The 72089-nt window shown below is 35.8% G+C and overlaps 4 protein-coding genes and 2 long non-coding RNA genes across 9 annotated transcripts in view; 3 read left to right on the forward strand and 3 right to left on the reverse strand.

Annotated features, from left to right (window-relative positions):
• Positions 1-5259, forward strand: part of LOC110898847 (serine carboxypeptidase-like 45) — a 6527-nt gene extending 1268 nt beyond the window's left edge. The window contains exons 3-10 of the mRNA XM_022145692.2: positions 1090-1185; positions 1320-1412; positions 1608-1678; positions 2582-2863; positions 3472-3599; positions 3681-3773; positions 4203-4320; positions 4809-5259. Coding sequence (XP_022001384.1) covers positions 1090-1185; positions 1320-1412; positions 1608-1678; positions 2582-2863; positions 3472-3599; positions 3681-3773; positions 4203-4320; positions 4809-4997 — 1070 coding nt within the window. The 3' untranslated portion in view covers positions 4998-5259. The remainder of the gene's footprint in view (positions 1-1089; positions 1186-1319; positions 1413-1607; positions 1679-2581; positions 2864-3471; positions 3600-3680; positions 3774-4202; positions 4321-4808) is intronic.
• A 20284-nt stretch (positions 5260-25543) lies between these two features.
• Positions 25544-28517, forward strand: LOC110898845. 3 transcript variants are annotated; one of them, XR_002569663.2, is made up of 5 exons: positions 25544-25988; positions 26077-26223; positions 26314-26389; positions 26885-26959; positions 27425-27481. It is a non-coding gene; the product is annotated as an uncharacterized LOC110898845 (long non-coding RNA). The 3 variants fall into 3 exon arrangements; XR_004876754.1 differs by lacking the exon at positions 27425-27481 and adding an exon at positions 27976-28517 and having other exon boundaries at positions 25544-26223; XR_002569662.2 differs by having other exon boundaries at positions 25544-26223.
• Positions 28518-28612: 95 nt separating this feature from the next.
• Positions 28613-29319, reverse strand: LOC118485578. Its single transcript, XR_004876755.1, has 2 exons — positions 29112-29319; positions 28613-28875 (listed from the first exon to the last, which is right to left on the reverse strand). It is a non-coding gene; the product is annotated as an uncharacterized LOC118485578 (long non-coding RNA).
• Positions 29320-29439: 120 nt separating this feature from the next.
• LOC110901413 lies at positions 29440-29889 on the reverse strand. The gene has a single exon (XM_022148243.1). It carries the CDS (start codon positions 29887-29889, stop codon positions 29440-29442), a length of 450 nt encoding a protein of 149 aa, XP_022003935.1.
• Positions 29890-36641: 6752 nt separating this feature from the next.
• Positions 36642-39979, forward strand: LOC110898844 (G2/mitotic-specific cyclin S13-7). The gene is made up of 5 exons (XM_022145691.2): positions 36642-36793; positions 37847-38025; positions 38104-38454; positions 38978-39391; positions 39480-39979. The coding sequence occupies exons 1-5, from the start codon at positions 36757-36759 to the stop codon at positions 39804-39806; spliced, it is 1308 nt and encodes a 435-aa protein (XP_022001383.1). The 5' UTR covers positions 36642-36756; the 3' UTR covers positions 39807-39979.
• Positions 39980-41007: 1028 nt separating this feature from the next.
• Positions 41008-48177, reverse strand: LOC110898843 (stomatal closure-related actin-binding protein 2). Of its 2 annotated transcripts, none has more exons than XM_022145689.2 (13): positions 47991-48177; positions 46595-46896; positions 45896-46024; positions 45638-45730; positions 44651-44791; positions 44448-44516; positions 43833-43916; positions 43478-43658; positions 42577-42693; positions 42441-42499; positions 42174-42311; positions 41538-41687; positions 41008-41347 (listed from the first exon to the last, which is right to left on the reverse strand). In XM_022145689.2, the coding sequence occupies exons 2-13, from the start codon at positions 46877-46879 to the stop codon at positions 41300-41302; spliced, it is 1494 nt and encodes a 497-aa protein (XP_022001381.1). In that variant the 5' UTR covers positions 46880-46896; positions 47991-48177; the 3' UTR covers positions 41008-41299. The 2 variants fall into 2 exon arrangements, with proteins under 2 accessions (XP_022001381.1, XP_022001382.1); XM_022145690.2 differs by having other exon boundaries at positions 41039-41347; positions 47995-48177.
• Between the last annotated feature and the right edge of the window lie 23912 nt (positions 48178-72089).

A 72089-nucleotide genomic window follows, 5' to 3' on the forward strand; every position in this document is an offset into this window, starting at 1 on the left:
TGTTGAGGTTATTAATTGCTGCATTTAATGTTCAATGGAGGTCACATTTGTGCCCTAGATCATTGATTGATAGTTATGCCTTTATGGTTTCAACTGTTTGATATTTAAGGTTTTTGCATTATATAACATAATTACTAATTACTAAATTAGTGTTTGGGAGGTTGTATACCATAACTGTATTAATCAGATCACAGTATTTAATCATTTGATTATATTACAAATTTCGATTATTTAAAAATTTAACAGATAAAAATGATATTCTTATTCTTATATGAAGTAAAAGATCTATTAAATTAGGTGACAGAAGTTATGGAAACCGCTAACTGCAGTTTTAAGGAACAACAAACCAAACTGGTCAGGTTTGGGGGGTCGGCCGAACAAGCCGGTTTTACTTGTTTGGCAGTTTGGACGAGTTTATTTTTGTTTTTCTTCAAAATCATTTGTTGGTAGTAAAATTTTCAAAACAATAAAGATATTTAATTTAATGATAATAATACATACATATCACATTTTCAAAACAATAAAGATATTTAATTTAATGATAATAATACATACATATCACATGTTCCAAAAATGAAAAGGAAAATATATATATAATGAAGGTTAAATGACAAGTTCAGTATAAACGGTTGGTTTCAAGTTTCAAAGGTATTTGAACACCCCTAGGTTTAATTGCCATTTGATAATCTCAAACTGAATTGATTGAAAACCGTTCAAACGGACCGACTTGCTTCGTTTTTGACGGTTCGGTCAGTTTCAACGCTATTTGAACTCCCCTAGGTTTAATTAATTACCATCAGATAATCAAATGATACTAAAGTAAATATTTGACCGTTAAATTACCAGATAAACCGAAGCGAACTTTGTTTCTGTCACTAAAACTTATTATTCCGATTTCAAGTCGCAATACTCAGATTATAAGGTCCTGATGGTGTATGCAAATATGCAATAGCTATGATTGAAGGGATATCTGTACAATCAATTATGTCAAAAATGGGAAAATATGTAACTTCATCAAATGTTGCAATAGTATACATACTATACATAACTTTTAGATGATAACATTAGGGAAACCTTTTTTCTTTACAGAAGCAAATATGTTGTACTTGGAATCACCAGCAGGAGTGGGATTCTCTTATTCTGTTGACCAGTCTTTTTATGCATCTGCAAGTGACGTCGTTACAGGTTTGTTACTTCTTACCAAGAGAATGATTCATTATTATAGGTAAAAATATGTAGGTGATTTTGTGTATTCTAATAACTAGTTTTGATCATTGCTTTTGTCATTCACATGTGATGATTATTATTTTACATTTCAGCTGGCGACAATCTTTCCTTTCTTGAGAAATGGTTTGAGAAATATCCAGAGTACAAGAATACGGAATTTTATATCACAGGCGAAAGTTATGCAGGTAAGACATGTTAATGATAATTCTGAAGATTATATAAATATTGTATAAATTTATTATCATATCTGATACACTAGTTATGTATTAACTTCTTTTTGGACAAAATGGTATATTTGGTCAACCCAACTTGTACCAAAAATGCTATAATTATTGCATTGACTGAACTGTTTTGACCCACGCGGTCCCAAATTTTGCCAGGACACTATGTTCCTCAACTCGCGAATCTCATAGTTCACTCTAAAGCCAAGATCAATCTCAAGGGAATTGCAGTGAGTAAATTTAATAACCTTTTTCATTGCAACTGTCACTGAATTTGTACATGAGTTTTGAAACTTTGGTTTTGCATATCAAGTCCCTTTAAACTTAGAGATACAGTTTTGGGATTTTTTTACCAAAGAAGTCCTCAGCTCTTTACAAAATATCGAAAAGGTCGTTTTTTATAGGATTAAGTAGGGGTGCAAACGAGCCGAACCCGAGCTCGACCAGGCTCAAGCTCGGCTCGGTTCGGTTCGAGCTTTGTTTTCAAAGCTCAAGCTTAGCTCGTTGGTAGTTTCTCAAGCTCGAGCTCGGCTCGGGCCCGGCTCATTTATAATCTATTACATAATTACATAATATATTAAATGTAATATAAATGATAGACTCGCAAGCTTGATAACTGAAAGCGTATTTTTAGGTTCGGGCTCGGCTCGTAAACAAGTTTAAACAAGCTCGGAACAGCTCGTTTACTAGACAACTTTAAATAAGGGGTAAATGTTATTAAATATTAATAAAAAGTTAAAAACTATTACACTAAGGCTTGATAAGGCTCGATGAGCTTCACATGCTAGGCTGGAGCTCAGGCTTGATAAATAAACGAGTTTTATTTTAGACTCAAGCTTGGCTCGGGCTTGATAAGGCTCGGCTCGTTTCAAGATTTTTCTCGAGCCGATCTCGAGCAGCTCGCGAGCCACTTGGCTCGTTTGCAAATTGCACCCTTAGGATTAAGTTCACAAACTATAAAGAAGATTTTCATTAACTTTTAAGAAGTTCAGGATTTGATCATCCAAAAACAAAACAGTTTAAAGGACTTGTTTGCCAGCTCAGCTATATTTTGTAGGGCTTTTTCAACAATTCCCCTTATATTTTAAATGAGATGCCGGTTTTTTTGGTGAACTTATCATTTTGTTGTGTAGATAGGTAACCCACTTTTGGACTTCAATACGGATTTTAACTCAAGGGGGGAGTATCTATGGTCTCATGGTTTAATATCAGATGCTACTTATGATATGTTTAACACAATGTGCAATTATTCAAGTATAAGAAGGCAAGCCCAATCTAGGTCTATGACCCCTACATGCTCTCGGGTTGCAACTCAAGCTTCAAAAGAGATTGGTAGATTCGTCAACGCTTATGATGTCACACTTGACGTTTGTTTATCAAATGTTTTCTCGCAATCACTAGTTCTTGATCACATTGTGAGTTGAATAAGTTCATGATTGTTGTTTATGATATGTAGAAGTGGCTATTTCGACATGAGTATGAATGGGCTATTTCGACATGAATGGTCCATGTGGTTTACAAAAATTTTGGATTTGGTCCCTAGCTTTTCGAAAGTACACGGATGGTCCCTGTGGTTTGCAGTTTGTAACGCATTTAGTCGCCATCCAACTAACCTAAAGGTTTTAGCATGGCCAAGTTAGGGACTAAATGGGTTATAGCGTGCAAACCACAGGGACCATCTGTATGCTTTTGGAAAGCTAGGGACCAAATCCAAAATTTTGGTAAATCACAGGGACCATCTGTGTACTTTACTCTAACGGGTCAAAATTTAAGATAAAAAAGAGTAGTTCATTTCATTTAAAACTTAGGTCATATGAGTTGAGATTCATGCAAGTTGTATTCTTAGTGCATAAATCATTTTATTCAAGAAGTTTCATTATCGACGCACTAAAAGCGTACAAAAAAGTTACTTTTTTGTTATGGCTCGAGCCTATTTTGACCCGTTTCCAAACCCACCCATTTGCTGATTTTTAACGATCTTAGGCGTGTTCTTTTGTATGTGATGATTGTTTTCACTTGGCAGCAAGATGAGGAGACAAAGATAGATGTCTGTGTGGAAGATGAAATGATTGTGTATTTGAACCGAAAAGACGTTCAAACCGCTCTTCATGCTCGACTTGTGGGTGTAAAAAATTGGACCCCGTGTAGCGAGTAATACATGAACCCAATATCATATTCTAATTTATCAATTAAAAAGTCATATTTGTTACCATTTCATGTTTTTAACTACAGGGTTTTAAGCTATGACATGGACAATCTGGAGGTACCCATGACCCCGGTCTTGATCTCCCTTATAAAGTCAGGAATTAGGGTTCTTGTTTACAGGTGAGTTAAACCATCTACGTTATAAGAATAACTCGATAGGACCCGAACTCAGATCAAGCGAGCTTAATCTAAACCTAATAAATAAGTAATGGGTAAATTTAAATAGTTCAGCTAAGAATGAAAATGTTAAATGGGCAAAATATTCGAAAAAAGTGTATTTTAATGCTTGAAACCTCCTAAATTGGTTTATATAAGTGTGTATGCTGGTACTGCAATGATACAGTTTATGTAATTATGTATAACACTATTAATCATTCATAATATTTTTATGAAAAAGAAGTGTTTGTGGACCGAACCTGATGTCCATTTTGCCACCTCTCGATGTATAAACTAACGCCTTTTGTATAAAAACATCAAAAGATGTCATTCTGTGCAAGTATACATGACCAATTGTGCAATAATATTAATCTTTTTATTTAACATTTTCAGTGGCGATCAGGATTCTGTGCTCCCGCTAACCGGGACACGAGTGGTGGTCAATGGCTTGGCTAAGCAATTAGGTTTGAACACAACTCTACCATACAGAGCATGGTTCAATGGCAACCAGGTTAGTTCACTTTTGTGGTGTAGTTACATTTTAAGCGGTCATCTGGATAAAACTAAATTGATTTGCTTAAAAGGATTCGCTTGTGGTCTAGTTACATGTTTTTCTGTGAAAAGGCTTTTTAAGACGTTTCCGTTGGCTATTTTGGAAATTTTGACCGGTCAATGGCTATTTTCGCTATTTCCCCTTATTTATATGTAACATTTTACTAAATAAACTAATAGACATTATTACTATAAATCGTTTCAACGCGTGATATTCTTGGAATAGATAAAGTTTTTTTTAATGTTTTGAAAGGTAAAACCGATACTATGAAAGTTAGAAGGGTACAACATGAATTGTGAACATTTAGAAGAATATTCATATATATGAAATTAATCCACAGAAACATATTTGACCCGAACCCATTAAGACCCGTTACATGACACCCATTTTCCGACAGTTACTTTTGTGTTTAGCTCTTTAGGTTTATGAAGTTCAATTTTTGGCAGGTTGGTGGATGGACACAAGTGTATGGTGATGTTTTATCTTATGCAACAATTAGAGGGGCATCACATGAAGCCCCATTCTCACAACCCGAGCGATCAATTGCGCTTTTCAGAGGTTTTTTGGCTGGAAAACCATTGCCATCGGCGGATGAAATTGCTCAAAAACCCAAAGCCGAGATCCCTCATTTGTAGGCTAATGAAAAATCTGGTTTCACACGTCTTGAGTTGCAATAAAAGTTCAATTTGCGGGCAGTGTAAAATACTCGGGTTGTTCTTTTTGTACTGAGTAATTAATTAATCTAGTCTGATCCAAATTCAAGAAAAGCGATCTGCATGCAGTAACCTTAGTTTACTCTCTTCTTCATGCATTTTTTATTTGTAAACCATGCATACATGAGTATACTTTTATGGGTTTAAACCAGCCGGGCCGATCCCGTCTAAGCTGGTGTTTTGAGTCCGGCTCTTAACTCTCTTTTAACTTACAAGGTGCAAAACTTGATCTTGTGAATACTTATTTAAGCTTGAGCTCAGTTTGCCTCATTTATTAATTATCTATTAATTTGAATACATTTGTGTGTGAGCTTGTGAAACCTTATTTAAGCTCAGCTCAGTTTGCCTCACTTATTAATCATCTATTAATTTGAATACATTTGTGTGGTGTGTGTATAATAGGGATGAGCATGGTACCCGTTCGATACCGAAAATACTGGTACTGAAAAACGGGGAAAAGTGGTACCGGTTTGATACTAATACCGAAAAACAGGGAAAATGGGTATCAGTACCGGTACGGTTCGGTACTAATACTGAATCCAACGAAAATTTTCTCATTTTTGGTTCAAATGGATATTTCTTGTGATTTATTTTTTATAATAAAGGATAGAAAGGTAATTTAACATCACTTTAACAGAAAAAACTAACATCATTACCCATTTGAACCAAAAATGAGAAAAACTAAATTTATTATTTGTTCGTTTAACGTCTTAGGGTGAGGTTCATGTAAAAAGGATCTTTTTCGTGAGAAGTATCAGAAGGCATAGAAATTGACATGTAGGCATCATGTTTTGAACTTAGGCATGATGTCTTGAGTTGTTCTGGCAAGAAAAACACCAAACATAACAATTTAAAACATAATGCAACGTATTATGGGCTTGAAATTTAAAACACACTGCTTAACACTTAAAACACACTACTTAACGTTCTTGGCATGTTGTTTTAAGTTTTAAGACTAGAATTCATTGAATTGTGTCTTAAATTATTATGTTTAGTGTTTTTTTGTCAAAACAACCTAAAACATTATGTCCAAGTATAAAACATGATGTCTACATATGAATTTTTATGCCTTCTCACACTTGTCACGAAGGATGCATTTTTTACAAAATCATAACGTGTTATTATTTTCCATGTAATAAATCAACAGTTTAATAATACTAATTTACAAGTATTATAAAGTGCCCAATAATATCTAGAGTGTCAAATCCACATCACAATCATGTCATCTAAAACATGGACTCCCTATACAAAATTAATGTACGGAATAATAATATTCATGCAAGCATCTTTCACCAGAGTTTGTTCCGTTACAGTCTCCGAAGTAGTCAAATTACCCGGTCAACCGCCAGGTAAGTTTCAGGCAGTTCGCCGGATACATCACCGTCGATGAAGCCAAACATAGGTCTCTATTTTACTACTTCGTTGAAGCTGAATCCAACTCATCTTCCAAACCGCTCGTCCTTTGGTTGAACGGTGGTAATACTTAGTTTTATCGCACCGCTCTGATATCATATTAGATTATAATAGAAAGAAGACCTAGATAAACTAGTGATGATAATGTTATATAGAGTAATGGAAGGAGAGCTAGATGCGTACACTAATGATAATGTACAATTTATTATTATATAATATGTGCGGAAAATGAAGCGATTTGATTTGAATATTTGCAGGTCCTGGTTGTTCGTCGGTTGGAGAAGGGGCGTTTGTGGAGCATGGTCCGTTTAAACCGAGTGGTAGGGTTTTAGTTAAGAACGGTTATAGCTAGAACAAAGGTACACTGAATATCTGGATCTTAGTTTCTTTTTTTGTTGAACGGTAAATTTGGATCACTGACGGACCACTGGAGTATTAGATCTTCGTTTCTGGTCAACAACTTTTGTAATAAGTGTTTATGCTATTAGCTGTTGCATTAAATGTTCAATGGAGGTAATATTTGTGCCCTAGATTAGTGATTGTTAGTCAATTAATAAATTTAATAGATAAAATGATCTTCTTATGCTTAGATCTATCAAATCAAATTAAGTGTGTTTGTGGCTAGGTTTTTAACAAAAATTATAGGTCAAACCACTAACTAATTAACTATACATCTAACTACAAGTTAGGTGGGTCAGCCGAACCAGTCGGTTTTACTGGTTTGGCAATTAACCGTTCGATTTTGACAACCTTTACATTTTTTTTTACTTCAAAATGATATGTAAGTAGTAAAATTTCAAAACGATAAAGATTTTGATTTGATGATTATACATTTATACACATCACATATTCCATCGCTACCCCTCCTCACGCTCACTGTATCTTTATTGGAAGTTTTAGTCCCTTTGATTGGTTTACTTTTAGTCACTTTAATTCATATTTATTAAAAACTAGTGTTAAGGCCTCAATGTTGTGATGCGTCGGATACTACCACCGCCGCCGTGTTTCCCATACCTGCGACTTTCCTATCAAATGGACGGTACAACATGTAGTCGATGTACAATCAACAAAGAAGGTACAACATCAGTTTTAGATTTGTAGGCAGGCTATAGTGGTGGCGATTTCAAGTAAGGGGGTGCCAGAGATGACAAACTCCTTTTCATTTGGGTGGTCGATCGGTGGATGCGGTTGTTTGGTGGCGGCATCTTAAACATCTAATTTACCAAGAGCCACGTCGTAACACATGTTTGTGACTATGTTGTTTGTTTATATATGGTTACGAATGTCATTAACGATGTCTAGGTTCTTTTATTAATATAAGAGTTAATTATTGTTTTCGTCCCTATGGTTTGTCAAAAATCACGATTTTAGTCCGTTAGTTTAAAAATTAAGATTTCAGTCCCTGTGGTTTCACTTTCGTAACCATTTCAATCCACCTCATAACCATTTCACTCCCTGTACTTAACAGAATAATGGATTGAAATGGTTACGAAAGTGAAACCACAGGGACTGAAATCTTAATTTTTAAAATGAGTAAATTACAAGTTTTGTCCTTTATGTTTACACCATTTTGCAGGCGGTGTCCTTTAGCGCAAAACTTTGCAAGTTTTGTACTTTATTGTCACGACCCCCGACCCACCCTGGACGGAATCGGGTGCCGTGAGCAGTCCCGTGGTACCGGTGGTTATTTTTATTTATAAAAACATTGCAGCGGAAATTTCATCAGGACCGTGAGTTAGGAAAAATATCAGAGTTTAGAAAACACCGGATTTTATTTAAATAGATGGAATAAATTCCATGTTTTTACAAAGGTAGCTTTTAATAAAAACAATATTTCGTGATTTAATTAATAGAATAAGCCACTTCTTGATGCCTTCGGTGCTGGATCCAATTCTTACTCTAACATACTCTAATTACCTGAAACGCGTTTTAAAAAGGTTTTGTCAGCGGGAAATACTGAGTGAATCATTCATTTTGATAAAAATGACACATAGTTATAAATTACAGCATAAGAGCGATTACTATGGCAGTATCTTAATTAATATCTGGTCTTGCCACCCGTGTGACGATGGTCATACCACTATTGGGTCCAGTCACCCAATTAGTGATGTTTTATCACTGTTAGGTCTTATTAGCCTAACCCATGTTAGGGCTTATTGCCTAACTGTGAGAAATTAGTAATGTGCACAATACCCCACTAACCAGCGGTTAAGATAACCACGACTTAATCCCTGTAATTATAACACTTTGAAAATAATTTGAGGTATTGTAATACTTACTCACAAACTGTGAGAAAACAGTTTAAAAAAAAAGAATGACTCACAAACTGTGAGAAAAGAGTTTATAAAAGAGGAATGACTCACAAACTGTGAGAAAAGAGTTTATAAAAGAGGAATGACTCACATTATAATCATGCAGTTTCATACGGCCAAAGTTTAGTCTACAGGTAAGCCTTAATATATTGCAGATTTATACAGGCAAAGCTTAGCCTATTGATTTATCCTTGTAACCTAGTGCACACAATTAGGTAGGTAACTTAATACAGCAGTTACGTCAATTCACGAGATTAAACCTTCACAGCGATTGATCAGTGCAATACTCGATAATTCAATCGGATTCACAACGAATAACAGAGCATAGTCCGAATTCGAACAGCACTCTAATATTCAAGTCGAAATCACGACGAATAATCAAAGTACAAGCTCAATTTGAGCAGCACTCGGACAATCGTTGGATAGTTATAATCGATCGGACGTTGAATCGTAATAGCGATCGAGTTATTACCCTGATTGCGGCAGCGTTTCGTGACGTGTGTGTGTTAATTGAAGTAATTTGGTGATATCTCGACGTACAGAACGAATTCTCTCGTCGAACTAACGCAGGAATTCAAGTGCCAAACTCCTCTATTTATATCTGAAATTTGGTCTCCCTCGCGTGTCACGACAGGAAAACATGGTCCTGGCGCGTGGCGCGACGGGTCACTTTTAATATGAGGTAGCCACGCGTCCCAGTAGCTTGGGTGAGTCGACGGTTCGTTAAAATTCAATTTCTATCGAAAACAGTTTGAGAAATACTAACTAGGAAATACCCCCCCCTGAGTTTTAGGGGCCCTGATCCTGATTCCGTTTGTTCTGGAAATTTTAGGGTTTATGCCAAATCACTTGGGTGTCTTAATTAGGGTTTCCTTAATAATTAACTACCATCCTAATTATGGATTTTAGTGGCAGTTGTTACATCCTCCCCACCTTAAGAAAAATCTCGTCCTCGAGATTTAAAATAGATGAGGGTATTTTCGCTTCATCTTTGATTCCAGTTCCCAAGTGTACTCTGGTCCTCTCCTGGATTCCTATTTGACTTTTACTAGCACTAGTCGTTTGGGTTTTGAGAAACTTGATCTTTCTATCTTCAATTTGTAGTGGTTTCTCTACAGATTCAGCTTTTTATTTTCCTCTACATCTTGAAGAGGTACTACCAGAGATTTGTCTGATAGACATTTATTGGATACATGAAATACATCATGTACTCCAGCCAATTCTTCTGGTAGTTGTAACTGATAAGCTACTGGTCCTATTTGTTGAATCACAGGGAATGGTCCAACGTATCTCGGACTTAGTTTTTTTTTTCTTGCCGAATCGTATTATACCTTTCCAAGGAGAAACTTTTTTTTAAAAGTACCTTATCTCTTACATGAAATTCTAAAGGTTTACGATGATTATCTGCATAGCTCTTCTGACGATCTCGAGCTGTTTTCAGTCTTTTCTTGATTTGAGTTATTTCATCAGGGGTTTCTTGTAAAATTTTAGGATCTGATAATTAACTTTCCCCTATTTCTGCTTAACAAACTGGAGTTTTGCACTTGCGTCTGTACAGTGCTTCGAATGGGACAGTTTTGATACTTGAATAATAATTATGGTTATAGGAGAATTTAATTAATGGCAAATGGCTATTCTACTTGAATGGTTATCACACATGCTCGCAGCATGTCTTCTAGAGTTTGTATTGTCCTTTCACTCTGTTCGTCTGTTTGTGGATGATATGCAGTATTTAGTCGAGTTCCCATTGCTTTCTGAAAACTTTTCCAGAAATGAGAAGTAAATCGACTATCTCTATCCGATACTATGGAGAGTGGGACTCCATGTAGGGATACTGTTTCATCTACGTATAACTTGGTTAACCTTTCCATGCTAAGGGTTTCTTTCATAGTTTAAAAGATAAGCTGATTTGGGTAAATCAATCCATGATTACTCAAATCGCATTATTACCTTTTCTGGTTTTGGGTAACTTTAGTAATCAAAAATATATTGTTAAGAGTTCCTATTTCCATATAGGCATTTCTAATGTTGGAGTAGTCCTGAAGGTTTCTAGTGCTCTGCCTTAACTTGTGAACAAGTAAGATACTTAGATACATGACTGGCAATGTCCATTTTTCATTCCTATTCACCAAAAGTTATTTCTTAAATCTTGGTATATCTAATTGTTACCTGGGTACATGGTATAAGCATCACAATATACTTCAAAATCTGCAGTTTCTTCTGGAAATGCTAAAAGTGAAGTACTTGTTAACCTTTGATTTACTATCTTAAGAGCTTCTTCTTGTCTAGGTTCCCACTCAAACTTAACTATTTTACAGGTTAGCTTAGTTAAGGGTTTAGTTATCTTAGAAAGATAATTTGTCTATAGTATCCAGCTAAATTTAGAAAACTTCGAACTTTTATGGCTGTTTGCGGAACTCTCTATTTAGTAATTGTTTCTAGTTTAGAAGGATTCATATGGATACCTTTGTGATTTTTCACATGACCTAAGAATTGCACTTCCTGTAGCCAGAATTCATATTTCGAGATTTTGGCGTACAATTTCTCTTTTCTTAACAAAGTTAAGAGTGCATGCAAATGCTCACAATATTCTTTTTGACTGTTTGGAATAAATAAGTATGATAACTTAATTTATATACAGTAAATGGTTATTATTATAGTTGGATATTGGTTAGTGCTGTCTTGTTTAAGCATAGGTGATCAGTCCATGCCTAACTAAGGCTAGGCTACTCAATATCTGCTCCTGATAATAACCAGAGTATTTAAAATACTGATATATTATTACTAACATAAACTTAAATGGGAGTATATCAGAATAGGAGGTGAATTTGTGTATCATTATCTGAGTATATGTTTGCTTATATAGAATAAATTAATAAGGCAAATTTAATATACATAATTTTTAAATAAATGAATAATTATATCCGAGATTAGCGCAATCTTCAGATTTTGTGGACATATAATTTAATAAGTTTCATGTGTTTTCTTGTGTATTAGCAGCACAACTTTATTTGCGTAAATCGTACATGGTAATTCTTTTAGAATTTCTTTTACTTTTAATGATGTCCCAACTTAATGGGTTTCCATGGTTTTGTCAAACGAGCTACGGGACAATTGATCAATCGGAATAATGTTTGATATCGGAAAAGAGATTCCTGATAAAGAAATCTAGACACAGATACTAGTGATTTATTTCAAATTGTCAATCCTTATGATTTCCTTATAGATATACCTATCTATATAATCACATATGATAAGGATATACCTATCTATATAATCACATATTTCACATGTTGAAATAAACATACCATCAACGTATTCACAAAGTCATATTTCCAAAAACCCAATCAAATATCTGATCATAATACTATTTAGGGAAATCTTGTCACTTGTTTGACATATTATATACCTGCTTACCCGGTTCGTGCCGGAGAGGTAATCTCAGTATATCCGGGCAAACTGGAGAGTCTGCTACACCATACCCAGTCTTGCCGGAGACAATTTTCTATTTCCCATAAATAGTATCTTTTCAATGTTTTAAAAGTGCCCATTTCAATAGGGTTTTTTTTTTTTTTTTTTTATGTAGAGTCAAGGAAATTTTTATTTCCATACATATCCTTATTCTATACTATATATCAAGAAACAAAATAAACAGCAACTAAGTGCTATTACCTGCTAATCGTCATACCAGTATCCATTATACTTATATAAGTAATTTACCTTAAAGTTTATTTTAAGGCAAAATTCTTAAGTTCAAGTCTAAATACCATCCGGAGTGCTATCAGATAATATTAAGTTTCTAATTCTCCGTTTCACTTAGGTATTATCATAACACCTAATTGTGTAAACCAGTGACTTAGCTTATCCTAAGGCATCTTTTCTTATGTTCAAGTCTAACTGCTATCAGCTGTGCTACCATTTAATAGAAATCTCCTAACTCTTTTTATTTAAGCTTAAGTATTATTATCACAACACTTATAGGCTTAAAGCAGTGGCTTAGCTCTGATACCACCTTCTGTCACGACCCCCGACCCACCCTGGACGGAATCGGGTGCCGTGAGCAGTCCCGTGGTACCGGTGGTTATTTTTATTTATAAAAACATTGCAGCGGAAATTTCATCAGGACCGTGAGTTAGGAAAAATATCAGAGTTTAGAAAACACCGGATTTTATTTAAATAGATGGAATAAATTCCATGTTTTTACAAAGGTAGCTTTTAATAAAAACAATATTTCGTGATTTAATTAATAGAATAAGCCACTTCTTGATGCCTTCGGTGCTGGATCCAATTCTTACTCTAACATACTCTAATTACCTGAAACGCGTTTTAAAAAGGTTTTGTCAGCGGGAAATACTGAGTGAATCATTCATTTTGATAAAAATGACACATAGTTATAAATTACAGCATAAGAGCGATTACTATGGCAGTATCTTAATTAATATCTGGTCTTGCCACCCGTGTGACGATGGTCATACCACTATTGGGTCCAGTCACCCAATTAGTGATGTTTTATCACTGTTAGGTCTTATTAGCCTAACCCATGTTAGGGCTTATTGCCTAACTGTGAGAAATTAGTAATGTGCACAATACCCCACTAACCAGCGGTTAAGATAACCACGACTTAATCCCTGTAATTATAACACTTTGAAAATAATTTGAGGTATTGTAATACTTACTCACAAACTGTGAGAAAACAGTTTAAAAAAAAAGAATGACTCACAAACTGTGAGAAAAGAGTTTATAAAAGAGGAATGACTCACAAACTGTGAGAAAAGAGTTTATAAAAGAGGAATGACTCACATTATAATCATGCAGTTTCATACGGCCAAAGTTTAGTCTACAGGTAAGCCTTAATATATTGCAGATTTATACAGGCAAAGCTTAGCCTATTGATTTATCCTTGTAACCTAGTGCACACAATTAGGTAGGTAACTTAATACAGCAGTTACGTCAATTCACGAGATTAAACCTTCACAGCGATTGATCAGTGCAATACTCGATAATTCAATCGGATTCACAACGAATAACAGAGCATAGTCCGAATTCGAACAGCACTCTAATATTCAAGTCGAAATCACGACGAATAATCAAAGTACAAGCTCAATTTGAGCAGCACTCGGACAATCGTTGGATAGTTATAATCGATCGGACGTTGAATCGTAGTAGCGATCGAGTTATTACCCTGATTGCGGCAGCGTTTCGTGACGTGTGTGTGTTAATTGAAGTAATTTGGTGATATCTCGACGTACAGAACGAATTCTCTCGTCGAACTAACGCAGGAATTCAAGTGCCAAACTCCTCTATTTATATCTGAAATTTGGTCTCCCTCGCGTGTCACGACAGGAAAACATGGTCCTGGCGCGTGGCGCGACGGGTCACTTTTAATATGAGGTAGCCACGCGTCCCAGTAGCTTGGGTGAGTCGACGGTTCGTTAAAATTCAATTTCTATCGAAAACAGTTTGAGAAATACTAACTAGGAAATACCCCCCCTGAGTTTTAGGGGCCCTAATCCTGATTCCGTTTGTTCTGGAAATTTTAGGGTTTATGCCAAATCACTTGGGTGTCTTAATTAGGGTTTCCTTAATAATTAACTACCATCCTAATTATGGATTTTAGTGGCAGTTGTTACATTTATATTTCAAAATCTTGCACGTTTTAACCTTTAGGCCAAACCCAGTTAGATTTTTTGGTTAAATATGGTCATGTGCCTTGCACATGAGGGTATTCTTGCCATTTCATTATCCAGGGGTTATTGTGCAAATAATATATGTCTTAAGGATTGATGTGTATATGTTGGGATTGAACCCTATCAGAGGAACAGATAATTAAAGCCAAAACTGGATCAGAGCAGTGGATCCAAAATAAGCAGATGTTATGTATACAAGTCTCTCCCCTTGAAAGTGGTTTCAACATCTGATGACCTCCAATCCACTGATCTTTACAACTGCTGACCTACAACTGCTGATCAAGTCAAAGACTGACGAAGACTAAAGCTCTGCTGATCAATCTACTGCTATGGGTCAAGCACTGCTGAATATATCAAGTACTGCTGGGTTCACAACAGTGGAAGGATAAAGCAGTAGTTTAGCTTTTCTTATGTAATGTAATGTAATGTAATCAGTAGATAGCACAGCAGTGTTTGTAACAGATCAGTTGTTAGAGTTTGTTAGGAGGTTAGATGTCACTTTCATGGTGACGTCAGCAAAGATGCCACAGTGGTTTGGGCGTGCCTATAAATAGAACAGTACCCTGTACTGTTCTATCTGCTCTTCACCATCTTTCTTCCTGTACGAACAATCACTATGAGCTCAGGCTGAGGGGGAGTTTGTTACATGTATTGTAATCATAGTTGAAATAAATTCAATCATTTGGTTCTTTGTGAAAATGTGTGCTGAAAGCAATTCTCCTGTTTGATTGTGTGCAAAGTTTGTTTCCATTTATATCCCGCTGCAATACTTGTTCATCTTTCATCTTATTTCAAACGTAAAACACAATCAATCCAAACTCAGATCCTAACAATTGGTATCAGAGCTCGGACAGTCAAATTTGATCTAACAATCATTTTGACGTAAATAGTTCAGCTCAAAATCATTGATACTGATAGTTGTTCGTTTTGTTGAAAAACAGAGCAAGGTTTAATCACCATCAAAGTTGATTAATCAGTGCCTGTAAAACAACCAGGATGACGTCACAATCACAAGATGATAAGAATAACATCAGTTCACTTTTCAAACCATCCATGCTTAAACGTAATGAATACAACATCTGGGAGAGAATGATGGGTCACATCCTTGCTCAACAGAATACCGGATGTTGGAGATCTGTTGTTTTTGGACCACATGTTCCCATGGTGCCATGTGCTGAGGATACAAAGAAGTTCGAACCTAAAAAACCTGAAAACTATACTGAAACTGATTTTCAAAAGTTCAAACTCGATGCCAAAGCATTTAGCATCATTGCAACTACATTACTCAATGAAATTTATGCGGGGCTGTTACACTGTAACAGTGCCAAGGAATTATGGGATGCACTGAAGGAACAATTTGGGGGAACTGAAGAAGTAATTGAAAACAATAGGGAAATTCTGAATCAGCAGTATGAAACCTTTTGTCACATTAAGGGTGAATCATTGACTCAACAGTTTGAGCGATTCAATTGTCTCATTAGTGAGCTAAGGCTTGTTAAGGTTGTTTTTGCTAATTCTACACAAAATAGCAGGTTCCTTAGATCACTACCTGAAAAATGGGATACAATTGCTTTTGTAATTAGAAACTCAGCTGAGTTCAAAGATCTGACCCTGACCCAACTTCATGGTAGACTCCTGACCTATGAAAGGGAGTTAAACCAGAAAAAGAAGTTACAAGAATCTGGTAAAGTTGCTGATGACTATTCATTTGGTAGCACAACTCTTTTTGGTCAGGAAGAATCTGGTAGCAGAAGTAAGGATCAGATTTATGATCATTATATTGACATAACTGCTGGTGGAAACTTTAACAACTCTGATTCTCACTCTGCAAATTATGCTTTTACTGCAAATTGTGAAAACCAGATGTCAGATAACCTGTGCTTTGAACTCAATGACTTACAGCACTTTGATCCAACTGATCTTGAAGAAATGGACATTTTGCATCAATTGGCTTTGCTTAGTGTAAGAACAAGCAAATTTTATAAAAGGACAAGGAGAAAATTCCCAGGGTTACATGGGAATTTAAAGTGCAATAGGCTAGCACATTTTGCTAGGGAATGTAGGAGTCAAACCACTGGTCCAATTGTTACTCATCCCAGCTCAAACCGTAGGCCACAAAACCAAAGCACTGTGCACTATTCCCATTATACCCCTGCTGCCCATGTAATCACTGCTCATTATGCAAACCCTGTTCCTGTGCATTATGTTCAAACCACTGTCCCTCAAATTCAGTATGTTCAGGCTCCTGTACCTCAAGTTCAAGTGCAACCAGCTGCACCACAACAAACTGCACCACCAGCAGTGGTTCAACCAGATCAGCAAAGCTTTTTCACCCAAGGCTTTGTTGACTGGAGTAGCTTACCTGATGAGCTTGGTGATGAAAATTTTGCACTCTATGCCACTGATGATACTTCTAATGATGAATTTTGTCTTATGGCATTAGAATCAATACCAGAAGAGCTGGATGCTGAAAAAGGGCAAACAAGTGCTGAAACAGTGGATGAAGTTGCTAAAGCAGTGGTTATTGCTGTTGCTGGTGAAATACTGCTGGAAGAAAATTCAGAACTCCTGATTGAACCACTGACTGACCCTTGGTCTGAAGAAGAAGAGAAGAAGCATGGTGAGAAGGAAGAGCATACTTGTGATTGTGCTTTGATGGCTGCAGCTAAGGTATCATCTCAGGTTCTTGAAAATCTGTGTTCAGACAAGTGCATTATAGCATTTGCTAACATTAAAGAGGTGAATGAAAACCTTAGGGATGGAGTGTTGAATGATGAAGTCAAATTTGAAAAGTCTTTAAAAGAACTTAAAAACAAATTGGCTGAAAAGGATAAAGAGATCTGCAGTCTCAAAGAAGAGCAGAGCATAACCAAGAATCAACTCCAAACTATGGTAGAAAAATATCAAGTTTGTAAAAAGGAGTTGGAATCCACCCAAATCACCTGTGAGAAATGGGTGGAGTCTTGCAAAGGTTATGAGGTCATGCTTGAAAAACAGATCAAAAGCAATGTGAAATTTGGTGTTGGTTTTAGAAAACATGATGAAATTGAAAACAGTGCTTTAAAAGAATCTGTTCAATCCACTGTTGAAGTTATTCCCACAAACAAGGATGGCCAAGAGGTTAAAATAACTGACAAACTTGGTAACAAAATAACTTTGGAAAGATCTGTGGGGTCCTCAACTTTTGAGGAAATTGAGAAATACCAATTTAAACCCACATGGTCTGATGAGTGTGATATCCTTGAAAACTTCAAACCAATGGATTTCACAACCACTGATGGTGTAAAAGCTCCTAAAGCAAAGGTTATTCCTCTCAAAGATATCCCAACAGTGGTTCAAAACTCTGTTGCTAAGGAGTCTGAGAAGAAGAAAAGAAGAGAAAAAGTTAAAAACCTGTTTTGTGATTTCTATGAAAAAAGGAATCATCTAACAAAAGATTGTTTTCATCTAAAAGCATATGATCTCAACAAAGCAAGTGTAATTGAACCTGCTGAGAACTGCACCATCTGTGGTAAAACAAACCACAAAACTCAAGAATGTGTGTATCTCAAAAACTTTGATGTAAAAAAGAATGAGTACACTGCAAAAAACATCCTTAAGTTCATCAACATCATCTGTCAAATTCACCAAAAATCAACCACTGTTTGTGCCAGTCCAAACAGCTGTCACAAAATAGCTGAACCAAACATCTGTCAAAAGAGATGTTCAAGTGACTGATGCACCCCCTGCCAATCAATACAGAAGAGGTAAGGGACAACCATCATACCAAAGGATTCCACATGTTTATGAGGCTTACAAAAAGCCTTCTAAACCAAGAGTGAACAGGTATCCTTTTGGCTATCAACAGGTGATTGGTCAAGAACCTCAACAGTGGTTAGAGAAAAACATTCCCAAAGATGTTCAAACCTCTGAGCTAACCACTGTCCATGCACCTAAACTTATCCCAGACACTGTTGAGACCCCATCCAAAGTCTTATTGGCTTTGGAGACCTTAATGAACTAATCCTTTTACTTCATGTGCAGGGAGCTTCTGCATGCTTAGATAGCCTTTGGTATGTAGATAGTGGAGGCTCCAGGCACATGACTGGATGTAAAGCCATACTCAAAGATTTCAAAATCCATGGAGGGGGTGATATATCCTTTGGTAATAATAGTAAAGGGAAAGTTCTGGGGTCTGGTATGGTGCAGTCTGGTAATGTTAAATTTGAAAATGTCAATCTAATAGACAATCTAAAATTCAACCTCATGAGTGTCTCTCAAATGAGTGATAAGGGCTATGGCTCATTCTTCACAAAGGACTGTTGTAGGATTGTTGGACCAGAAATGGTTGAAAAGATTAAAGCAATAATAAACACTGGAAAAACCAAACTTGTTGCTCAAAGAAGTAGCAATGTGTATGTAGTTGATATGTCAAAAGAGAGCCCCAGGACTGATGCCTGTCTGTTCTCAGCTGCCTCAAACAAAGAGACAGAATTATGGCACAGAAGATTGGGGCACACAAATCTTAAGGCAATCACTGCCATCTCAAAACAAGGGTTAGTAAGAGGTTTACCTCAAAAACTGTTCTCTTGTCCTAAGCATTGTGTTTCCTGCCTAAAAGTAAAACAACATAAAATCTCATACAAATCAATTGAAGAGTCCAAAACAACCAAATGCTTGCAAATGATTCATATGGATTTGTTTGGCCCAGTTAAAGTCATGAGTCTTAAGAAAAAGAGATATTGCTTGGTTATTGTTGATGACTTTTCTAGGTTTACATGGACTTACTTCTTGCACTCTAAAGATGAGACTGTAGGCATTCTGCAAGACTTTGTGAAACAGGTTAAAAAGCAGTTTGATCTTCCAGTAAAAATCTTCAGGAATGACAATGGCACAGAGTTCAGAAATAAGGAGTTAGATGATTTATGTGTGTCAAAAGGAATTGTAAGGCAGTACAACATTCCAAGAACACCAGAGCAAAATGGGGTTGTTGAAAGAAAGAACAGGACTTTCATTGAGGCTGTCAGAACTATGCTTGCAGATTCAGGTTTGCCATTAACTTTTTGGGCAGAAGCAGTAAACACCGCCTGCTATGTCCAAAATAGAGTTTTAATCAACCCCAAGCATCAAAAGACTGCTTATGAACTTCTGTTTAAAATCAAACCACTGATCTCATACTTTAAAGTGTTTGGCTGCCCATGCTTCATTTTGAACTTAAAAGATTCTATTTCATAATTTGCAGCCAAAGTAGACAGTGGATATCATTTGGGATACTCAACCACTGCTAAGGCCTACAAAGTGTTTAACACAAGGACCAAAGCAGTGGAAGAGACTTTGAATGTGAAGTTCAATGAACTCTCTTCAATGAAAATCCCTGCAAATCCTGCAGAATTGTTTGATCTTGATAAATTCACTTTTGAAAATACTGCTGTCAAGACTAACAATGCAGGTCCATCAGAAAACTCATCATCAGACTATGGATATAAAATCATTATCCCACAACAAAAGTCTGCATCAAGTGGAAGAGCAACAGATGTTCAAAACAGCTATCAAAGTTCAACCACTGCTACCTCAACAGTTGTTGACCAAAGTAGCCCATTGACCCCTGCTTCCACATCATCAAACATTGTTGATAAAAGTCCTCAAACAGTGGATCAAAGTCAACATGTGTCCACACCATTACCTCCTGATCCAACACCTTTTGAAGACACTACTGGATCATCAAAGTCACCAGCAGTGGTTAGCTCAGATGATTCACATCTGCAGCCTTCCCCACTTAATGCCATTATTCCATACCAAGGAGATCTTATCTTCTTGAAATCTCATCCACCTGACTAAATCATTGGCAACATCAATGAAGGGGTGCTCATAAGAAGTCAATCCCAAAACATTTGTCTTTTTGCTGGTTTCCTATCTCTCCATCAGCCAGTCAAGTACCAAGAGGTACTAAAAGACAACAGCTGGGTAGAAGCCATGCAAGAGGAGCTCCAACAGTTTAGAAGACAACAAGTTTGGGAGCTTGTTCCATTGCCAGAGGGTGTGAGTCCTATTGGCACAAAATGGGTCTTCAAAAATAAAACTGATGAAAGGGGTATTGTTGTCAAGAATAAAGCCAGGCTTGTGATTCAAGGGTTCAGACAGGAAGAGGGCATTTACTATGATGAAACATTTTCCCCTATAGCAAGACTTGAAGCTAGCAGACTATTTCTGGCCTTTGCTGTCAACCACAACATCAAGGTGTATCAAATGGATATCAAATGTGCATTCCTCTATGGTAAGATTCAAGAAGAGGTTTATTTTTGTCAACCTCCAGGCTTTGAGGATCCATTTAATCCAAATCATGTCTACAAGCTAAATAAAGCTTTGTATGGCCTGAAACAAGCACCAAGAGCCTGGTATGAAATTCTCTCCACTTTCCTACTATCCATTGGTTTCACAAGAGGTAAAATAGATAAAACATTGTTTTTAAAATGGAGAGGAAAGGATTTGATGATTGTCCAGATTTATGTGGATGACATCATCTTTGGAAGCACATGTAATAAAATGTGTGAAGAGTTTAGGCAACGCATGACAGCTGAGTTTGAAATGAGTGCAATGGGTGAACTCCAGTGCTTTCTTGGTCTCCAAGTTAGACAACTGCAAAATGGCACTTTTATCCATCAAGGCAAATATGCCAAAGAACTTTTAAAGAAATTTGAGATGGATGACTGTAAACCATGCAGTACACCCATTGCAACCAATAAAATTGTCATGTCTGATGAATAGGATGATTTGGTTGATCAAACTTTATATAGAAGCATGATTGGGTCTTTATTGTACCTAACTGCATCTAAGCCAGACATCATGTTTGCAACATGTGTTTGTGCGAGATCCCAGTCAGCCCCTAGAACGTCAAACCTTATTGCTGTAAAAGGATATTCAGATACCTAAAAGGTGCTCCCACACTTGGTATCTGGTATCCAGCTGATGGTAAAATTGAGCTTTCAGGTTTCTCAGATAGTGACTTTGCTGGATGTGACAAGACAAGGAAGTCCACTTCAGAAGGGTGCCAATTCTTAGGCAGTTGTTTAGTGTCTTGGCAAAGCAAAAAGAAAGCAGTTGTTTCCACATCCACTGCTGAGGCAGAATATATAGCTGCTGCAAGCTGTACAACCCAACTACTTTGGCTTCAAAATCAGTTGCTGGATTTTGGTATCACTGCCCTAAAGTCTCCTCTCATGTTGGACAGTCAGGCAGCAGAAAATATCATCAAAAATCCAGTTTCCCATTCAACCACCAAACACATTGATATCAGACATCACTTTGTGAGGAATTGCTATGAAAAAGGTTTGATTTCTCTGCATCATGTTCCAACTAAAGATCAGCTGGCAGATGTGCTAACCAAAGCATTAGACACATCCACCTTTGAAAGTTTGATCTCTAGGATTGGCATGCTAAACATGGAATAACAGGCAAAATCCTGTTTTTCTATGAATAAAAGCACTAAAATGTTCTCAGAAAATCAAAAATCCATCCTTAAAAATAGCTAAAAATGAATTTTTCATTAAATCCTTAAAAGTCTGCCATAACCACTATTTTGTTCAAAAGTCTGTTCTACTTAAAAGTCTGTCCACTACTGAAAGTCAACCCCTGTTCTCTCATTTCCTTAATAAACACTGTTGTCTAAAATCAGTGTTTTATCCACTGATATGCTATCCACTGATAGTAAAAATCACCCACTGCCTTCATTGTTACCGTTACAACCACTGATCTTATTCCATTAGTGGTTTTCATAAAAATACTTGTCCTTCATTTCATCAGGGGTTGGCACGTGGACAGTACATAATGGTCAGATCTTTTGTAACCGCTGCCACGTCAGCATTCACTTTTTTCACTTTAAAACCCTGAGCAAAACCCCCAAACAGGGTTTTACTGTCGAATCGAATTCACAAAAATTCCTTTCTCAAAGCAGTTTCCATTTCTTTCTCTCAAATCCTTCATCGATTTCCTTCATCAAAATGACAAAATCAAAGTCATCTGCGAAATCCACTTCAAAATCATCTTCTAAAAAGGCCACTCAAAAGGCTACCACATCCATTGAAATTCCATATAAAGCTCCTCACAATTATCTGGGTCTCCTTACAAAACCCGGCACCATCGATATCTACGATTCCATCATCGACATCATGTCAGCTTCAAAGTACAAAATTTTGTTGACAACAGATGCTCCGATTTTCCTAAAAACCCAAAGAGAATTCTGGAAAAATGCCACACTTGAAAAACAAGGTGAGACAACAATAGCCATTAATTCTTCAATAATGGGTAAAAAGGTCCACATCACCCCACAATTCATTTCAGAGGTATTCGAACTTGATGATCAGCAGGGTAAAACCTTTTTCCCTTAAAACGAATATCAAACTGATTTTCTTGAAAGGGGGTATGCAGAACAAATGAAGGGGGATACCTTACAAAAAGGTAACTTCCCTCCTGCAACAAGATTTTTATTCCATACCCTGCTAATGTATGTTTCAAATAAAACAACTGCTTTTAATGAAATACCATTAAAGATTCAATACCTGGGATATGCCATTGTACAAAATGAAAATTTTAACTATTCCTAGGAAATATTTGATGACATGGTCAAAAATGTTTCAACAAAATCATTTTTATTATTTCCAAGGTTCTTCAGTTATTACTTTCAAAAGAAATTTGGAAAGGATGATGCACATGTGCTCACCCAAGGTGATTCTTTTAAAATAAACAGCTTAACTGCTGAAACTTTTACAAGATTATCAACACCTTGCTAAACACAAGCAGGGGTGCCTGAGCAGAATTTAGCAGCTATCACTGCTCCTCAGGTATCTGCTGCTGAGCCCACTGCTCTAGGTGATCACAGCAGCAAAACAGCTGTTGTGAAACCCACACCTAAAATCACCAAAAAGCCACACCAAAAGAAAACTCAAAAGCCCCCCAAACCCAAATCAAAGACAACTCTGGAAGATGAGATACCAGAGAAACTGCCAGTGACAGCACAAAAGTCACAAGATAACCACTGCTGCTACTTCCTCACAGCAGATGGTAGAAATATCTCAACCATACCTCAAACTCCTCATGCTTCTTCTCAAAAAGAATAGGTTGTACATATAGGGACACCACAATATGATGCTCTAGAATCACTTGCTTCCATCATCCACAGCCCAATGCACGGGGCCAATTCTCTTTCTACACCCAACCTCACCTCCACAATTCCCCCACAAACAAAAATATTGTTGGATGCTCTTGATTTGAACCAGGCACAAACCAGTCCTTCTCACTCACCTGTCAATGAGAACATACCTCAACAAGTGACTGGGTCTGATGTATCAATCATTGCTAACCCACCAACAACACCTGAGGAGGTTACACCCCTTGAGTTACAAGTAACTCTTGGTGGTAGTCCAAGTGAAGCAGCCATTACAAGTGTTGAACCCACTGGTTTGCATTTGGACAGTGTTTACATCAATACGACTTCCTTGGAGGCAATTTCTTCTCTGGGAACACTTGTATATCCACTCTTCACTGGTTCACTAAAAAGTGTCTCTCAATTTGAAGGAAGAAGTCCCCAGTTCCAAGACAAAGGGGCATCAGTGGATGATTTCTGGAGTACACTCCCTGAATCAACCACTGTTACAACCACTGTAAGTGGGAAATTAGATGATTCCATTAAGTTGGGTGATGGTTTAATGTACCGAGAATTGACGGACAGAATTGACAAACTGTATACCTCTATTGCAGAAATTAAAGATATGTTGCAACAGTTGTTGAAAGTTCAAAAGGTACCAACCACTGCTGCTCCAACTCAAGCACCTGCACAACCTGCACATGCTGTAAATGAGTTATGGACTTTGTTTCAACCACTACTCCAACGTCAAAGACAATTGGCTGATCAGCAGCATGAGATACATGTTCAAAAGCTGAGAAACATGATGGAGTCAAGGTTTAAAGATACCCAAGCTGACATCAAGGCTATAAAAGCCCACATACTAAACACCACTGGCACTACTCCTCCCACTGTTCTCTTTATTGATAACCCACCACCAGATAATGCCAAAAAGGGGGAGAAAATCAAGCAGTGGAAAAAAGAAGGGAGTTGAAGATGGTCTTTATATTGAACCACAAAAAGATAGCATGACTAAAGACATTCCCTTGCCAGATGGTAGTAAAAAGATTGATGTTACCACAAATGCACTTGCTGAAGCAAAAGCAAGTGTAAAAAGGGATAGAGAGGCTAAGGATAAATCCAGGTGGAATGAGGAGAAAAGAGCATTTATGGAACTGAATGAGCAGGGTATTTCTGAGTCAAAGAGAAAGAACCCCACTAGAAAAGTGAGGGCACCCAAACACACACCATCCAGACCCACAAAGCAAACTCCTAAACCTACCAATAACCTTACACATCAATCTTCCACCCAAATAGCTGTTGTAACACCTGCTGTATCAACAAATGTTGGTACTTCAGTGGTTCCAGCAGTTGTTAAAACAAAAACCACCACTTTAACCACAACCACTGCTCCCACTACAACCACTGCCCCACCAAACATTCCATCACCATCGAAACAACCATCACCACCAAAAACAATCTCACTACCATCACTGTAACGCTCCGCGTTTTCACAACTTTCCATATTTAGAAACTGTGGTTCATACCTCTATTTTTTTGGAAACTTTGTATCTTTGTAATTCGTCGTTTCGTTTTAATCATCGAAAAAGATCCTTATCTTTAATTTAATTCGTTCTTAAATATGGTTATCCATCTATCCGATTATATTTAATTAATTAGATTAATTAGTATTACTATTTAGAAAGCTTATTTTTATTATAATATAGTTAGTCTCGTTAAACTTTAAAGTTAGAAAAGGATACAAACAAGCCCGGTTAATTTAATTGTAAAGATCAGTTCTTTTAGAATAAATGTATAACCTAGTTAGGTTGTCAACCATGTTATATAACTTAGCTAATTTATTTAAACCCTTCAAAGGTTAGGGGTTAAAATGGTCTTTCCTAAAAACTGAAAATGCAACAAACCCTAACCTCTTTTATAAACAGCCGTTCCCTCTTATTTCCCTTATCCCTCCCTCTCTCTCGCGAATACATAAAACAAAACAAACACTGAAGTCCTTTTCCCTCTCACACAGCACAAATCAAAGAAACCCCCCCACCCACTCGTTTCTTCTCCGGTGAGACCACCGGCGGAACCGTTGCCGGTATACCGCCCAGCCGCACCCCCTTCTTCTCCGACGCGACACCGCTACCCCCTTCATCTTCTCCGGTCGGATTTACGGCAGACACCATCAACCGCCCCCCTGTTCTTGACTAATTGAACCACCGACTACCACCCCTCTAGTGGTGGCACGCAGCGACGCGAGAGAGAGAGGAGACGAGAGAGAGAAGCAGGTTAGAGATGGAAGTTTAACGGCTGCAACAGTGGTGGCACTCGATAGAACCGTCGGCGACGGCGCCGCCGTGACGGCAGCGGTGGTGTTTCGACTCCGACGAGGCAACTGGTAAACCCTTCACCTTCCTACATTTCGGTTCCTTTCTTTCGATCTAATGTAGGTTAATACTGACAATGTTCCGTTTGTTCGGGTCGAGTCTGGTTCGTGTTTCGACTCGGTTTGGTTTGGATCTTGGCTCAGCTTAGCTCCGATTCAGTTTTGGTTCTCGGTTTGTTTCGACTCACGCAGTTCGGTTCAGATTCGGATCGATTTGGTTCAGATCCGGTTCAGTCGAGTTCAATCGGTAATCCCTCATTTCTTTTCTTTCAGTTGGTTACTACCATTTTCGTTAAATCCGATGAATGGTGGTTTGATTCTTATTTCGGTTCAGCAGGTTCGGTTCGATGCCCGGGTCAAACCTGGTCAAACTTGGTCAACTGAGGTCTCGATGCACTCGGTAGTTCAACGACGTAAATATTCCAATTATATTGTTTTATACCTCTCGTTAACACAAAACCGCTTTATATATATATATATTTTTTTGTTTTTTTTGTTATAAAAGAATACATAGAAGTATGTATAATTATATGTTGTTTTGTTGTTGAATTTTGAGATTTATATCGACACTTTGGTTGTCGGGATCGCCCAAAAACAGAGGAAACTCTGCCCGTTTTTCGTAAGATCCGTGAAATAAAACGTGTAAATTTTATAAAAACAAAACCTATCAATTCGACTAATTTTTTTTATATAAAATAGATATAAATGCATAATTATATTTATTTTTGGACAATATTTCAACAACACTTTTGAAAGAATTAATTTTAAAATATTACCTAAACTATATAAAATATACGTATTTGTATTTATATATATACAAATTTATATTAACTAGTTACACTTTATATTCCGCTTCAAATCCTCCGTCGTAATCCCGATTACTAATACACCTACGTTTGCCCATATAGGGTGACCTCGGTGTTCCACCCTCCAAATCTTTTACGCTCGTCAACACTTGGATAATCGGAAGACTTAGCAATTATGTGAGTATACTCGAACCCATTTTTACTTTTAACACTTTGGGTGCAACATGTATTCCATATTAAACGCACGTGACACTTGAAACTTATTTGAAACTTACTCTATCCATTTAAACATGAAACATGAAACTTGTGAATCTTGAAACTATTTTGTGCTATGTGAACGTTTAATTCTTGTGTGTAGTTCCGCCTTAACAATAGTAGCGCTATAGGAGTAATGCACCTCCCCGTTAGTCTTTGGGGTATTGTTAGGAGGAGACATATCAACCTCCCGTGAAACTTTGGGTTAGGTACTTTAACGCATTGGGAAACTTGGGCTATCACTTGGACTACGTAAACTAGCATGGTTGAAACTATTTTAATATGTTCGTGTTGGATATGAGTTTTTATTCTATTATGCTATGTAAACAAACTTGTATACTCGCTCTTTGCTTTTGCATTGAAACTCTATTTTATTACATGTTGCAGGTTGACAGTCAAGATGTTGAAGAATCAAGTTAGGATGGACTAGATACCCATTTTAATAATAAACCATGTTTGTTGCAATTTGTCTTTATTTGAATCAATGTATTTGAATTTAGTCATTTATGAAATTTGATTTAATCTATATTGTCACAAATAGTGTTATGATGCTTTTGAGCGATTTGTTCGTCTCATCCCGATGTTTCCGCCATCGGTTGGGGTGTGACAATCACCTCCTGCTAAAATGCAGAAGACTTCTACTGACACATCAGTAGTTGTAATGGCAACAGTGGTTGAAACACCAGTTGTTTCAACAACTGTTAGTCAGCCACCAATCACTTCCACTACAATAACTACCACTCAAATCACCACCACTAATCCATCCAAAACATCATCAGCCTCTCCTCAACCAAAAATGAGAAGGTTAATTCTGAAAGATGATGATATTTCACCACCACCAACATCTTCACAACCTCTATCACTTGTTACTGTATCAAACCTTGTTCCACTCTCATCAGCTCAGTTTCAAAAGCCAATCACTGACATTACTCCTGCAGGTGTCCAATATCCTCTAGAACTTGCTGCAGTCAGAGAAGAGATCAAATCCTTCTACTTTGAGGATGACCCTGCTAAAAGGAGTTTGCCATCAGTTGAAGGATATCCCAGGCCTAACAACATTGAAGAATATTTGAAAGTTAAGGCTCAATAGGCAAAGGTGGGTGTGTAGAGGTTTAGGAGTTTAGTAGGTAATATGTTGTGTAAGTATGAGGCGGTGTGTAGAGCTTCGACCCAAAACACGGGGGTAGGTTTGCATGGATAAGGAGGGCGCGTATGATATCATTTAGACGACGAATCATACGTTCGGCCCGTCCATTCTGTGAGGAGGTTTGAGGACACGAGAAACGAAATAGCAAGCCATGGTGATTGGCAAAGCTTTTGAAGGCATGATTATCAAATTCGCCCCCAAGATCGCATTGAAAAGTTTTTATCTTTCTTTGAAATTGTGTTGCAATTAGTTTGTGAAATTTAGCAAAGGTGGGAAAGGCCTCGGATTTAAATTTAAGTGGGTATGCCCAAACAAAGTGGGAAAAATTGTCAATAAGCACCATGTAATATTTGTAACCTGTTTTGCTTGGGACAGGTGAGGTCCATAGGTCACAATGCACAATATCAAACGGGGCAAAAGTAAAAGAATTGGATACGGAAAAGGATAAATGTTTACTATTTGAAAGTTGACAAGAATTGCAAACATGAGACAAAGTGTCTTTATTACATGAAAAATTAAATGTACGACATAATAAATCTAAAACTTGATTCCCGGGGTGGCCGAGACGCTCGTGCCAAGGAAGGGATGGTGTGGTGATGAAGCAGGCTTGTGGAGGTAATTCAGGCGGAGTGAAAGGATAGAGGTCCCCGGTACTATTGTGTCTTGAAAGAGTCCGTTTAGTGAAGAGATCCTTCAAAGAAAAACCAAACGGGTCAAATTCGATAGACACATTATTATCGCGAGTAAAACGTCGTATAGAAATAAGGTTTCTAATTATGTGTGGGCTATAAAGGACATTAGGTAGAATATAGGTTCGGTTAGGTAGGGTGTGAAAACCAGTGCCCGTGCTTTTAATTGGTATACAAGTGCCATTACCGACCATTATTGAACTGCGTACAGGACAAGAGTTGGGAATAACAATTTTACCTGGATCGCGTGCCGAGTGCGAGCCTACTCCAGTATCCATAATGTCATTATTCCATGAGGCGTTCGGGTTCATCCGCAAATTATTAAACGTTGCACTTAAATCAGAGGGGCACAACGCATCATACCCATATTGTTGTGGCCCGAACTGAGGAGATGAGTAATGGCCTGACCCGGCAAAGTGGGCCGGGGACTGCTGTGGTGCGGTCTGAGAAGGAGCATTGGGGCGCTAGTTTTTCTGTGTTGGATAAGGACATGGGGGTGTGGTCCACCAGGCCCAATTTGGGTATGGAGAATTGTAGGTCGAAGGGTTACCAGCAGTCCAAAAAGATCAGCCGTAGCCTGATGAGCCGCCCCTGTTACTGTAGCGGCCGCCGCCCCTGTTACTGTAGCGGCCGCCGCCCCTGGAGCCGTTTCTGCCACGGCCGCGCCCGCGTCCCCGGGTCTGGTTGCTGCTGTTGTGTTCGGGTGGTTGGTCAGAGGCCGGCTGTGGAGCAGAAGGTGTAGTGGTGGTCGGCGCTACCAATACTGAAGATGCAGCCCCTTTTTGTGCTTCAATACGAATGGCATCATCTTTTAGGAGAGAGATGGCGAGGTCCCAATCAGCATCTTTGTTGTTAATGAAAGAAGCAGTAGTGTTGTACTTGGGAGGAAGACCACGAACCAGCTGTAACGCCAACCGAGAGTCAGAGACGGGTTCATCGACATTGGCGAGTTGGGCGGCCAGACTTTGAAGTTCTTGACAATAAGCATCTAAAGAAGCACAAGCACCCAGTGTCATATTGCAGAATTTTGTCTCGAGTGCAGCAGCCCTTGCCTTTTTATTGCTAAGGTATATTTTCTCCAACTTGGCCCAAGCATCACGTGCTGAAGTATTGTTATCAATGATGCGTTTGAGAATATCATCCGTGCGCTGTCTCGAGAGTTTGCAATGACGGATTTAGGTCAGCTTCATCACTTTCTTGGCATTAAAGTTGATCAGTTTTCACAGGGCCTTTTCCTATCTCAGCAACAGTACGCTAAAGAGATTCTTGCTCGAGCTAACATGTCGGCTTGTAAACCCTGCAACACACCTGTGGACCTCTCATCCAAACTTAGCGCGTCTGATGGACCGCCTGTTTCAGATCCGACACTATATCGCAGCCTTGCGGGAGCCTTACATTACCCAACATTTACTCGTCCAGATATCTCATATGCAGTCCAGCAGGTTTGTTTGTTTATGCACGATCCGCGCGAGTCCCATTTCGCCTTCATGAAGCGGATCATACGATATATACAGGGTACTCTTGATTACGGGATTCGCATTGTTCGGTCTCGGTCTCACGACTTGGTTGCCTACTCAGATGCCGATTTGGGGCGGTTGTCTGGATTCTAGACGCTCAACGAGCGGTTATTGTGTTTTCTTGGGAGATAATTTACTGTCGTGGTCCTTAAAGAGGCAACCCACCGTTTTGCGTTCTAGTGCTGAAGCTGAGTATCACGGGGTTGCTAATGCGGTTGCCGAAGCCACTTGGTTACGTAATCTATTACTTGAGCTTCATACTCCTTTGCGCCGGGCCTCGATCGTGTATTGTGATAATGTTTCCGCCGTGTATCTCTCGGATAATCCAGTGCAGCATCAGCACACCAAACATGTAGAGATTGATATTCACTTTGTACGGGAGAAGGTTCGCATCGGTCACATTCGCGTTCTACATGTTCCGTCTGCCTTGCAGTATGCTGATATATTCACAAAGGGGCTCTCCAAGCAGTTATTTCAATCATTTCGTTCCAGTTTGAGCGTTGGACCTTCACACGTTCAAACTGCGGGGGAGTCTTAGCCGAAGAATATTCCAGAACCTATAATTTTAGGAATAGATTGTGATTGTGCATATTTTGTATATTTGGTTTCCTTATTATTTGATTGTTTCCTTATTATTTGATTGTATCTCCCCTATATAATGGGGTTTGTATTTCAATAGAAAATCATTCAGAATATCAATACCATGAACACTTTCAGATATTTCCAAGAAAAATTCACAAGGAAAGTCTGACAAAGAAATACAAAGGCATTATCAACTTCTGCTCACACAAGTCAGATCTTTGGAGCAGTTTGCAAAAAATGCTTGTCAGCAAATATCAGAAAGAGTAGATGAATCCCTGAAAAAAGACTACATTGAGAATATCATGGCTTATAAGAAATATAAGGGAGAAAAACACATGTACAAAGAATGGACCATTCCTGAGCTTGAAAGTGAAGCAGCCAGGATACAAGACATGATAAAAAAACAAGGTCAAACATACTCCTCCTGATTGAGCAAAGTACAAGAAGAATGTACCTGATAAGGCGTTGGAGCTGAGGAGAATGAAAGAGGAATTAATAACAGCTGAATTTGGGTCAAAGAATCAAGTGATGAGGTGGAAAGAAGACAAGGTCAGGGTCACTTACAAAAGGTTGGAGGATCTAAGGAAGAAAAATCCAAAGATTCCACAAAAACCTGACTATCCTGAAGCAGAGGTTTCAACAAGACCACCAAAGCTGCAAATCAGGAGAGCCACTGCTCCACCTGGTGCATTTCTTTATCAAAGAAGAAGACAAAAACAGATGGATGCAGAGACATCAGAAGAAATAGCTGCTGGTAATGAAGTACTAAAAATGGTTCTCGAACAAATGATGACTGATATTCCTGAACTTGCTAAAGCTCAAAGCACTGCTCAGTCAGTCATCACTAGGCCTGCATCTCCAAACTCCTCATCTAATAAAAATCTCCCAAGAAACCCACCAGACTCAAAAGTACTAAAGTGGAAAACTGATAAACAGTCCCATGTACTGACTGTGATCAAGTCTAGTGGAGAAGTGAAGAAAATATCAAGGGAACAAGCACTTGGCCTAAGTCTTGAAGATCTGCAGGATCTCCTTGATCTTCCATTGTGCAGGGATGAAGATGACACAGATGCCTTAGACTTTGAGTTACAACTCAAGGGGCAAATAAGGGAACTGTTGATGAGGCAATAAAGCTCCAAAATAATGAAGAGTTTTGGCATTATCTGTTCCAGGGGGAGATTGTTGGGATTGAACCCTATCAGAGGAACAGATAATTAAAGCCAAAACTGGATTAGAGCAGTGGATCCAAAATAAGCAGATGTTATGTATACAAGTCTCTCCCCTTGAAAGTGGTTTCAACATCTGATGACCTCCAATCCACTGATCTTTACAACTGCTGACCTACAACTGCTGATCAAGTCAAAGACTGATGAAGACTAAAGCTCTGCTGATCAATTTACTGCTATGGGTCAAGCTCTGTTGAATATATCAAGTACTGCTGGGTTCACAACAGTGGAAGGATAAAGCAGTAGTTTAGCTTTTCTTATGTAATGTAATGTAATCAGTAGATAGCACAACAGTGTTTGTAACAGATCAGTTGTTAGAGTTTGTTAGGAGGTTAGATGTCACTTTCATGGTGACGTCAGCAAAGATGCCACAGTGGTTTGGGCGTGCCTATAAATAGAACAGTACCCTGTACTGTTCTATTAGCTCTTCACCATCTCTCTTCCTGTACGAACAATCACTATGAGCTCAGGCTGAGGGGGAGTTTGTTACATGCATGCATTGTAATCATAGTTGAAATAAATTCAGTCATTTGGTTCTTTGTGAAAATGTGTGTTGAAAGAAATTCTCATGTTTGATTGTGTGCAAAGTTTGTTTCCATTTATATTCCACTGCAACACTTGTTTATCTTTCATCTTATTTCAAACGTAAAACACAATCAATCCAAACTCAGATCCTAACAGTACAAAAACTAAAAACATTAAAATAAAACAATTTGTCAACCCTTCCCTCTGCATCATCGTCTTCCCCAATTTGTCACCAAAATCAACCTAAACCCTAAAGACTGTAACCCACCGGAGAATCACGCCGTCTTATCAACAACTCCACCGCTTCTTTACCACTTCCGACCCCACTCTCCCCACGATCTTCTAATGATTTCTCCCTAAAATCCTCTTCAATTTAAACCCAAATGACCCTCTGTTTTCGCCAACATCCAATCGCAGGTTCACTGATCATTCACGATGATGCCTGGAGATGATTTGGAACGCCGAGAAGATCAAAAGACAGTAACCCACCGGAGAATTATGCTTCTTATTCGCGTACGGAACTCAGTGGACTTCGTGGTTGATTTCGGTGTTTATGGTGTTAATATTGTTGTTTTGTGGTGATTGTGCACGTCAATGATTGCCCAAAGCATAATCGGATTCGAGTTGATGGGAAGTGTGTCGCGAGGTTTCTTGGTCGGTTCTCGATTCAGCCGCTTAAGGAGAATCCTCTCTTTGGCACATTGTCGAACACGTAGTGTGCTGTTATTTGTTTATGTTTGATTTTGCTGTTTTGGTTTTGGGGTTGTGGGGATGATGGGTTTGTTGGTGATCAGAGTATTTGTTGTTGAAAATTGGTTGGCGACCTCAATTCCACTTAGGAGGCGGTGAATGTTGTGGGGCGGTGGTGGGTTGAGAGAGATTTGTTGGTGGTGGGTTTAGATCAGAGAGAGATATATAAAAGAGAGAGAAAAAGAGTATATTTATTTTTCAGTTTTATACAAATAGTCCTTGAATGATAATTATTTACAAAATAGTCCCTGAGAAGGTGAAATGACAAGAATGCCCTCATGTGCAAGGCACATGATCTTATTTAACCAAAAAATCTGACTGAGTTAGGGCTAAAGGACATAACGTGCAGGATTTTGAAACGTTAAGGACAAAACTCGTCAACTTTTGCGCCAAAGAACACCGCCTGCAAAATGGTGTAAACATAAAGGACAACACTTGTAATTTACTCTTTTAAAAATAGACTGAAATAGTGATTTTTGACAAACCACAAGGATGAAAACAGTAATTATATTAATATAAAGTTAAATATGTTATCAACGTTCCCTTCAACACATGAGTTTGCTGAAACGCTTCAATGTTAGTTCTTTTCACGAGTTTTCACCCACTGCTGCAACGTGGAGGTCTTAATACTAGTTATCATAATAACATTTATGGGTACTTAACGATAATATTATTTTTGTCTTTTAGTAGACAATTTTCATATATGCCCCTTCAACTTTAATAAGTTTAACATTTGGCCCCTCAACTTTAACAAATTTTTTTTAACAATTTACACTATAGCACTTGAACTTTAATAAAGTTGTTATTTTTGTTTTTCTTTAATCGACTACAAGTCCTAAACTTTAATAAAATTATCACTTGAGTTTGAGTTTACACTACAACCCCGACTAGTTGTTCAGTTTTTTTTAAACCACCCGATGTTTATAAAAAAAAAAAAAAATCTCTAAATACACCATTGCGCCATGTTTTTTAGTTATGGTTAGACCGACTCGCTGCAATGCACGATCTTTTTCTTATCTTTACATATGAATATGAAGGGATATGGTCCCAAATAAAGAACACAATGATCACTATTCATAACCATGATGAATTAATAATATATATATTCATAAGCATGATGAATTAATAATAATAATAATAATAATAATAATAATAATAATAATAATGGGTAGGGATATGGTAAAAAGTGTCTAAAATGTGAGAAGGGTAAGAAGTGTTTTAAACCATTGGATATTTGATCTAATGGTTGAGATCAATAGGGTATAAAATGTAAATTGTGTTTTAATTAGAAGGACCTTATCTAAAATTAAAGGGCAATAGTGACTTTTCCAACGTTTCAAATATGGTATTTCAAAATCCCCATCAATCTCCTATAAATCAGCGAATTTATGGTAACTGTTTCAAAACCCCCATCAATCTCCTAAAAAATCAGCGAATTTCTCGTATTGAAATAAATTCTTCGATTTCCTTCACAAGAACTTTTTATAACACTATAAAGAACAGTATATTGCATGATAAAACACTATAGGAAGATATAACACTATCTGTTTACTGTATGACACTATACATAAATAAAACACTGTTGATGGGGGATAAAACACTATGAAAAGGAACAGTATATTACATGATAAAACACTATAGGAAGATATAACACTATCTGTTTACTGTAAGACACTATACAGAATAAAACACTATTGATGAGGATAAAACACTATGAAAAGGAACAGTATATTACATGATAAAACACTATAGAAAGATATAACACTATCTGTTTATTGTAAGACACTATACAGAATAAAATACTATTGATGGGGATAAAACACTATGAAAAGGAGATTAAAGATACATGTACATAATATAACACTATTGACTGGGGAATATAACACTACAACAAGAACTTACCGTAAACAATTAAATGTATATAACAAATCGAATTCGAATCACATCCCTAATATATCGCCTGATATTTTTGGCAATTATCTTTGGAAATCAATTAATTGATAAGAATGGACATTTACTAATATACCCTTTTGAATTAATTAAGATAAGGGACACTTGTCATTCTCAAATTATTTCTCACACTTCTCATAAAAGTTGGACTTTTTACAGGATCCTCTACCTAATAAGAGTAAAATGCACGGATAGTCCCTGTGGTTTGGTGAAATTTCACCTTTAGTCCCCAACTTTTCAAAATTACACTCTTAGTCCCTGTGGTTTGACAAGTTGTTACTCGGATAGTCCCCGAAGCGGATGGATGTTAGTTTTTCTGGTTAAGTAGGTGTGAAATGACAAGGACCGTCTGAGTAACAATTTGTCAAACCACAGGGACTATCCAAGTAACAACTTGTCAAACCACAGGGACTATCCGAATAACCTTCATCCGCTTTAGGGACTATCCGAGTAACATCTTGTCAAACCACAGGGATTAAGAGTGTAATTCTGAAAAGTTGGGGACTAAAGGTGAAATTTCACCAAACCACAGGGACTATCCGTGCATTTTACTCACCTAATAATAATAATAATAATAATAATAATAATAATAATAATAATAATAATAATAATAATAATAATAATAGGTAGAGGATCCTGTAAAAAGTGCTCAAAGTGTAAGAAGTGTGAGAAGTGTATTATAACACTATATATAATACTATATAACACCATATAAACACCGTATAACAATATGTAACACCATATAATACCATATAACACTATGTAACACTATATATCATTATATAACAAATATAACACTATAGGTTGTCTGATAGCATGTCTATGATAGATGTATAGTGTTATATTTGTTATATAATGATATATAGTGTTACATAGTGTTATATGGTATTATATGGTGTTACATATTGTTATACGGTGTTTATATGGTGTTATATAGTATTATATATAGTGTTATAATACACTTCTTACACTTCTCACACTTTAGGCCCTTTTTACACTATCCTTACCCAATAATAATAATAATAATAATAATAATAATAATAATAATAATAATAATAATAGATATACAAATAAATTGGGTAAAATATGTCAAAATCTAAAAGTCAAAGCCCTCTAACTGTAAAGTCACAACTCACAAGGGGCTTTTTTGCAAAGTCAGAAAATTCAAAAACCCCAACGGCTAGAAATCAGACCGTTAGGGCAACATATGCAATGCAATTCATCCGCTTCAAAAAGGGTCACAATCTCTCTTTCAACATTCATCAATTCACAATTTCACATACCCACAAAAAAAGATTTCTAGAGAGAGAAACCCATCTTCAAATTTTCGTCAATGGGTTCAAGACATCTTCTTCAAGAACAAAACAGAGGTATTCATATCAAAACCCTAAAAAACCCTAATTTACATCTGGGTTTTTGTTGAAAAACAAAACCCTTGTTCTTTTTGAGTTGTTTGATCTTCTGATTATGATTGCATCCGGTTAAATGATGTATATTTAAATCTTGGATCTTGAAACTTTTAAGTAGTTTTAGGGTTTCTGTGATCCTCTGTTTTTTTTTTTTAATTATTAAAATTTTCATAAGAACTAGTTGTTTTGGGTTTATTAGGTTATTTCATTTCTGGGTTTTGATTATGTAAATCTCAATTTGGGATCTTGGAATTTTTGAGTAATTTTAGGGTTTTTGTATAATTGATTTTTTATTAAAACTAATATAAATACTAGTTGTTGTGGGTTATTATATCATTAAATTTGTGGTTTTTGAATATATCTGTTTTAATGATGTGAATCTCTTGAAATATTTGAACAATTTTAGGGTTTTTTTAATCCTCTGTTTTTTAGTTATTTAGGGTTTTTGTATCCATTGTTCTGTTTAATTAAAACTTACATAAAAACTACTTGTTGTGGGATATTATGTTATTAGATCTCAGGGTTTTTATTACATCCGTTTATTGTTGTGAATCTTAATCTGGGATCTTGAAATTTCTGAGTATTTTTAGGGTTTTTGTAATCCTCTGTTTTTTAGTTAAATTTGATAAACCCTAGTTCTTTTGGGTTACTAGATTATTAGATCTTCCGGATTTGATCACATCCCTTTTGATTATGTGAATCCAAATCTGGGATTTTAAAATTTTTAGAGTAATTTTAGGATTTTTATATCCTCTGTTTTTTCATTTTTCAGTTAATCTCATAAACCCTAGTTCTTGTGGATTATTAGATCTACTGATTATGCGAATCTGAATCAGGGTTTTAATCTTTTCAAATTAGTTTAGTTTTTTTTTTTCTTTTTTATAATCAATTTAAATCTGTTTCTTGAACCAATGATGTTAATCCAGATTTAGGATTTTTTATATTCTTATAATGTTTTAATTTTTTTTTATTGGTGAAAACCTTAAACAAACTCTGTTTTTGTAATTGTCAAAGGTGAAGCAGTTGGGGTCATGAAACAGAAGAATCGCCGCGCACTTGGAGACATCGGAAACTTGGTTACTCTAAAGCCGCTAGACGGTAAACCCCTGCCCGAGATCACCCGCCCGGTTACCCGAAGCTTCTGTGCACAATTACTTGCCAATGCCCAAAAAGATGCAGCAGAAAACAAAAAGGTTAAATCTTGATTTCCCAATTCTTCAAATTTCACAATTAATAATATTTTTATTTCATGTCTTGATTCTGTTTTACAGAAACCTTTGGCTGTTGTAAATGTTAACAACAACAATAATAAAAATAATAAATTGGAAGCCAAGAAGAAAGTTGCTCCAAAACCGAAACCAGCACCGGTGCCACAAAACACAACTGTGATCGAGATCAGCCCCGACACTGTCGAAGAGAAAGAGAAGCCCCAATCATCGCGATCGCGAAACAAGAAGCCTCAGTCTTCACTTACTTCTACACTCACTGCCAGGAGCAAAGCTGCCTGTGGACTGAACTATAAACCGAAAAACATTGTCGATATTGACGCTGGAGACGTCGATAATGAACTGGCACAAGTCGAATATGTCGAAGACATCTACAAATTCTACAAACTTGTAGAGGTAAAACTTAAAAGATTGTTTATATAGAGTTTTCTTGAGTTTCTTAATGTGGGTTGTCAAAAAAGTCACAAAATTGGGTTAAAATTGCACTTTTCTTGAATTTCTTGACGTGGGTAGTAAAAAATATGGGTTAATTTACTTTTTTATTGAATTTTTTGATTTGGGTTGCCAAAAAGGTCACAAATTTGTGTTAAATTTACTATTTTATTAAGTTTCTTGATGTGGGTTGTCAAGAAAAATCACAAAATTTGGGTTAAATTTACAGTTTTCTTGAATTGATGTGGATTGTTAAAAAAGTCATAAAATTTGGGTTAATTTACAGTTTTCTTGAATTTCTTGATGTGGGTTGTTAAAAAAGTTACAAATTTGGATTAATTTACTGTTTTCTTGATGTGGGTTGTCAAAAAAAGGTCACAAATTTGGGTTAATTTACTGTTTTATTGAATTTTCTTGATTTGTATTGTCAAAACAGTCACTTTTTTTGTTAATTTACTGTTTATTTCTTGATATGGGATTGTTGCAGAATGACAACAAAGTTCATGATTACATGAACTCACAACCCGAAATCAACGAAAAGATGAGGGCGATCTTAATCGACTGGCTGATCGAAGTTCACAACAAATTCGAGCTCTCTAACGAAACACTGTACCTAACAATCAACATAGTTGACCGATTCTTGGCTTCCGAAACCGTTGCTAGAAGAGAGTTACAGTGTGTAGGCATGAGTGCAATGCTCATTGCCTCAAAGTACGAGGAGATTTGGGCCCCGGAAGTCAACGATTTCGTCCAGATTTCGGACTGCGCTTACGAACATAAACATGTGTTGGTTATGGAGAAGAGGATATTGGGTAGATTGGAGTGGAACTTAACCGTCCCGACTCCGTTTGTGTTTCTCACCAGGTTCATCAAAGCGAGCGTCACCTCACCGGAGATCACCGTAAGTGTTTTATTATTATAAAAATTCGGGATAAAATTCTTCTATTAGTTGGTTGTGAAATAAATGATTCTGATTTTGATGTTTGCAGATGGAGAATATGGTGTATTTTTACGCTGAATTGGGAATGATGCATTACGGGATCATCAAGTTCTCTCCGTCGATGGTTGCAGCTGCAGCGGTGTATGCTGCACGCGCTACGATGAACAAGAGCCCCGTGTGGCACGAGACGCTGGAAGTGCATACCGGGTTCAGTGAGATGCAAGTTCTGGAGTGTGCGAAAATGATGGGGGGATTTCATTTGTTGGCGAGAAGCGATGAAAAGCGGAAGGTGATATATAGGAAGTATTCGAGTGTTACACGAGGTGCGGTGGCTCTTTATCAGCCAGCGAAAGCTCTGTTGGCTGTAGCGAACTGAGTGTTTGTTTTTGTTGGATTTGACTCTTCTTGATATAATTTGACTCAATGATATCATCATGATAGTAGTACTAAAATATCCTCATAACATTTTGATTAGCTGTTGATGTATGAGGTGGTGACTGATATAATTTTTTTTTACTCAATGATATCATCATACAGATATTAAACTCTTCTCTTCTTTCTAACATTTTGACTATTAGTTGTCTTTATAATTTTACCTATATTGTTAAAGCTGCTTGCTTATCTATTGTTTAATTAATAACTTTCTTTTGTCCCAACAGTTGTCAATGTTTGTTCTGGTCACAACACTTCCTCAAATCACATTTTGACACCTTCAAAAGTAACTTTTAGACGAGCTTGGTTCATGGAAATTATGGGTTTGCCAACAAATGTAGCTTGACAACAATATCTTGAATGTTGTTTGTAGGTAGTGTGATTCTTGAGTACAGTTTGACTGGCCGGTTGACTTGTAACAAAAAATTTGTGACTGATACAACCAACAGCTTAGCTTTCCTAATTTATATTTATGGAGGGAGGAGTCCTTATAATTTTTTTTAAAAACATACGCTTCGACCCAAACGAAATCCCTAGAGTCCCAGCACCAAATCCTCTAGCTTATGTGACCCATGGGAGGATGAACCCATATGCCGATCAGTATGTTCGGGAAATATTAAAAACATTGGGGTCCGAAGACCCTACCAACATTTTGACAGACAATATTATTTATTGCCCTTTTTGTATCTATATGGAGGCTTATTCACTAATTCTTCCTAATGAGACAATATTGAAAACATAGATTATTCTCTAATCTTTGTTGGGAGAATAAGGAAAAACACCACTAATAATCACAAGTAAGTTTCTAATCATGTTCTTAAATTCTATTTTAAATTAATCAGCAGTTTTCAAAACCTATTTTCAAGTTGTCATCTTGGTCACAAGTTACTTCTTTAGTCCTTATATTATTTTAATTGACATTTAACCCCCTCAATTTTATTTATAGAAATGCACAATTTTATTTATAGAAACGCAACTCATAAAACTTCATGCCCCCCCATAAACATTAATTATTATTATTATTATTATTATTATTTTTATCTCAGGCAGGTAGTTATCTGATATCAGTTTTATTTATATAAATGCAACTCATCTAACTTCAGTTCATTCATTATATGTGTAATAAATACTCCTGCAAAGTTGTCAATGGAAACTCTAATATATTTCAACAAGATAAAAGCAGCTTCAATCCAAGAGTTCCTTCCTTGTTTGTTATATCAGAAATGCGAAATTAATAAAACTCGGTATACAACGTTACAACCAATTGACAGGCAAACCAAAACTATGCCTAAAAAGGATGCACAAAATCATCAAATTAGTAGAAAAAAAAAAAAAAAACACACCCGGAAAATAAAAACACAAAATACAAAAAATAAAAAATAAAAATTAGAATTGAAAAAATCAAATCCCACTTTGGAAACTTGGTCATTAGTAAAATTAAAGAAGATAAAGTGATGCTTGATCATCCGGCCCAGCTAGCACCACCTGCGATTCATTAGTAAAATTAAAGAAGATAAAGTGATTCATGTTTTTATCTCTAACGGGCCACACAGATAAAATAACTCAAACGGAACATGTCAATTGAGACGAAAGAAATGCATATTATCATTTTTTACTCATTTAATATTGTTGTTTTGTATAATTTGAGATTAATGAAGAAGGGAAAAATGCATACATTGCAATCAAGCGCGTATCTTCGGGCTAGAACAACGGCTGCATTTCTTTCTCGTTCTGATTCAAAAACTAATACAAAAGATTGCCCTTTTCTTGATTGCCAAAATAATGATTTAGCCGCAAGATTCCCGCCACCTCTAAATCCACATAGCTGAAATTTGGTCAAAGAAAATGTTGTAAGAACTTAAAGTGATTATATATATTTAATAAACTTTAATCTTAATTTATAAAAGAGTTAATTGCCATTTTAGTCCCTGTGGTTTGGGCCATTTTGCCAGTTTAGTCCAAAGGTTTCATTTTTAACATCTGGATCCAAAAAGGTTTCATCGTTGCCATTTTGGTCCAACTGACTTAACTCCATCCATATCTGTTAAAGCTGCCAAGGGCATTTTTGTCAGATATGGATGGAGTTAAGTCAGTTTGACCAAAATGAAATGACAAAAATGCCCTTGGCAGCTTTAACAGATATGGATGGAGTTAAGTCAGTTGGCAACGATTAAACCTTTTTGGATCCAGATGTTAAAAATGAAACCTTTGGACTAAACTGGCAAAATGGCCCAAACCACAGGGACTAAAATGGCAATTTACTCTTTATAAAAAGCAAGCAAAATAAAGGTATTATTATTATTATTATTACCTGCATTGATGTAGAGGAATAAGCATCTCTAGCCTTTGTAATCCATCCTTTTGAAAGCTTCATTCTCATTTTTCCAATACGTAATAAATGAGCAGAATGTGTCGTGTAATTTCGACCGTTCATCTGAGAGATAACCACCTGTAAAAGAAAACCAACGAAACATTCAAACAACGCCCAAGCTAAAGTTTACGGGCCTAATTGCCTATTAGAGTTTTGACTAATAGTCAACCATACCAAATAAATTTATAGATTAACAATTTAACGTACACTGAATTCAGAATTTCCTTTTCGAGAAAGTGTCTCCACATAACTCTCTAATCCAACAGCTGTTACAAAAACGTCATCAAAACGAATAAATTCAGTCAACAAAAGAAAATATGAGAAAAAAGGAAAGGGAACAAACCGGGCTGTATCGGACAATCTGCCGTCACAGTTGACTTTTGGCCGTTTGATATAATATCAACTTGCAAAATCCGCCCAACATCATACGGCTCGGGTGCATAAACTGATTTGTTCGCACCTGGCGAAAAAATAAATTTCGTTAAATAACGTAAAATAAGACATGCACATTGAAGATGATTTTTTACTACAGGGCTTAGCGGGCAGGCGGGCGGGTCGGGATGGGTAACGGGTCATTTTTATCCGGGTCCAAACAGGGTTGACCCAAAACCCTTTTGTCCAATTTCTTTTATTTAAAATAATAAATGTCGAAAATATTGATTACAGAAGTTATATTATTTGAATAATAGTCCAAATATTTTAATAAAAGTATAGGTGGCTGTATGAAAAGATATATTTTTAAGATGATTTTAGATTCATTAGAGATATAGAACGTACTCGAAAAGACCAATTTATAAGTAAGAGTAAAGTACACGGATGTACCAAAATTTTGTATTTAGTCCCTAGCTTTCCAAAAGTACATGAATGGTCCCTCTGGTTTGCAGTTTGGAAACACATTTAGTCCCCAACCAACAAATCTAAAGGTTTTAGCATGTCCAAGTTCGGGACTAAATGTGTTACAAAGTGCAAACCACAGGGACCATTCATGTACTTTTGGAAAACCCTGGGGACTAAACACGTTACAAAGTGCCAATCACAGGGACCATCTATGTACTTTTGAAAAGGTAGAGACTAAATCCAAAATTTTGATAAACCACAGGGACCATCCGTGTACTTTTCTGTAAGTAAATATGTCAAACTGCCACATGTATTCTTGACAAAGGCAAAATGAACCGAGACATAGTACAAAAATGTTTTTGAAGAAATTAGTTGCATGACGATTACGTAAATAAATATATAAGCACCTGAAATAAGCTCCCGTCTACTACATTGTGACGATAAACGGTACCACTGAATTGAACATTTTGAGAGCTCCGTAGCTTCTTCTGAACACGGTTGAAGTCGTAAAATTGAGCCCAAACTTACGGAACCTTCTAGAGCATATAAGCTTAACTTGTTTTCCTCAACCAGTTTCTTCAGCAATAGCTGCATATGGATTAGGAGTTAAGGTAGTTAAGTGAATGCAACAAAAAAATATCATAATTTATGTTTTATTAGCAATCATAAATATTTTTTTTAACCGAGGCATTTTACACATAAAATTAATGTTTTTATCAAACTATGTGCTAAGTCAAATGTTGCAAAATTTTTATAAGATACCTCTTGCTGAAGTTTTACGGAGAATGCAGATTTCTCTTGGATTTGTAGCCTCAACGCTCGAAGCTCGTGTTCCATATCCATCACCTAGAAAACAAAGGCATAAAAATATCAAGATTTTGAGATGATGGCATGCATTGGCAGTTCTTGAACTTAAGTGTTCGGTAAAATTATGTTGGGGGGGGGGGGGGGGGGGGAATCAATACGTATAAATTATTCTGTAAAAATTACACCTAAGCAAAAAAAAAAAAAATCAATGCCATTTTCATCATCATTCGACACCGGCCTTAGTGAAGTAGTTAGGGATGAACAAATGCCGAAACCGAACCGGTACCGGGACATTATCGGTACCAATTCAGTACCCACCTTGAGATTTTTGGGATTGGTACTTTCGGTTTGGTACAGTACGGTACAGGTATTTTGGGTTGATTTAACTTCTAATACCGTACCGAGCACTTTCTGTAGTGGTACCCGTTTTTGCGATTTTCGAGATCGGTACTTTCGATACCGAGCTCATCCCTAAAAGTAGCTTTAATACATAGGTGGCTATATATGCGTGGCCTCACGAAAGTTATCCCATAAAAAAACTGAGAAAATACAAAAGAAACTAACTAATACCTTGCAGGGGGAATGCAATAACCGAATTCTTCTAGCCTGCTGGATTTCCTCCACCATCTCCTCAATTTCCTAAAATAATATTATTAGTATTCTTTAACCATAGATAGCTATATGAGTATATGTAATATCTTTTAAAAGAAAGTACAAAATATATTACATTTTAAATATATTACATTTTAACTTTATAAATTTAATGCTGTTACCTGCTTTCCTGAGGTTAATGACATCCTTTCTTGCTCATCGAGAGCCTCCCCGATTCTTCTCACTACTGCTTTCGCACTTTCGATTTCTGCACAAGCGAAAGATCTTTCTTGGTTTACAAGTTTTTTAGCATCTTCGGAAGCCTGCAAACAAATAATAATATTTGTTTTTATTACCTCGAATAAAACATTAAACAAAGGGAACACCGGCCGTATATTGAAGCTACTATATACGTCACTTAAGTATGTATTCGATTCCGTTTATACCAACTGTGACAAAAAAAAAATGTCACATTATGAAAATGCCCTTAGATTCGTTGAAAATACGTTTGTTGAGGGCTGGAGGTGTCAACGTGTTATAGGTTAAGATTGTTGCTGTTGAAAAAACTTAAAGGTCATTTTCACTATTCGACATGTTTCTTGTCGGAATTGGTATGGACGAAACCAAATACATACTTGGGCGACCTGTAAAGTTAGAACAATATATGGACTACAGATATACTAGGGGTGTGAATTTCTGACACGACATGAAATTCGCGGGTTTGGGTTTAGTCTAAACAAGCTCGGGTCAGTTTCAGGTTGAACCCGTGAACCCGTTTAGCTAACGGGTCGGGTTTGGGTTGGCGAGTCGACCTGTTTAATCCATTCATATTATATTATATTTTTTACTATATGATTTATGTCATAAATTAAATTGGGTGTATATTTTATGTCATAATTACAACTTAAAAAGAGAAACTAACATAAGATTTTACAATTGAAATGTAATTGTATTATATACATTTGTGTTCTTTTGTAGCAAATTTTAATTCTAGTATATTAATTTGCAGGAAAAAAATTATGGTTGAACGGGTCGTATTCGGGTTCATATGTATGACACGATTTTCGGGTTGCGTTGAACCCGCGAACACGACCCGTTTAGCACCCCTAAGATATACTATTCGCCCAAAGAATTGAATTCTATTGGTGAAAGCGATCGAAGTTAATTACCTGTTTGAGAAAGTTTGCAAGTTTCTTCACTTCGGACTTTTCTTGTATCAACTCCCCTTCGTTTTGAGTCAACTTTACCGCCAATGCTTCCACCTATGACAAATTATCAGCCATACATTGTAGAAATTATAATTTTTTTTACCTTTATTATATTACCATAAAAGTAAGCTTCTTGAATCATATATTATATATAAACAAGTAGATAAGACTAGAATGCAAAAATAAAATAAAATATGAAATGTAAAAAGGGTATAATACCATAGAGATAGCTTTTTCAACGTCTTCCTTATTTCGACCAACTAATCTTCTTCTTAAATATTCCAAAGCATCTCTAAGTTTCTTTAAAAGTACATGACCCTCTAATGAAGCCACCTCTTTGAGTTTAGCCTACATTTAATAACACAAATGCAATCTATGTTTAAGAAATAATATGACAACAATATTTGGATTAATAAATATCCGTCTAAAGTTCAAAAATTCAAAATGGAGTAAAATGTCATTTTCGTCTATGAGGTTTGGCCAGTTTTGGGACTTTCGTCCAAATGTTTGTTTTTCCGCATCTGGATCCAAAAGATTTGAAATGTTGCCATTTTCATCCGGCCCGTTAACTCCATCCATTTTCTCCGTTAAGTTAGGGGTGATTCCATCTTTTTTGTTAACTTTAAGGTCAATTCGGTTTTTTTCACTTTATGTAAAAAAAAAACGAATACCCCTGAAAATGACCAAATTGCCCTTTAAGTTAACAAAAAGACAGAAATACCCCTAACTTAACAGAGAAAAATTGGTGGAGTTAACGAGCCGGATGAAAATGGCAACATTTCAAACCTTTTGGATCCAGATGCAGAAAAACAAACCTTTGGACGAAAGTCGCAAAACTGGCCAAACCTCAGGGACGAAAATGGCATTTTACTCGTAACTTCATCTAAAATTTATCCAAACAAATACTTCTAACTATACCTCATCGGACAGCTTAGCTGCAGCAGACAGATTCTTGTCAAACTTACTAGCGAGATCACGAACCGATAGACGTTTATGTTGATCGGATAACGCTGCGGTTTCCTGGGCCACAATGTCTTTTAAAGGTGGGCCCGGATCATCCACAGCTGCTTCGTCGAGAATCTGGTTATCGGGTCCTAATTTATACTTCGGGAATTTATTTGATTTGAAACTCACATCTACCGATACCGACAGAACAGCTTGCATTTGCATCTCATCAAAAACCTCAGGGCTTACTTTTGTCATTCTTCCAATTATACGTTCTACATTAAAAAAGTAACACGATTATCTTGAACCGTAAGCTCCCAGATCTTGAAGAAATGTTTTGCGAAAAAAAAAAAAAAAAAATCTTCTACATTAAGTAATGCACTATTGTCCTACAGAAAAGTCTATGATTTGACTTTTGAGAGTCAAATGACTTTTTCCTTTACAGTTCACAAAGATTAAGCAATTTCAAAGCCACAAAATGACTACCAGTTTGTCTATATAAATTTGCTGTATAAAATAAATAAATTAAAAAAAAATGTAGTGATAAAACCACAAAGCTACATGTATTGACTTAAAAAAGTCAAAATTGGACTTGTATGTTAACAATGGAGTACAAAAAAGTTATAGCAGGATAGCAGATCTACTTAATGTTTCAACAAATTTGTTCAAATTACTGATCATTTAGCTTCCAAAATAAATTAGTAACATAAAAAGTTAAACAAGCCCCCACAAAATGTATAAAAGTATTGAAAAAAAAACATATAAAATAATAAAATAAGTTCCATACAAACAAAAAAAAAAAAAAAAAAAAGATACATCATACATGATCTCACCTTTAACATGAAACAGTAGAGTCTAACTGTACTGAAAATGAACCTCAAAAACCAGGTTACAGAAAACCTTCATTCATCACCTAAAAAATAGTTTTTTCAAGAAAAAAAAAAGAAAAAGAATGTTTTTTCAAGAAAAAAAAAAAGAAAGAAATTGTTTTTTCAAGAAAAAAAAAAGAAAGAAATTGTTTTTTCAAGAAAAAAAAAAAAAGAAAGAAATTGTTTTATTCAACCACATTACAACAACAACACCAAATTACAGAAAACCTTCATTCATCACCTAAAAAAATTGTTTTTTTTCTAAAAAGAAAAAAAAATGTTTTTTTCAAAAAAAAAAAAAAGGAATTTTTTTTTTCAGCCACATTACAACAACTACACCAAATTATCCAGCTAAACTAACCAAACACATGATCACTTAACAATATAAAACCTAAATACTCAATAAACAAAGATCATGGTCACAGATTAGCAAACAAATTAAGCATTTCAAGAACATAAACCCTAAACTAGAGAGAGAGAGAGAGAGAAGATGTACTTACTTACAGTTGGAGACAAGAGTGAAGAGGAATGTGTGTGAGAAATGGAGGTAAAAGTGGTTGTAGAGAGAGAGTAAAGAGAGAGAGAGAGAGAGAGGAATGATGTGAAGGAGTGATGTTTGTCTGGGAAGAAGAAGAAGAATCCTAAAGAGGAAGATGTGTCTCTGCAAGTATTGTATTGTGCTTTTGAAAAAGCAAAACCAAAATAATAATAAAACTGAAAAGTAAAAGCTGCCCCTCTTCACAACATACTTGGTCCACCATAACCAAAACTTGACCAATTTTCACTAGGGTTAACTTGTTTTTTAATTTGTTTTTTAACCTCATACATTCCTAGGTCTGAAGGGTATGGGGTTTGGGTTTGGGTTTGGGCGTGTGAAACTTATCCAAGCTTTGCACATCATCCCTTATAGGCTTGGCTTTGGGCGTTGCCCCTCTCGTGTTGGTATTGTGCCTGACGTGGGACGCTGGCCTGGTTGAGGTGGCTAGCTGTGATTGGCTGGTTAATTAAATGAATTTTTATATAGGGTTGGCCATGCGCAGCTAAAAAAAAGCCACGCCACCCTACAAAAAAAGTCACGCTACCCCACGCCCAACCAAGCCACACCATGTGGAGCCTACCTTCGCCACATGTCAACCCAAGCCCCCCACACCCCACAGTCTAAGGGTAGAGGTGCCTGGAGCCGCGTAGGAACTGGTTCCGGATACGTTTGGGTTTTCTATTGGATTTTGATCGGTTTGATCGGGTTTTGGTCGGTTTAGGTTCGGGTTTTGACCGAGCATAGGTGGAACTAGTTCCAGTGGTTCCGTTTCGGTTCCTTTTTCTTTAGCCGGGCCTGGAACTGGTTTGTACACGTGGTTCTGATAAGGTAGGGACTGGTTCCGATTCGGGTAGTCCGGGTCAGGTTTGAAACCGGGTTTTTTGTACACCTCTACCTAACGGTGGAAGGAGTGGGAAACCCAGTAAAAAGGGGTAAACCATCCCCACCCCGGTCAAGTTTGTCACTCAAGTATCTTGACTAGGTTTCTATACTCGGGTGTGTGTTTAGATATCGCTATGCTACACTTCCGTCGGTGGTTAAGTTGCTAAAACAGTAATATTTTATATAATATCTTAAAGTTTTAGAACAATAAAGGTCATAATAAAGAAAAATAATAATGTTACCAGTTTTGAAGTAAATGTCACATGGAGACTAACTTGTATGTTAATCATGTATTAGTTAATAGTATGTACTTTTTAGTCGAGTTCATCAACGTATTCATGTTTTCACTGAGCTCGAATTGTATATTAACTAGAATTACGACCCGCCGCAATGCGGCGGGGATTCTTTAGTTATAACGAAGTCGATTTAGGACCCGCACGTTATGTTGAACCTATGAAATGGGAAAAAATAGACGATGTAAAAACGTTCACCCACCCACACACGTTGCGTCGTGTTAACTCGCAAATTTTAGAACGAAACGTAAAAACGTTAAACCAAAGACGCATGTTTCGATGTGTTAAGTCATAAAATTTAGAACGAATCATAAAGCGAAAAATTTGCTTAAAATTAAAACTATAAAGGACCAAAGTTGAAAGTAAAAAAGTTGTGAGGATAGATTGTAAAAGATAAAAAAGTTTAGGGTTAAAAGTAAAAAAAAAACAAATAGTTTTCGGTTAAAGTAATTTATGAAATACTTTAGGGTGAAAAGAAAAAAAAATAATTTTTTTGAAAAAACCCCAAAGCCAAGGTTACAACAACCATATGCATAACCATTTTTCTTTGAAAAAACCCTCAAAGCCAAGATTACAACACTTCGCGAAAGATTAGAAGTATAAGGGACCAAAGTTGCAACAGATGAAAAGCTTTGAGTTAAAAGTTAAAAAAATCAAAGTGGGTAAATCGTAAAAGATGGAAACTTTTGAATTAGAAGTGAAAAATCAAATTAATCAAAGGGGTTAAATTAACAAAGATTAAAACTTTAAACTTAAATTGTCAAAGATTAAAACTTTAGGGTTAAAAAGGAAAATTCTAATTTTTTTTTTTTTTTGAAACACTCCCAAAGCTAAAAGTACAGCTAACTTATGCATACTTATGTTGCTTATTTATAGGTTTTTAATTAATATGTATGAAGTTATGATCTCATGATACATCCCTACATTAATAAGCTACATGAAGAAAATAAAGGGGAAAAAGCTAACATTATTAGCATTCTTAGCAACTTTATGTATAATGTAGATCGAGATAAAAGAAATTATTTATGTAGGGGCGGATCTAGGCTATTTTGTGGGTTTTTAGAAACCTATTCAGTTTGGAAAAAATGGAGAAAATTAGTGAGAATCTACCAAAAGGAACTCAGTAAAAAAAGTTCTTAGATCTGTCACTTTTATAGGCTATTGATAGGAATATTTTGATAAATAAGGTATGAATATATGTTATTTACTATGAATGCATATTTCTTTAATACTTATGTGGTGTGTGTTTGTGTGTATATTACCAACTAATAATTGTTCTCATACCTTCAATCTTTTTAGGAATTAACCAAAACTTGATTCTTTTTGTGATAATATATTACCAACTAATAATTGTGTATATTACCAACTAATAATTGTTCTCATACCTTCAATCTTTTTAGGAATTAACCAAAACTTGATTCTTTTTGTGATAATATATTGCATGGCTTGTGTTGTTGGACTTCTTTCGTATATTGTTTTAGCAATATTTTCTTATTGAAATATTGACATATTTTTATTGTCATGCTGATATCGATTTATTATCGTCATTGTTTCATCGCTATTATATATTTGTTATTGCATAAGTGCTATTGCTAATATGTTGATGCTTCGTTGTTTGCGCTTCAGCGTGACTACCTCTTTTGATAATGTTAATGTTAATGTTATTTTATACTTTCTAGTTTATTCATCATTTACCACAAGTACGTTAGCGTAATTGTGACACCGATGACTTGACGCCTTCATAGCAATGTAATTAGTGTACAATATTTTCTCCTTGTGATGTCATAAGAGGTTTTAGGATGCATGTTTGTTAGGCTTAATTTATTAAAATTAAGTAGCTAATATGCATTGCAAATGATATAAAAAAGAGCATTCTTGTAAATTAGATTTTTAAGTCATATTTGAAACTTTATCAAAACAGTTATATCATGCTCATAAAGGGTCCAAATTGAAACTTTATCAAATAAAGGGTCCAAAGATAACATCGTGCTTGCAAGTACCTTTCGACAAGAACAATGAGCTTAAAGCTAAAATTATATGTATTAAATATATATGGTTAATTCATAGTGGTGGACTCAGGATTTTTTCTATGGGGGTGCGGTACATTTTTCAAAATTTTAGGCCCCAAGGTATATAAGTAAAAAATCGGTTCGTATCGGGTCGGGTCGGGTCATGTAAAACAAAAGAACATCGAACTAAGTTTATATAATCATCAAAAATATGTCAAACCTTGTTACAAACATAATTAAAACGCCACCCTACGGGTTTTCATTTTTTGAAATCTATCCAAAACATGGCTCCATAACATATTATATATTACATAATATATCAACTATTCAAGCCCTAGAAATCATAATGTAAATAACCCTAAAAATCATCTAAACAACATATACACCATAAAAAGAAAAAGCCAAACATTCTTCACTAACAAATATAACCCACCATATAACATAATGAAAAACAAAACGAAGCACATGTCTACTGTCATGGTTAGTATGCAACTAATATCAACCAAAAAATCAACCAAAATTCATCAAAAATAACAAAGAAATTTACCCGTGTTCGATCGGCGGTGGTATGGTGGCTGATTACGGTGGTATGCGGCTGATGATTGTTCACTGTTGTTGCTGATGTTCTGATCGCTGGCGTGCAGGGAGGATAGAGAGAGCGGGAGAGAATATGTAAGGGTTTGGGGTTGTTTATTTTATTTTAGTTTGAAATATTCTTGATTTGTTGGGTTTGTTTATTGGGCTAAGACTTAGTAGTGGGCTAGTTAAAGGTATTGGGTATTCGGGTTTAGTTATTTAGGTATTAAAAATTATATAATTTAGGTAGTTTTTTTTTAAATAAGAGTTTACTAAAAAAATTTAAAATACAAATTGATAACACTTTTTACCTAAGGGGTGCAGACGAAAAATTCCAAGAGGTGCGAACGGAAAATTCCAAGGGGTGCGGACGGGATTTTCGACGGAACTTAACACTAAAATTTTTTTTCCCGGGGGTGCACCCGCCCACCTTCGATTTGTCTTAAGTCCGCCCCTGTTAATTCATAAATTATATGTATTAAACATGGTTAATTCATATATTCACGGTTTTCATATGATATAAGATACCAAGTACCATAATTACAAGTAAAATTGGCAAACGTGTTGTAAAGATAAGTTTGGTGGCAAGTCATATGGTGTTCGGTTAAAATAATTATTTAACAAGTACATAGTCAAAATCACAGGTATAGGGTCGTTCAAACCGTTCACCGCTCGCTTGACGCTTACTCGGAAATTGCTAGTTGGATTTGAGGCTCAGATGTAAACGAGCCACTCTGCTCGGTTCGGTTTGTAAACGAGTCAAGCATGAGAAAGGTTCGCTCATCTCGGTTCGGCTCGAATTAGTATTTTTATTAAATCCCAAAATTTAGTGTTTTAAAGTTTTTTTTTTCTCGCAATAGTTAGTGTTCTTTAATGATCCTCATATATACATACATACATATATACATACATATATATATATATATGTATATATATATATATATATATAGGGGATGGATCATGAGAAAACCAAAAAACTAGCTAAAAAGCATACCAATTTTTTTTTACAATTTTTTATTAAAAAATCGTTATTTTTTATGTATGAAAAAAGATTTTCAAAAAAAAATGTTTTTTTTTATACTGCACATGTGCATTAATACGGAAAGCCCAAACCACGTAACACCCCCCCCACCCCTAAAAATACCTAAATTCACCCTCCCACCAAAAGCCTAACAACCCCCCCCCCCTGAAAACTTAAAACTAAACCCTAAACATAAACCCGAAAAAACTTAAACCCCATCCCCTCCACACCCAAAAACCTAATCCTAAACCTCCAAAAAACACAAACCCTAAAAGCTAAACTAGACTCAAAAGCTAATTTTAAGCATGCAATGCACATGTGTAGTACACATATAATGCAAATGTGCAGTACAAAAAAAAATTGAAAATTTTTTTCATACATCAAAAATAGCGATTTTTTAATAAAAAATTTGTAAAAAAAATTATATGTACTTTTCTCATGTTCCTCTTCAATGGATAATGAGAAAACTAGAAAACTAACTAAAAAAACCTAAAAAAACATACCAAGATTGTTTTTTATAACTTTTATTAAAAACCTCTATTTTTTATGTCTGGAAAAAAATTTTAAAAAAAAAATTTATACTGCACATGTGCACTAATACAGAAAGCCTAAACCACTTAACCCACCCACCACTGACACCCTCTAAAAACCTAACCCCCCCCCCCCAAAAAAAAAAAAATAAAAAAAACCTAAATTCACCCTCCCACCAAAAGCCTAACCCCCCCCCCCTCCCCCACCCCTCAAAAACCTAAACCCCCTCCCCCCACACCCAAAAACCTAATCCTAATCCTAATCCTAAACCTCCAAACAAATTAACCATAAAAGCTAAACTAAACTCAAAAAGCTAATTTTAAGCATGTAATGCACATGTGTAGTACACATATAATGCACATGTGCAGTACAAGGTTTTTTTTTTTTTTGAATTTTTTATATATAAAAAATAATGATTTTTTTATAAAAAATTGTAAAAAAAATTGGTATGTTTTTTAGTTTTTTTTAGTTACTTTTCTAGTTTTCTCATTTATATGTAGTTTTCTCATGATCCTATATATATATATATATATATATATATATATATATATATATATATATATATATATATAGGGAAGGGCTCATGCAAGAACCACCCTTATTGTGAGAACCTTGAGAACCAATGTGAACACAACCTAAAATAGCTAAAAAAACCTAACCCCCACACCCCCCCCCTCCAAAAAAAAAAAAAAAAAGCTAAACCCCCCACCCCCCCCCCCAAAAAAAAAAAAAAAAAAAAAAACCTAACCCCCCCCCCAAAGCTAAATGCTAAAAAAACCTAACCCCACCCCCCCCCTAAAAACCTAAACCCCCCTCCCCCACCCCCCAAAAACCTAAACCCCACCCCCCCCCCCCCAGCTAAAATGCTAAAAACTAAACCCCCCAAAAAACCTAAAAAAATATAAAAAAATCTAAAAACATTTTTTTGAATTTTTTAATATTTTTCATGTTAAAATCGCTAATTTTAGAAGCGAAATTTTTTTTTTTTTTTGCTTCGAAAAGTAGCGATTTTTTTTATAAAAAAATTCAAAAAAAAAAATTTTGTGTGATTTTTAGCTATTTTTAGGCATTTTTTGTGTGTTCACATTGGTTCTCGCGGTTCTCACAATAAGAGGTGGTTCTCGCATGATCTTCTCCCTATATATATATATATAGGACGGACAATGCTAGATAGAAAACCCTAAAAATTTGAGAAAACCCTAGAAAACCCAACCTCCCGACCTTTTTTTTTGAAAAAAATAACACATGTAATATACATGTTTTTAAGAGTTTTGAGCCAAAAAAATCAAAAAAGCGCCGAGTGGATGTTTTTAAAAAAAATAAACAAGTTTCAGCAACTTTCATCACTAACATGTGTTAGACAAAAAAGTGCTGAAACTTGTTTATTTTAAAAAAAAAAAAACACTCGGCGTTTTTTTGATTTTTTTTGGCTCAAAACTCTTAAAAACATGTATATTACATGTGTTATTTTTTTCAAAAAAAAAAAAAAAGTCAGGGAGGTTGGGTTTTCTAGGGTTTTCTCAAATTTTTAGGGTTTTCTACCTAGCCCTACCCTATATAGGACAAAGATCCATTAGGAACCACTCTTTATTGCGAGAACCGCGAGAACCAATGTGAACACAACCAAAAATGCCTAAAAATAGCTAAAAAACACGCAATTTTTTTTAATATTTTTTTATTAAAAAATCGCTACTTTTAGTAGGAAAAAAGAAAAAAATTTGGCTACTAAAAGTAGCGATTTTAACATAAAAAATATTAAAAAAAAATTAGATTTTTTTAGGTTTTTTGAGGGTTTAGTTTTAGCATTTTAGCTTGGGGGGGGGGGTTAGGTTTTTGGGGGGTGGGGGCGGGGGGTTTAGGTTTTTTTTTTTTTTTTTTGGGGGGGGGGGGGGGAGGGGGGTTAGGTTTTTTTTGGGGGTTTTAGTTTTTAGCATTTAGCTTGGGGGGTAGGTCTTTTAGGGTTTTTTTAGCTATTTTAGGTTTTGTTCACATTGGTTCTCGCGGTTCTCGCAATAAAGGTGGTTCTCGTATGAACCTTACCACATATATATATATATATATATATATATATATATATATATATATATATATATGGTTAGGTTAACGTACAATGGCTCTTATCGTACAAAATGTACGCGATTATCTCAGCCGTGCCGTACGATTTGGTGCAAATTCAATCTTGAACATGCGATTTGTTTTGAAAAACCAACATGCGAAATTGGTTTATATACCAACATGCGATTTCATCATATTTACCATCATGCGAAATTGTTAAATTGTTACAAAAAACCAACATGCGATTTCATCAAAAATACCAACATGCGTTTTTATAACATACGATTTCACAATACCGTACGAGCGTACAATAAGCACTATTGTACGTCACACTTTTTCTCTATACATGTATATAGGAACATTAGCTAAATCATAAATCCATTGCTAAATTCTGAATCCATGGTAAACTTGGATTGACCAAGCTAAACTTGGATTGACCATAAAGTCTAACTCCATGCTAAACTCTGAGATCATGCTAAACTCTAATAGCATTCCGAGTTTAGCTAAACTCTAATTTGACTTTTGCTGAGCGGAATTGCATAACACAAAGTTTGTTACAAATAGGTTACTGCACTTGAAGACCCCCTTTAATAATTGCTATCGATTCTGGTTAACATTGATAATCATTAGTAAGCAGGTACAGGGGCGAAGGATAAGAGGGGCAGGGAGGGGCACCCCCCCCCCACGAATTTTTCGCTCAATAGTGTTATATATGTAGTTTTCGTATAAAAATTTGTGGGTATATACGTTTTCGCTCCCCCACCCGCCGAAAAATTCAAGCTTCGCCACTGAGCAGGTACTGCATTTACAAATGGTAGCTATTTGTGTTAAACTAGTAATTCATAGTTAGCTTAACGTGTATGAATAATACTTTCTTTCAAATAAGTTTTAAAGTTGTATGATACGATCTTTTTAAAAAGTAGCTAAAGATGATATAGAAGCCACCTTGAGAACTCCATACTAACCAAATCAAATCGAAACCCATATATATTCAGCCAGAATTAACCCTGACTGAATTTTGGATATTAAACGTTGCAAGCTGGACTTTTGAAATTCATTTAACAGATATACACTTGTGTTTCACAAAAAGTATAATAAGAAAGGGGACCAACATAAAGCTAATTTCTCAATGGTCCCTCAAGTTTATTCTAATTTACAAAAAGTACCATGCTTATTGCTTTGGAACTAAATTATCAAATATAGGATAATGTCCAATTAACAACTTTGGATGCGAAATTAATATTTTAATTAATTGTTGGTGGAGCAAACGGTAGGTAACATTCAACCAATTTAATTGGTTCTAATGATTACATAAGTCATTTTACATGTGCCTCTCTCTCCTCTTTGTCTCCATAATTTTGGGGCCTTTATTGACATACTTGTAAACAAATACTATAAACAAATAATACGTGTTTATTTGATTTAGTTAAGATGAAGCCTTTTGTTTGTCCACTTCAGCGTGGTATAAGTCACGGACCATTACACTCTTCCGGTTACATTGTGACACTTGTTCTGTTCGTATCAAGTTCTGCAGTCCGGACCTCCTACGGACTTCTTTTGTGGGTCCCCCCCACTCACATTCACATACACACACATATATATATATAGACTAGTTAACGTACAATGGCCTTAAGGTACGATGTGTACGCGATGAAAATATAACATGCGGAGTTTAACGTACAAGCTCGGAAGACTCACAAACTCGGAAGATTCACACAAACTCGGAAAAATATAATATGCGGACTTCACAAACTCGAAAAAATATAATATGCGGACTTCACAAACTCAGAAAGTATAACGTGCGGAATACTCATCGCGTATACTCGTACGTTAAGACCAATTGTAAAGTACACTTTCTCTGTATTTATATATATTAATTCTTTATGAGGTTTGTACATTATAGAAAAAGTGGAGATTTTTATAGAGTTTTGTAAAGGTTTTTGGGATTTGTACATTATGAATACTCTAATAGGTAGCAAATAAATAAATCTATATGCATTTATATTTTCTAAAGTAGGTTGGGTGGTATCCACTTTATACCCTTTTAACATTATATAACTATTTTTTAGTTAGATAATTATTCTTAAGTTAGGCTTAAAGAAGTGGAGAGTAAATCTATCACATATAATGATTTGCTATAATTTGGTGTGAGACCAACTAAAGATAAAATATATAATATTCATAACTAAAATATCTTTTTTTTTTATTTTAAAGTTAGTCACGTAAAGATAATTGGTTGTAAAATAAAGTTAGGTGATGTATGTTGATGTTGATTTGATGATGGTGTGTGAAAAGCATGATAACTATAAATTACGGTTGGTTGATTAATTGTGTTACACTTTTATGTGTAGATTAGAAGTTTTTTACAAGATTGTTGTGCAAGTCACCATTGATTTGTGCTTTTGCTAGTTTTAATTGTCAATCAAGTAACGCAATCACTATTGTATACATGCTTACCATAGGTGGAAAAGTGGTAGGTCCGGTGTGTATATGTCTAAAATAGTATGAAAAATATAACTTTGTAATTTAATAAATATATTATAGTATGTCAAGAAAAAAGTAAAGTAATGAGTTGTGGTTGTAATGAGTTGAGTTTACACTTATAAACAACTTACATCTACATATTTCCCCATGATTTTTAAGCATCTTTTGTAAACCACAATTTATTTTAAGGAAATGTAGAAGTTTGAAAACAAAATGTTACATAAACAAGAGTTAAGGAAATGTAGAAGTTTGAAAACAAAATGTTACATAAACAAGAGTTAGGGTAATATTATTAAAAAATCCAGATGTTTGTGATCTAGTTTTTATGTGTGTTTTACTTCAATATTGAGATGTATATGTATCTTGTGTTCTAGTTTTTATGTGTGTTTTACTTCCTCTTATAGTTATTAAATTACAAAATTGAGATGTGTTGGAAAACACACGCTTTTATCATGTAGATTTTGTATAGTTTTGTATATTTTTAATGTCGTTTAATAGGGTTTTAGTGTATACTGGTTTTTTTGACATCGCGCGTTGCGGCGAAAGCGAGTAAATGATAATGTAAAACAAACATGATTTGAAAATAAAGCATGTGGTTTAGAAAGCCAAACCATTAGAACGATTTAGTTTATTATCGTACCATTTTATGATACCAAATAAATACTTTATTTTGAGTACAACTTCGTTTTAAACAAAACTTATAACAGAATGTCAGGAAAAAAAATTAAGCACAACTACTACAACTTCGTTTTTAAAAAACTTATAACAGAATGTTAGGGAAAAAATTAAGCGCAACTACGTACTTAAGTTTTTAGAAAAAGTTATAAACGTAAATTATTAAAAGGTATCAAATTAATCGATAAATCAATATATGTTCGAAAAAAAGAAAAAAACAATTATTAAAAAATGGTAAAGGAAATATATGTTTTTTAAAAAAGGAAAAAAAATTAAAAATATGTTATTAAAAGTAAATATAATAATAAACTATTATAAAATATTAAATAATAAAATAACAAAAAGCTATATATGATTATAAAAATAAAGTTACTATTCATCATCTCTTGTTAACAATATATATATATATATATATAATTTGATTACTTTGTGTAAATGCAGGTCCCAAGAGGAACTGAAAAGGAGCTTAGCAGGAGGTTTTAGGGAAGCATTATGAATGATTGGAAGCTTACACGCAAAATGGGAATTGGAAAAACCCGAAAAAGGGAAAGAAACCAGTGGCCAGCGCAAGGTGGAGCCAGTCTGGCACAACTTTGTGCCACTTCTGGCACAATACATATAAAACCAATCAGGGGCACAACCTTGCGCCCGGGGGGGTGGACCTTCAGCCCTAGCCGTTTTCCACTTCCCAAGGACGATTTTTGGAGTTCAAAACCTCAATCCAATCATCATTCATTCAATTCCTCGTCAAAATTTGAAGATTCAAGTTGCAAATCAGTTAGATTCGATAAAGTTTCTTGCTTTCTTTGATTGTTGAGTTGATGAACACTATCTTTATAACTTATAAATTGAGTTTTGATGTTACAAGCATGATTAGAGGCTAAACTTTCATAGCTACCTAGGTTTTGATGAACTATTTTCATGTTTGACTTTTATTCGGTTTGAGTTATATCAGTTTATAGTGTTTGATTTAAAATAGTTCTTATTGTTTCTGAATTTGATCATGTGTGCTATTTTTTCTGATTATTATTAGTTGGTTATCATTATTGATGTGTTTTTAAATAATAATTTCACCATAAACACATTAAAATCATTAGTTAACACGTTAATCTGGCCAATTATCGTTTTAACACTACCATTAGAGATAATATAGGTTAACTAATCAGTAGACATAAGTGTGCATCCAATCCCTTTTGATTAGAGATATAATTTGGGGTTGCTAGGGTTTGTCTAGTCATTGTTTAGTAGTGTTAGGCACTTGATAACTCAAGGTCTTCCTACTTATTTGCGTCTAGGTGATTCTAGGTTTTCAGTGTATCAATTTAGAACTAGCTTCAAAATTAAAAAAAGGCATTAAAGTGAGTGCCTTTTCATGTATTTAGTTATGTGAATCGGTTTCGATAGGTCGAGTCGTTTCTATCTAGCAATTCATTCACTATCTGATTGCACGTCGTAGATCAGTTATTAGGCTTTTGTTTGTGGGTCACATTCATCTAGTCTAATTACTATAGGATTTATCTTTTCTAATGAAAAGGTAGTCAGTCTAAAATCAGAGAACTTGGTAATTTTCAACCGTAGAAGTTTGCATGTGATTACAGATTCTTGCCTTGGTAATTTGTTCATCATCATTGATTTCACTCTTTCGTGTTCTTTACTCTCATCTTTGTTTGTGTTTTCATTAGGTTAATTTTAGGGTATTAGCTAATTAGAAATCACCATAAAAACCAAATCAACTTTAGGTTATTAATCTAGTTTAGATCGAGTTTTAGAGTTGCTAAATTAGATTTCCCAGGTTCGATACTCGGTCTTGCTTTTTATACTATACACGTCCGCTACACTTGTCGTTTATTTGTAGTTTTTAGGCAATTCCATATTTTAAAGCTTGGTCCGATTTCGTGTACACGTCTCTACACATCACCTGTACTCATGCAGCTTTGTTGTTATCTCAAAACATTTTCCATCAACACGTCGCATTCCAAACATGAAACGTCACAACATGTACACACAAAACATGACTATCATCATCTCTTTATCTTGAGGCATGTAGTTGTGTAACGTCTTGTCATATCAAATCAAGTTATTTCATACACATTTTTGAAAACTTATCGAACCTTTGTAAGTGAAAAAAATGCGTAACTTTTTTTGTTTGATATCTTTAAATAAGTTTATCCGTCACCGTATATTTATTAGGCCAACCCATTATCGTACCCTAACATGATTATAATATTTTGATCTACATCCAAAATATACAATGTCTTCACTATATATATAGGGGTTGGTTATCGTACAATATTCCTTAACATACAATTTGTACGCGATGAAATTACACACATTATAAAACTAAAAAACCTAATCACGCATGTTGAAAACCATAATCACGCATGTTGAAACACATAATTATGCATGTACAAAATTAGAAATCACGCATGGGGTAAAAACCCTAATCACGCATGTTATAAAACTAATCACGCATGTTATATTTCAACAACGTACGTTAACCCAGATTTTACAATACACTTTATATATATATATATATATATATATATATATATATATATATATGGTAGGGATATGGTAAAAAGTGTCTAAAATGTAAGAAGGGTAAGAAGCGTTTTAAACCATTGGATATTTGATCTAATGGTTGAGATCAATAGGGTATAAAATGTAAATTGTGTTTTAATTAGAAGGACCATATGTAAAAATTGAAGGGCAATAGTGACTTTTCCAACGTTTGAAAATATGGTAACCGTTTCAAAACCCCCATCAACCTTCCTAAAGATCAGCGAATTATATGGTAACCAGCGAATTATATGGTAACCGTCATCAGTCTCCAAAAAATCAACGAATTTCTTCATACTTTATCATAAATAGATCTATAATCAGATTCATGGCGTGGTGTTTTAAAAAACTGGATAAATTGACTATGATTCAGGTCATGGTGTTTTATCTGGAGACATTGTTCATGTCGTGGTGTTTTATACGCTTATGATTCAAGTCATGGTGTTTTATCTGGAGACATTGTTCATGGCGTGGTGTTTTATCTTGAGACATTGTTCATGGCGTGGTGTTTTATCTGGAGACATTGTTCATGGTGTGGTGTTTTATCTGGAGACACTATTCATGGCGTGGTGTTTTAAACATCTGGAGACATTGTTCATAACGTGGTGTTTTATCTGGAGACATTGTTCATGGTGTGGTGTTTTATCTGGAGACATTATTCATGGCGTGGTGTTTTATCTGGAGACATTGTTCATGGCGTGGTGTTTTGTCTCCAGATGTTTAAAACACCACGCCATGAACAATGTCTCCAGATATAACACCACGCCGTGATTCAAGTCATGGTGTTTTATCTGGAATCCCAAGCAACCTTCTATGAATATAACACCATACAACTTAATAGAACCCGTTTCATACCAAACATTATATAAAACAAACTTTATCAAATAACTCATGTTTTTTCATGAAAAAAAATATAGATGAAATCCATGAAAACACAGTAAGTTTTATTGTATATTTTTCCTGAACACAATCTGTATATAAACGACACCATACAAACAATTGTTTTATGCAATAAAACACCACACATGAACCTGTATCGCTTTCTTCCATTTGTGATTTTCGTAATGAAAAAATTGCTCCAAAATTGCAGAGAAAAAAAATACTTTTGAACCTGAATTAATGAACGAAGATGATATAATACTAGTTAATGATTGATTCTGATGATATAATCTCCTAAATTAACTCCAAAACAGTTACACACAATTAATTGATAAGAAAAGGTAAATTACTAATGTACCCTTTTGAATTAATTAAGAAGAGGGACACTTGTCATTCCAAGATTATTTCTTACACTTCTTACAAAAGTCCCACTTTTTACAGGATCCTCTACCTATATATATATATATATATATATATATATATATATATATATATATATATATATATAGGGGACCGCTAAAATGAAAACCACCTCGAGTTGTAAGAACCGTGAGAACTACACCGTACGGGGCGAGGTGGACCAAAATTTTTTTCATAAACGTAGTTGCGTGTATTATAAACACATTTGAAAAAAAAATTCAAAAAAAAAAAATGTCGTGTGTGTAGTTTTGAGCACCACAAGTTTGTGTTTACGGGTACCGTAAATCTAACCGGAAAATTTACGGGTACCGTAAACACAAACTTGTGGTGCTTAAAACTACACACACGACATTTTTTTTGAATTTTTTATAAATGTGTTTATAATAGACGCATCTACGTTTAAGAAAAAAAAAGTTGGTCCACTTCGCCCCGGATCAAAAAGTTCTCACTGTTCTTACAACTCGAGATGGTTCTTATTTTAGCACAATTCTATATATATATATATATATATATATATATATATATATATATATATGCTGTATAATTGTATAATGGAATAAATGATGAATCCAAATGTAATTATAGTTATCAAAGCACACATAAACAACCGATTGCGTATGTGCGTCTGGCTAATGATTTACAACCAATTCTTTTTTCCTTAATATCTATACAATATAAAGAACTACAAAACTGATAAACATAAAATAGGAATGGTTCAAATAAAAACCACTTTTATTGTAAAAATTCGAAAACTAATTAAAAAAAGCCTTAAAAACACACCAATTTTTTTTTTTCAATTTTTTATAAAAGTTGCAGATTTTATATATAAAAAAAACTTTTTTTCGATTTTTTTTGTAGTACACATGTGTAATAATACACATGTGTAGTACACATACACATGTGTAGTATTACACATGTGCACTACAAAAAAAAATTTGAATTTTTTTTATATACATAAACCTGCGAAAATTGGTATGCAAAAAAAAAAAATTTGGTATGTTTTTTTAGCTTTTTTTTTTTTTTTTTTTTGAACGGAAAACAGACTATATAAGGATTGAACCTTCCCCACATAAGTTAACTGCCATTTTCGTCCCTGTGGTTTGGTCACTTTGGCCATTTCAGTCCATTTTTCAAAAATGCGCCATTTTCCTCCCCGACGTTCTGGAAAGGTGCCATTTCAGTCCAAAAATCATAACCCAGTTAAGTCGGTTAGTAAATAAGGACTGATTGTGTAAATTTGTAACATAAAGGACCATTTAAGTAAATATTAAACACCACCACCACTAGCCCTGCCACCACCACCACTCCGCTGCCACCACCGCCACCGCCACCACCGCCACCACCGCCACCACCGCCACCACAGCCCTGCCACCACCACCACTCCGCTGCCACCACCACCACCACCACCGCCACCGCCACCACAGCCCTGCCACCACCACCACTCCGCTGCCACCACCACTACTGCCATCACCACCACCACACACTCTCTCTACTCTCTCTCTCTCTCTCTATGCTCTGCAATCACCACCACCATCACCTTTACCTCTCTACTCCGGTGACCGGAGTAAATCCGACCATCTTTCCGACACCCCACACCCCCACGTGTTAATCTTCTGTTTCTGTCGATCTGGGTCGAATTGAACGGACATCTGAAGTTCTTTAGATCCCCACAAACATTTTACACCCCTCACAATGCTCAAACACATCGATTTTAGCCGGAACCGAACCTGCAACTTCGCCAGAATCTTCACAGTGGCCGGAATCAGTCAACACGTCGTTCCAGCCGTTAACGGTTCGTTTTTCTTGTTCCGATTCATTCGTTTATACTTGTACAATGTTTGCACTAGGTTAATTGGAATATAACCTGATTTTGGTCGTTAATTTGAGCCGTTGACTTTCCTGTTTGACCTTCTGTTGACCGCTTTGGGGGAGATGACACTGTTGACATCTGTGAGAGTGGTGGTGGCAGGGCTGTGGTGGTGCGGTGATGAACGACAAATTCATCATCATCATCGCCTCTATTAATATTTGAAGGAAGCAACAGTAACAGCAGCAACAACATTATCATCAACAAAATTGGTGGTGGCGGTGGCAGCGGAGTGGTGGTGGTGGCGGTGGTGGTGGTGGTGGCAGCGGAGTGGTGGTGGTGGTGGTGGTGGCAGCGGAGTGGTGGTGGTGGCAGGGCTAGTGGTGGTGGTGTTACAAATTTACACAATCAGTCCTTTATGTTACAAATTTACACAATCAGTCCTTATTTACTAACCGACTTAACTGGGTTATGATTTTTGGACTGAAATTGCACCTTTCCAGAACGTCAGGGAGGAAAATGACGCATTTTTGAAAAATAGACTGAAATGACCAAAGTGACCAAACCACATGGTCGAAAATGGCAGTTAACTCCCACATAAAATAAACCTTAAATCTCACACGCACACATAAATATAGAGGACGAGATTCTCCAAAAAAAAAAAAACTTATTTAAATGAAAAAAACAAACTTTAAAACCTTTTATTAACCAATAACCATTATTTATGTTTTATCAATGGGTTAGATTAATTAATAGTATTGTTGTGATTAGAAAAAATGTTAAGGCTTTCATATATGAGAACACTAGGTTATAATCTCGTGTATTATACTGGTTGAATAAATTAACTTTATATACTAAATAATAAAACGTAGGAATGAGATTTTTTACCGAAATACCGGTACCGTACCGTACCGATGCCGTACCGTACCGATCATAAACGGTACCGGTATCGGTAATAGATTTTTTAAAATTCGGTATCGGTAAAAAACGGTATCGGTACCGGTATTTTTTGGTAAATACCGGTATTAATACCGAATTTAATAATGACTTTATGTATTTTGCTATTATCTTAGATCCCACTATAAAGTTATATTTTCCTGAACATTGTTTTACAAAAAATCAATATCAAATTTCTTTTGTTTGGTTATTTTTAATCAATTATGATATTTTTTATACATGTTGGAATTTGGATGTTAAAAGTCAAACCAATAGATGTTTACCTTTTGATTTTTTTGACTACTAATATGTTTACCCTTTATTTACATTACTCTATATATTACTCTAGTTCAATTAATAATGGATGGATGAGTTGCACATGAAAATTTTTAGGTAAAACAATGGATGACACCAAAGCGGTACCAATATAGTAAAATACCAAAATACCGGTACCGATACCGGTACCGTACCGGTACCGAATTTATAAATACGGTACGGTAATCGGTATCCACATTTTCTCAATTTCGGTAATGGTATTTACGGTATCGGTACCGGTACGGTACCAGTATCGTACCGATCTCATCCCTAATAAAACGATATATCTCTCAAAACCTCCTTCATTGCACGGGTTGAATCAATGTAACTTTATATATTAAATAATAAAAAATTATATATTAAAGGCAGAATCAAAGAAAGTTGCTAAGCATGAAAAAGCTTGTGTTGAAGATCAACAATTCTTCATTCCCCTTGCCTTTAATACTTTTGGTTCCCTTGCTCCTGAAGTTGTCGGGTTCCCTGGACAAAGTGCAGAATGTCGTACAAAACAATTTTCAACGTCGAGAAATCAAAATTTTGTTTTCAATAGAATTGGATTTGCTATTAAAAAAAGGAGTTCCATCGCAGCTTGTTACATGTCTATCTACCATTCTTATGTTAATTTCTGTATCTATATAAAATTATTCCTTATCGGTGAATCAAAGGGTTAATTTTAAAATAAAGAAAAATAAATTATTAAAACTATTATATTAATTTACTATAGTAAAAATTAATAATGTTGTGTTTTTAAATACATATTTACAACTAATAATATTATACGTGTTATCTAAAATCTAAATCTATTATTAACTTAAAAGAAATATTACGTAATAGTTGATTAATATCAAAACTTAATAATATTGTGTTTTTAAATATACATATTTAAAAAGAGATTAAATTAAAATAATAATTATCCATACGATATGTCCTAATATGATGACAAGTGTTCTCTAAAATTAATAATGCTGTGTTTTTAAATACATATTTAAAACTAATAATATTATACGTTTTATCTAAAATCTAAATCTATTATTAACTTAAAAGAAATATTACCTAATAGTTGATTAATATCAAAACTTAATAATATTTTGTTTTTAAATATATATTTAAAAAAAATTAAATTAAAATAATAATTATCCATAAGATATGGCCTAATATGATGACAAGTGTTCTCTAAATGGTTTCTTTTATTATATAGTATAGATGATGTAAAGGGTAGAATGCGAACAAATCCATCAAAAACCTTCCACGTCTTTCAACAAAAGTTTACCAATAAGCTACTGATGAAACACTGGTTAACACCGGTGGTTAACTAGCTGGATCGTCTCTTATATGGGTTCAATCTCCTTCTCTACTCGTCAGTGACTAAGGTCCTGCAAAACAACAACACCGTTAGCTCGTTAAAAGGGGAATATGGGGGTTTCCCTCTTAACCGGACTCTGGCGTGAGAATAAGTACTGCTCTGAGAAAGAAAACAGTGTGTGTTGTGGGTGAAAGTGAGGAGAATCGAATGGATAACCTGAATGATGAAGGGTCCTATTTATAGCCGGATGGTGAAGGAGGGAGAAGTGACCTTGTCAGCTGTTATCGGGCGCCAGCTGTCCGACCAAGGGGAATATCCTCTTGGTCTCCTCTGCTGTGGTCAGGATTGTGACAACTGGCACCAAACCCGTAACTTTCATACACTTTAATTATTATTTAATGACTGCAATTATGTGCTTAAATGTCAGCATTGACTGATTAGATGCTAAGCAAGTGAATTCATGCACATTGTATACTACAAAATATTGCTTTATGCAAAAACGAGGGCGTTGCGTCAGAAATATTAGTAAACTCACCGGTAAGACACATTGTGTCAACGGAACTGCAGAAAACAGTCAGACAATAAAATTGGAGCCTAGGTGTAGGTCCAATAACAAAAATGCATTAAAACCCAAGAGTACGTACAAGGGTTAATATATATACATTGCGAAAGCAAAAATAAGCACTAAAAAGCACCCGAAACGCACTTTAAGTGCAGAAATTTATATAAATCAGCTAAAATCAGCATTTTGGCACTGATATATTATGCAGAAATGTCGTTTTATTATCCAGAATATTTCCCTAAGTGTTGGGAATCGAAAGGGTACAAGAAAGATACTTAAAAGACACTAAAAAGCGTAATTTAGCACTTTAACGAAGCGGTGTCTAACCGAACAACCGGACTATACCCGGAACATGAAAATATTGCCACTAACATTAATTGTCTTTTTTCTGAGCCAGTTAGGGTCCCTGAATACCCTAACACCCGCCATAAAACTCTACACACAACTAACCGGGTTAATACTTAACTAACCTAAACTAACCTAACTAATAACTAACTATTAGTTGAATTTGAACTAGATTACCCCCCCCCCCCCCTTGGCCAAACTCGGTCACATTGTGACCATATCATGTACCATTTAGATTATAATAATCTCCTTTGTCTAGTATCAAGCCTACACAAGAACCATTGGATCATTATCTCATGAAATGTCTATAAGTAGTAGACATAATCCCACATGATCATTCACTAAACATTTCACCAAACAACTCTCCTCTCTCCCTCTAGAAAGCTCACGGCCAAACATCCCTAAACATCCATCAATTTTTCGAGCCTTGTTCAAGCCATTCCAAGGTCACACAAGCGTTAAGGATCATATTCGAGGAGGCTTGGTGCATTCGGAAGGCGAAGGACCTCACTCTCTTGCTTTTATCCTCTCATTTTGCGCTTAGATTCTTCCCTAGCCTCGAGCTAGTGGTATGTTGCTTAAATCACATTCTTGAACTATTTTGAAGTGGTTAATATGATAAGTAACGGTTAAAACTCGAAATCTTACAAGTTGATGCATTAAAGTCTACTAAAAACACTAATAATGATGGATAAAAGCTCATATGTTGTGTAAATGTTGTAGTAATTGATTGGTGTGGTTATTTGGACCCGATCTATGTTGTGGTAGCTCGGATCATCATTTAACCCGGGTTGGTCATGATCATGGACCATGACATAAGGTTGTTTTAAATGAAACAAGGGTTAAAAGGTGAAACTCTACCACACCCGAATCATGAACTTGTGCAAAAGCGTTTTTACTTGTGAAATAGTGTTTAAAACTAATAGATCTAAAGATCTACAAGTGGTATTTTCGAAAAACCAACCGTAAGACGAAACCATGTTTTATAACCGGATCTTTCACGAACTAGAGGTGTTTTTGTGAACAAACAAGTGTGTGGACACTTGTGTAACAAAAGTTTTAACAACGAAACAATTTTCATAAAAATCGACTAGAAGTTGTGAAACTTCATATTCTTTAAAAATAAGATTTTTAAGAAATTAAACTTATTTATAAAGATAACAAGACTTACTAAATGTGCTAGTAAATTACTACACATTTTTGTAAATATTCAAGTTCATGAAATGGAAGAGATTAGTGATTGTTGTTGATGATTATTGCTGATAATTGTTGATTGATGATTGTTGACGATTTAAAAGAAAATAAACACATGTTTTGAAAACATGGGAAACCTCCATTTTTAGGGGAAACTCTGTCAAAATTTTTATAAATTTTGACACTTAGAAAAAAAATATAAGTTTTGAGAAACTTATTCCCTAAAAATATATTTAAGAGTATTACCACGATTTCCCTAATTTTTGGTGATAAGAAACGAGGATTTCTTCAAGAATAAAAATGGATATAAGTATGTATATTTTTGAGAGAAAAATATATATTATTTTATCACCAACTTTTGTGCTAAGTGTATATAGTATGTGTTATACGTGCTAGTGTATAGAGACTTGAAAATACGCATACAACATACAAGATACATAATTCGGGTGCAAAGTGCAAAACACAAAAGACTTATATTTATTTGTGAGAAAATAATATAAGTAAGACATTTAGTTAAAAATATAAAATATTTTTAACACAAGAAAATATAAACAAAAGAGAGTGACTGTACTTGTGCGACGCAAGTCTAGTGACTAACGTTAAGAAAACGCGTATAGGTTACGACGTTAATTAAGCAAATCCGGTGAAGTTTACGACGCAAGGAACGCAAAGTTGTGAGTTCATGCTCCCCCTTTTCTCTTAACTGTTTTCAGTTTTATAACTTCGGGGGTGAAATACATGTTACAAATATTTTTATGTTTAACAAATGGTATGATAATAAAAAGCACACCTGGTGAGAACGAGTACCAAGTGTGTTGTGATATAAGAATGCGGGAAGCGCTTGGTGAGAAACGAGAACCAAGTAGGATGCGCTATGAAAAATGATGCGAGAAATCGTGTCACGAATAGGGTACAGAAGCACCATTAATCAACAATATACCTAGACCGCAGAACAAAAGGTTAGATCTAACGGGTGCCGGGCAGCCACACTCTCGGTGAGGGCGAGTACCGAGTAGTGTTTTTGTGTCTCAGAATATACCAATTAAATGCCTAAGGTTTGGTGACTTCTTATGTCGTGTCACATGTTAATGGCTTTGCAACCCATTAACAATCCTGATACTTACAGGAATACTTTATTTACATAAAATCTCATACCATACTAAAACTTGATGAATACTTGAGTACGTGGGGTACTCAAGAAAAGCTTGAATTGTACTTGAAGTACGTGGGGTACTCAAGAAAATGGGAATTATACTTGGGTACGTGGGGTACTCAAGAAGAATTTGAATCATTCATGAGTACGTGGTGTACACATGAAACTGGGTTTATGAAAACTCGATTTATTCACAAACTATGTTTTCATACAAAGTATACAAACGTGAAATACAAAACTGCATGAATTCACACCAACATTATGTTGACGTTTTTCCAAAACTCACATGTATTTCAGGTAACTAGGATGGATGTGCGCGTGGTCTTACCTATGCTCTTGGATGTCGCTTATGTTTATCTTTAAATAAAGTTGTAAACTTTTAAGACAATGTTTTATGTGACCTAGCGATGTAAACGCTAAACGTATGTTTCAAATTATGGTATTTGAAGTTATTTTCTTGAGCATGTAGTATGTTTACCTTTCGTATGCAATGAGATCCTTTCATGATCACACCTCGTGCTTCCGCCGCAGAAAGGGGTGTGACAGATTGGTATCAGAGCTGCGATTGTAGTGAACCAGGATTCCTTCTCGAGTCTAGACTACAATCTCTAGGATCCTATCACGAAAACAAATTTTCAAATAGTTTTCATTGCATAAAACGTCCCGCGACATCCACTGCCTGAAACTGTTTACATGAGTCTAGAAATGACACTACGAGACTTAGGGTGCAGGAGTAGCACTTGTCTTAACTGAGAAATTACTTGCAATTATGTGTGATAATTAGCATGTACTAGAAGTAGGATGTCACAAGTATATGTGACTTTACCTGAAAGCAATGGCCCATCCGAAGGAAGAAATACGAGGATGAAACGAACTGTGCGGACTGTGCAAGGAGTTACGTAATTATGGATGCATACATAATTATGGAATTCAGTGCACAGAAACTACAGCAAGTCTCGTCACGTATAGATTCCCTCAGTGCAAGCCTACTATGTACTCTGCTGGAGTAATAATTGTTTGATGTCACTTATGCGGTATATATACCTGTGAATATATACGCTACTAATGTCTAGGGTGACGATATCAAGCAAATGTTTAACCCTGTCGTGTTATGTTCTGCCAGAGCATGGCACCCAGGAGAGCTGTGAATGCTCGCAATGGTGATCAACCTCCTCCTCCCCCACTGCCAAGATCTGCCGAAGAACTGAACGCCCTACTGGAAGAGAGAATCTCTGCTGCTATCGCCCAGTACGAGGCAAACCGTACCCAAGACAGTGGAGGGCTAAGCAATGCCAGGCGTAACGGACATGGAGATTCGTCAGGAGGAAACGCAGCTCAAGGTAACCTTAAAACAATTTGCTAAGCATGAAGAAATTTATGAACGGTCCTTGTTTCATTATTTCTTCGATTGCTCATAAGTGAATTGGTTGGGTTAATTACAGGCTGCACTTTCATGCAGTTCCTCGACTGCAAACCAATGAACTACGATGGCACTGGAGGAGCAGTAGCATTTGTGCGTTGGACGGAGAAGACCGAGGCCACTATCCGCATGAGCAAGTGTACCGCGGATCAGCAAGTGACTTTCGCTACTGGACTGTTTGTCGATGAAGCACTGACATGGTGGAATTTGCAAGTTCAAACGCTGGGTGATGAAGCCGCGTACGGCATGACCTGGGATGAACTAAAAGAGAAAATGAGAGAGAAGTACTGCTCTCGTGCCGAACTCCAAAGGTTGGAGACAGAGTTCTGGCACTTGACGATGGTAGGTGCTGACATCACTGGGTATACTCGAAGGTTCCATGATTTGTCCAGAGTGATTCCTTGCATGGTGACCCCGGAATTTAAGCGCATTGAATGCTACATTTGGGGTCTGGCCCTGGAATTTCGCGGCATGGTGACTTCAGCCAAACCCCAGACAATCACTGAGGCTGTAACTCTGGCTGTCAGCCTTACTGAAGACTGTGTTCGCATGGAGAAGCTATCTCTGAACCCGGCAGAAAACACCATGACACATGCTGAGTCGTCCGGTGACAAGAAAAGAAAACATTCAAACCTGAATCAA

Source organism: Helianthus annuus, chromosome 13 (genome assembly GCF_002127325.2).
Source record: "Helianthus annuus cultivar XRQ/B chromosome 13, HanXRQr2.0-SUNRISE, whole genome shotgun sequence".
NCBI lineage: Eukaryota > Viridiplantae > Streptophyta > Magnoliopsida > Asterales > Asteraceae > Helianthus > Helianthus annuus.

Excerpts from the sequence above, each read along its gene's own strand:
- LOC110901413 (XM_022148243.1), bottom strand. The coding sequence starts at position 29,889 with ATGACACTGGGTGCTTGTGCTTCTTTAGATGCTTATTGTCAAGAACTT.
- LOC110898844 (XM_022145691.2), top strand. The coding sequence starts at position 36,757 with ATGGGTTCAAGACATCTTCTTCAAGAACAAAACAGAG. Across the intron at positions 38,026-38,103 it reads ATGCAGCAGAAAACAAAAAG|AAACCTTTGGCTGTTGTAAA; the intron begins GTTAAATCTTGA and ends TCTGTTTTACAG. Across the intron at positions 39,392-39,479 it reads TCACCTCACCGGAGATCACC|ATGGAGAATATGGTGTATTT; the intron begins GTAAGTGTTTTA and ends TGATGTTTGCAG.
- LOC110898843 (XM_022145689.2), bottom strand. The coding sequence starts at position 46,879 with ATGACAAAAGTAAGCCCTGAGGTTTTTGATGAGATGCAAATGCAAGCT. Across the intron at positions 44,792-45,637 it reads TTGCAAACTTTCTCAAACAG|GCTTCCGAAGATGCTAAAAA; the intron begins GTAATTAACTTC and ends ATTTGTTTGCAG. Across the intron at positions 42,500-42,576 it reads AGATTGTCCGATACAGCCCG|CTGTTGGATTAGAGAGTTAT; the intron begins GTTTGTTCCCTT and ends TTTTTGTAACAG.